The 51,151-nt window shown below is 30.9% G+C and overlaps 5 protein-coding genes, 1 non-coding gene and 1 pseudogene across 7 annotated transcripts; 1 reads left to right on the top strand and 6 right to left on the bottom strand.

The window, feature by feature from the left end:
- Nucleotides 1-3,722: 3,722 nt before the first annotated feature.
- LOC148197351 (glutaredoxin-C9 pseudogene) lies at nucleotides 3,723-4,468 on the bottom strand (annotated as a pseudogene).
- A 9,979-nt stretch (nucleotides 4,469-14,447) lies between these two features.
- Nucleotides 14,448-18,279, bottom strand: LOC124842342 (prohibitin-1, mitochondrial). Its single transcript, XM_047318803.2, has 6 exons — nucleotides 18,122-18,279; nucleotides 17,670-17,854; nucleotides 17,319-17,435; nucleotides 15,794-15,964; nucleotides 15,231-15,443; nucleotides 14,448-14,850 (listed from the first exon to the last, which is right to left on the bottom strand). The coding sequence occupies exons 2-6, from the start codon at nucleotides 17,844-17,846 to the stop codon at nucleotides 14,659-14,661; spliced, it is 870 nt and encodes a 289-aa protein (XP_047174759.1). The 5' UTR covers nucleotides 17,847-17,854; nucleotides 18,122-18,279; the 3' UTR covers nucleotides 14,448-14,658.
- Nucleotides 18,280-19,159: 880 nt separating this feature from the next.
- Nucleotides 19,160-20,155, bottom strand: LOC124842340 (fasciclin-like arabinogalactan protein 6). Its single transcript, XM_047318802.2, has one exon. The coding sequence runs from the start codon at nucleotides 20,066-20,068 to the stop codon at nucleotides 19,328-19,330; it is 741 nt and encodes a 246-aa protein (XP_047174758.2). The 5' UTR covers nucleotides 20,069-20,155; the 3' UTR covers nucleotides 19,160-19,327.
- A 15,217-nt stretch (nucleotides 20,156-35,372) lies between these two features.
- Nucleotides 35,373-37,405, top strand: LOC124843940 (uncharacterized). Its single transcript, XM_047320778.2, has 2 exons — nucleotides 35,373-36,077; nucleotides 37,025-37,405. Coding segments are annotated over exons 1-2 (588 nt in total). The 5' UTR covers nucleotides 35,373-35,490; the 3' UTR covers nucleotides 37,026-37,405.
- Nucleotides 37,406-40,588: 3,183 nt separating this feature from the next.
- Nucleotides 40,589-42,565, bottom strand: LOC124843938 (ras-related protein RABA1f-like). The gene is made up of 2 exons (XM_047320776.2): nucleotides 42,198-42,565; nucleotides 40,589-41,182 (listed from the first exon to the last, which is right to left on the bottom strand). The coding sequence occupies exons 1-2, from the start codon at nucleotides 42,407-42,409 to the stop codon at nucleotides 40,744-40,746; spliced, it is 651 nt and encodes a 216-aa protein (XP_047176732.1). The 5' UTR covers nucleotides 42,410-42,565; the 3' UTR covers nucleotides 40,589-40,743.
- A 4,411-nt stretch (nucleotides 42,566-46,976) lies between these two features.
- TRNAR-CCU (transfer RNA arginine (anticodon CCU)) lies at nucleotides 46,977-47,049 on the bottom strand. Its single transcript has one exon. It is a non-coding gene; the product is annotated as a tRNA-Arg (tRNA).
- A 1,320-nt stretch (nucleotides 47,050-48,369) lies between these two features.
- LOC148197349 (rac-like GTP-binding protein RAC2) lies at nucleotides 48,370-50,678 on the bottom strand. Of its 2 annotated transcripts, none has more exons than XM_088092767.1 (7): nucleotides 50,349-50,678; nucleotides 50,173-50,260; nucleotides 49,866-49,975; nucleotides 49,661-49,724; nucleotides 49,481-49,549; nucleotides 49,301-49,362; nucleotides 48,370-48,577 (listed from the first exon to the last, which is right to left on the bottom strand). In XM_088092767.1, the coding sequence occupies exons 1-7, from the start codon at nucleotides 50,445-50,447 to the stop codon at nucleotides 48,479-48,481; spliced, it is 591 nt and encodes a 196-aa protein (XP_087948893.1). In that variant the 5' UTR covers nucleotides 50,448-50,678; the 3' UTR covers nucleotides 48,370-48,478. The 2 variants fall into 2 exon arrangements, with proteins under 2 accessions (XP_087948893.1, XP_087948892.1); XM_088092766.1 differs by having other exon boundaries at nucleotides 49,301-49,369; nucleotides 49,485-49,549.
- Between the last annotated feature and the right edge of the window lie 473 nt (nucleotides 50,679-51,151).

Genomic DNA, 51,151 nt, shown 5'->3' with positions numbered 1-51,151 from the left:
TATATTATGACTGATAAGTGAAAATCTGTCATAAGACACTAGACTTATTATGATAGGTGACAGACAGTACGTCATAATACGCTTGACCTATTATGATGGAGTTTTCTGTTTGTCATAAAATGTGCAGACCTATTACGATGCCCAGAACTATGATGCAAGATTACCTATCATAATAGGTCATTTTTACTTATCATAAAAAGCGATTTTTCCACTAGTGTCACATTAAATAAATATGAAATTTATTGAGTAACATATAAAGAAAAAAACTCATAAATAAATTAAAATTTTAAATTGAAAGTAAGATTAATTTCCTATGCTGATTTAACTTAAATTTTATTGTATTTATCTAATAAATTCTTCTCTTGAAATATCAATAAATTTAAATTCGATGATTAATAGATATAATATGAAGTTATTTTTAACTATTTATAAGAAATATACTTGCCTCTTTTTATTGTAGTTGTTAAGAAATTTGATTTTGTTTCATAAAAAATATACTTGGACTCTTTCATAAGAAATATACTTGACTCTATCATTGTTGTCAAGAAATTTGATTTTGTTTCATAAAAATATACTTGGACTCATTCATGTGAATGGTTTATTATAGTTTTCACAAATTTAATTTTACGAGAACTCTTTGTACTATGCTTTGCGAGTTTACAATATTAAAGTTAATGTTGTTAAAATGGTTGTAACTCGCGAGTTAATCCGACCCACAACGGGTTTGAGTCGGATTGAGTTTGAAAAAATTGTAATTCTTTTATGCGGATTAGTTTTTAACCCGACTCACTCAGGTTGAATCCGTAGTGGGCCGGGTTGGCTCACCAACCCACCTAATTTAGTTTAATTATTTATTATTTTGTGTTTCAATATTATTAGTTAGCATTTTTTTTATTATATTGTAAATGGGGATAAAAAAAAGATGTTTCAAGAGAGAGAAATGTTATAGGTTTATCTATTCAAGACTCTAATATTATAAATTGATAACTGATACAAAAATTATCAATATTAAAAATTTATTTATTCGTCTTTTGTGCTTGTTTTTTATTACGCTTAGATTGTATGATATATTTTTTTTAATAGTCTTTGGAGTTTAAGATCATTTTAGAGTGAAATTTATTTAGATTTGAATTAAAAAATTATAATTTTTTATTTTAAAAAAAACTTATAATTAAGTGACACTAGTACAAAAATCGCATACAACGTCGAATATTTTGGGCTTTTAACGACGAATTCGCGAACGACGAATTCGCGAACGACGCCATATTAGGAGACGTTAAATTGACGTCGAATTTAAAAAATTCGCGTTAAGTTAATTTTGTCAATATACGACGTTAATTTAACGTCGAATTTTGTTAATATACGACATTAATCACCTTTTTTATTTTTTAAAATTAATTGTGATACTTTTTTACAAATTTATGAGACCTGAAAAGCATAAAAACAACAAATTTCAGTTTTTGGTATTTTATAAAGCAAGAACTATGAACGTAGTATCAAGAACAAAAAACAATAACTAACAACAAACAAGTTCAATCAAACAACAACAACAAACAAGTTCAATCAAACAATAACAAACAAGTTCAACAGATAAGTTCTTCAAAATGAAAACGAAAGCTAACATTCAAAAGGTGGGTTCATTGGAATAAAGTGTCGTCACCGGTGACAGAGAAAGCAGATTGCGCCTATGAAAGACAAAAGCACAAAAATAATCGGTCAAAACAAACGAAAATCATACATAAAATTCATTTGTATCAAATGAAAGAAAGATTACATGTGATGGTCGTCAAACTTCGTTCAAGAAAAGTTTGAAAAGAGAATAGGGTCTCGCGCGCTAAGATAAATGAATTTTTAATCTCCCGCTTAAATTTTTATTGAATTCACTAACCGTTTGACGTCTAATGCTGGGGCGTTCGACGTTTTATATCACTTTACGTCGAATTACAATTCTAAATGACGTCTAATAATTGCATTTATTTACAAAAATGTCACCAGTTATTTTTAACGTTGGTTATTCAGTGGTTGGACATTAAACGTGTGACGTTATACGTTGTTTTTGTACTAGTGTGAGTCAGTGAATCAACCCGTTTAACCCATCAATCCGTGGTGGATCGGGCCAGATTCAAATTTTGTCAGCTCGTTAATAAGTAAGTCGGGTTGGGTTGACTCACTAAGTGACCAACCCGTGGTGGACCGAACCGGGTCGAGCCGGGTTACCCATTTTGACATCTCTAATTAAAGTTATATTTTAAAAATATTCAATTTGAAATATGGTGAAAAAGAATGCAATTAGTTCAATCATTTATGATCACATACATAAATAAAGAATTCAAAGAATAATTCTAGTTCCAATGGCAATGATGCTACTCTTTTACGTATCTTTGTCATTAAGAAGTTATTATATACTCTAATTTTGGAAAGTCAAAAAAAAAATAAAGAAACTCAACAAATCATAGATTATTTACTTCATATCACCATAGGAAGGACTATCAACAACCTAAAAGTTGAATTTAGTTTTGGAGAGTCAAGAAGATAAAGAAATTCAACAAATCATATAAGACTTCATATCATATATGAATGATTATCTCAACGACCTGAAATTGAATTTAAGAGATGAAATATCATATATGATAACATTCCAAACGAATATTTAAAATTTATAATCTTTGTAAAGACTAAATATTTCAATACTCTCAATAATGTATTTGATGAGAAAGGTAAGCAACCTGTTATTAGTAAAAAAAAGGTTAGAGGTCAGAAAACCGTTTAGCATGTAGTATTTTTTTCAAGTGTCATTGTGATATAACAAAGGAAAACAAAGTTTTTTCCTCTAAATTCCAATGTTCATGATTCATAAATCTCTTGATTAAAGTAGTATATGCAGTTTTTTCTAGCTCTCACAAACACATTGAATACCACATTATTGTAACAGGCAAAGATATAAACTACCACAATACTCTAAATTCATATACGTTCATGAGAGATAAAATCGATGAAATTTTGGACGTCTTTATCTGACAAAATAAATGAATTTTAATTTTAAGTTTCAGATTTTTTTATATATTCCTTGTTACAGTTTTTATTTTCGTTTACTCTAGTGAAGGTTTGATATAAAATATGAGAATAGAAGAGATAATATATATAAAAATATATATATATATGAAGAAATCAAATGCAGGTTGAAAATGATAGCTTTCACGAAAAAAATAGTTTGAAGTATAACATTATCATTTTAGTTATTTATAAAAATTAATAACTTCTCAAAATTTTAGTCTTAAAAATTAACAATTTCTCAAATTTTTAGTCGCATCCAAAATGAAACCTACAAATTAAAGATAGATAATTACACTTGGACTATAATTATGTCAATTTTAATAAAAACTTCATCACAAAATTTATAAATAAACCTGAGGTAAGAAGATACGTTATTGCCAATGAACGGTTTGAACGAACAATTTGATACAACAATCAGACTTCTGGACAACATTGAAATTTTGGACTACATAACACCTTAGACTGTTGACATCAACCACATATCCAAAACAATGATGATTTGTGGAAATTTTACTAAATGTGTGTGAAGATCATAGTTTAATTTGCGTAGACCTAAGAATTGCTCTTCAACGAACATAACGTTTTTTAAAGTCTTTCCTAAACAAGTGTAAACCAAAGATAATGTGTCGGATTATTTGCTGTGCAAATAAATAAATAAAAGAGAAAGCTTTAACAGCTCAACTCAGAGTAGAAATTTCCCATTTAATGTTTTGATTAGAATTCATGCATATCATCAAAATAGCACAGCAAAAATCTAAGGCTCAAGAAAGTGATTATTCTGAATCATCTTTCAGGAAAATTACAAAGAAGAAGAGTAACAATGAAACAGGGTGAAGAAAAAAAAAAGAAAAATGATATTGTAGTGAAGAATAAGAAAGCGATATCATAGCCACAAAGCCCCAGCTTGTTTGAGAATAGGAACCAATTCACCAGAAATATGAGTGGACACGATTCTATCCAAGCCTCCAAACAACTTTCCACCGATGAAAACCGCAGGAAACTGCAGCTTCCCCTGCGGTGCCACCCCTTCAGTCCGAACCGTAGCTTCCAATTGAGTGGCGACAATGGCTTCGTCGTTCTCCTCGACCTCATAAACCGCAGGGTTAACACCGAGACTGAGAAGCAAACGGTTGACGACGTGGCTCATGCAGCAGCCTCTTCTCCCAACCACCGTAACGGCATTCTCCCAGACCATGTTGAGCAGCATGGGTTCGTGTTTGGGTGATGTAGAAGGATCGTGATGAGTGGTAACAGTGTTGTTATGAGCATCGTTGTGGGAATGTGTAATTAATGGGAGTGGGGTGAAATGGGTGGTGGGGTTGTGGAGAGGGCGCCATGATCTGAAGGGAATCGCTTGATGCATTGCGTTGGATGGTTAATGTTGAAGGTTGTTGGAAGAGGAAGAGGGTGTGGAACATTTAATACGACATCAAGAATTTGAAAGAGTCATTAGTGGTTACGTCAACGTAGCATTTCTAAGTCACGCGGCGTACGTGGTATTTGGTCACCCTGTTCTCTCTGACGTTCTACATTATGTCACTTTTGCATTCTCTCCACCTATTCATTTGGACGGCGCCCAACTTTTCCTCCTCCTTTTTTTCTATATTTTTTTACTCCTTCTTAATTTCAATTTATCATTACTCTCGTTAAAAGTCTCGTATAAAATAAAAATAAGACCAATTTATAAAATTTATAAGTAGATACAAATCTCATTTTATAAATTGAATTTTGGGATTAAATTAAACTTAAAATTTACTTCTAACAATTCTCAATCTTTAATTACTTCATTAACATTCATAATCTTATAAGATAATTTTTAAAATAAAATTTATACTAATTTATATATTATAAATTGATTTTTTTAGTATATATTTAATTTATGTGGACTAAAAAGATTACATATAAAGTATTTCTCAATTTGTGGTGTTGAAGGTGAGGAAGATGAGATATAAAGATGGTGTTGGGATTGGGCGATATACACATGGTGGAAAAAATTTGTTTGTGGAGCAATGTACAATTGAAGTTTTTGAACACCACTTTAATGACGACTTACCTAATTTAAACGATGTGTTAGGTTTTTCATTTGTATTTAATTTTACTTCTAGAAATAAGAGTTTGTTTATCTTGCGAAAAACGTTCGTGGCACTTTTATTTTAAATTTGTGGGCAAATGCTAAAGACTGACCCAAGATTATTAGTTAATAATTTAATATGAAAATTTGCTTTTAATAGCTAATGTCCTATTAATACTCATTAGCATTTGTTTAAAGGAATCAAATATATATATATTCTTTTTCAGTGTATTTAGCATCATAAGATTTGATTAAAAAAATCTATTATTTCTTAATTTCATAGCAAACTTAAATTTTCAGAGTTTAATAAATAATGTTATTAGATTAATATAGTTTTAATACTCGATCCAAAATATTATTTATAAGTTCAAAATATTTTAATAAAAATAAAATAAGTCTTATAAAATTCAAGTGTAAAATCTTTATAAAAATATTAACACTCCTAAAATTAGAGAAAAAAAAATTATATTTATAATAATGTAAACATAATTAAGTTATTATGAGTTAATATGTTGTTATATTTTGAATCTATATTATTATTCTCTATGTTCTCATATCTATGAAAACCTATAAATATATGTTAGAATAGGTAGTACACTTATCCAAGATTTATTTTTTATTTTCTTACTCACAAAATATTTTTTACGATTTGGTATCAGAGTTATCGTAGGTAGATTTTTCAATTTGTGAGAGATAAAAACTCACACATATTCTGATAGACTAATTTATCTAGATCAAACAGATATATTTTCGATAAAAATAATTATAAATTTTTATAACATCTTTTAATTTATATTTTCAAATCTATTACTTTAAGTAAAGTTGTTATGTTTGAAACTAATAACCATTTAAAAATATAATTTCATAACAAATAGCCGAAAGTTGTTCGGTTAATGTATTAAAGTACGTGCCTTTGAAAAAATATTGACAAAGTGATCTATAAATGTGAAATATTATAAATAGACATATCTATATGATATTTTAATATAAAAAATTAATTATTTTTATTGATAAAATATTTCGATACATTTATAGCTCAATTTTAAACTCTTAAGGTATTTATTTATAGATCTATAATTTCATAACATTCTGTATACCATTAATTTTGAAGTAAAGTATAATTAAAATATACTAAAGTGCATTTACTATACTTTTATTATACTATTCAGTTTAATCGTTAAATTGTCTTAAAGTTTAAGGCTAAAATTCATATAATAAATAATATAAATAGTGCATGGATTGATTAAAGTAAAAATTCAAAAAAAACAGTCACGATAAACAACTAAAAATGGTATAAGTATAACATTATTATTTTATTAATATATAATTTTAAAGTGATTAGAAAATAAGATATAAATAATAGTTAAAGTAGCATATAGAAAATGATACAAGTTATAAGTTGAAGTCTTTATTGCTACATGCGTTCTTCTAAGTATGAATTCAAGTAATGCTTTTTGAAAAAAAATGAAGATTCCAAAAGAACGTGGAAAAAAGGAGTATGGAAACTGTTTATCATTCCACACGGTCGTAATTTTATATTTAGTTTCTGTGTAATTTCTGATATTTATAATGTTATATACAAAATAGAGATATATTTTGTTTTTTTTTTGTTTTACTTAGATTTTTTTATGAATATGATTGGACAAATCTTTCTATAATGACTTACTGAAGAAAAAAAAGGAATAAAACATGAAATGAATTTTCCTGTGAGCCATAAGTTAATTTGTAGGAGTTTTGTCGTATAATGTTTTTAAATTATTATTTTTAATTTGTGGATAAAGTTTTTAAGAATTTTTTTTATAAAAATGTTAATGAGAAGTTGCGTTGCGTAGTGTCGTTGACGGGGAATAAGGACTGACAGGAATAGATGAGGGACTGTGACGTCAACAGCGTCAGCTCCATGGCTAGGATAATACCGTGACATGTTCTCACGTCATCATGTCGTTAATTAACAAAAAATCTTAGCCTGTAGTGGATTGCCACGTCAGCAGCCTAACTTACACATTCATTACGTCATTGCTGAGTTGGAATCTTTGCCCATGGCCCCATCTATCAAGTTTAAAAACAAAAATCAGATTTGTTAAAATCAAATAAAGAGATAGTTTTATTTAAGTTTAATGGCTTGATTTGTACCAATTTGGCTGTAGCGTCTTAAATTAGTCTACATTTTTTAAAATTTTATGTTTAAGCCAAATTTCGTCCAAATATAGTAAAATTTGCTTCAATCAAGTCTTTTTCATTAAATTCACACATTAATTTAAGTCAAATTTGAACATAATTGAAACTTTTTTAAAAAGGTAGACTAACTTAACACGCTACAGCTAGACTGGAAACCAAGCAAACAATTAAACCTTTTATTTAATAATGTTATAATATTAACTTAAATTTTAAAAATATCACCTCCCAGTACATTTATGCTCTTTACCATTTAAAGTGTCGTTTTAATGATTATTTAATAGAAAATAATTGTTAGTAAAAGCACATTCTTTTTCGATATTTACATAAAAATAAAACTCAGATGATTATAAATGAAACTAGACATAAAATTATGTGAGTGGATAATATTAAATAAATAAAATTATTAAAATCAATATAATAATCGATTTAAGTAATAAATTATAATCATGTGGACATCTATTCAATTTGAGAGTAAAATTTCAAAAGTTATAAATTTATAGATGTATTTTAAATTTTTATTTCCAGTATAATATTTTTTATTAAAATTATTAATTAACTATATAAAATTATAGTTTGTTAAAAACATAATTAATAAAGTTATCTTGAGGTTTCTTTAAAAGATTTGATATACTTATTTTATTTATTACAAATTAAAATATAAGTTTTTTTAAGAAGGAAAATAACAGCCGCAATCTAACTAATCCCATAGTTTAATTGATCAGATATAAAAGTTAAAGTATTAATTAAAGGTTAAAGATACTGAGTCTGATACTCACCATCATTTGATCCTTACTTTTAGGGGTTTGGTTTAAAGTGATCTTATCTTTTAAAAAAGTCGAGTAAGGTCTCAGATTTCGTTAAAAAATGTTCAATCTGATCTTTTTTCGTCCACACTACTAAAAACATAACGGTACAAATGTCACCATGGCCAAATGTGAGTGAGTTGTGCAGTTTGATGAATACGTGGCTGAAAGAATTAAATGCAGAAAGAGAAACGTAAGTGGTTGTTTGAAGAATTAAATGCGAAGAGAGAAAAACGTAAATGGCTTTTAATGGTTGAAGAGAGAGATATTAATGTATTGATTAGAGAGAGAATATTTCTCTCGACACTACCCAACAATGCACCAGTTTTATATACCCACCTTCAGATCCCACCCTATATACTATTCCACTCAATAATAACTCAATAATGATATAATTTTCGAAAACTATAAAACTAGATATTTCACTGTTAGGACGACATCAATATAACTAAAACAAAGAATCCTTACTTATTAACAACAAAACCGTGACCATTAGATAACCTCTGCACCTCTCTCATCAATTTTTATATCTTCAAAGAAAACTCCTTTAGCTTCCCTGTACCTGTTTTATAGACCCAAAATTTAAAATTTGCACAACGAAAACCTTAGCCATTCTTATAATCCACCCATGCAACCCCAGGATATCATTTGCATACTTTACCTATCAATAAGGGACATAACAGCACATGCACAATAACAATTTTATGCACTTGGTTTTAACCATATGATGATTTCCCTCCCAAGATAGGTACCACAAAAACCATTAAATGCCAATATCAAGAACCCCTTCTAACTCTCTAGATTCCAACGTCTACACTATACAAGAAGAAAATATAATATTTATATTCATCTTACCTTGGCCCCCACATGCATTGAAACTCTTCACTTGCAAAAAGAAAACATCCACTCATACCATTATGTGATGACAGTACATTACTCAACATTTATACCACTTCCATAAACCCATGTTGGTATCTCTATTGAGAACTCAACCCATCACCAATGCACTCTATTGTCATATTTCACTCATACAACATGTTAACACTTCCTACTCTTATTTACATTCTTAACCTAGCCAACCCACGACTACCCTCCAAAGATTCACGATATGCAGTTATCCCTTACTATAAAATCACATGCACTGTATCCTTCAACCCGTGCATTCATATTCTGGGAATAACATCCCAAACTATTTTTTTTCCTTAGCAATCTACAACCTTCCAATTGGGTATACTATCTATCCATACCGTTTCTCAAGATTAACAAGTTTCAAAGGAAACACATCATTCTCAATCAATACATCAAAAAGCTAACTCCCCTTACCTGGGTTTTCTAGTGAATTCTTTAAAGGCCCCTTGAATCCTAGAAAATCTCGTGACTGCAACAAGGGCCCCTACAAAACTCCTTGGTACTCACAGTCTTCTCTCTATTACTCACTACGCTCATGGTGGAGGACAAAAAGTGGTGGTTTCTCTCTTGCGCACTCTCTCGAGTTGTTCTGGAATGTAACTTAGTGTTGCTTCTTATTTCGCCCACAAGCCACCGGAGGCCGCACGTTCTTCCTCCCCGTTGTCGCCGTCGTTGAGGATACCCAGCTAGTGGCTCCCTCGCGTCCCTGGATCTCACCGGATTCCCTCCAGTACCCACCAGGATACGTCGGTGTGGTTCCTCACCGGTCTCGGTCCGACAGTGGTGGCTGTTGGGATTTGCACCCAACTTACATCATTTTAATTTTTTTTTTTAATATTTACACAGTGCAATCTTTCAAACGTGTAACGTATTCATCAAACTGCACAACTCATCAGGTTTGGACACGGTGGCATTTGCACGGTTATGTTTTTAACAGCGTGAGCGAAAAAGACCGATATGAAAATTTTTTAAGAAAATATGGGGTTTTACTGAACTTTTTTAAAAGGTAGGATTACTTTGAACCAAACCCTAAAAGTATGGATCAAATGATGTATTAAACCAATGTATAATTATTGATTAAAAATAAGGGAAAACGACAAACCTTTATGGATTTTACGTATTGTTTTATAATTATTATATAAATTTGTAATAAGGTTTATGATTTTAAAGTTGAATTGAAGTTGTAAATAAATAATTAAATTTGGATATGTATGGATTTTGTTGAAAAAATGGTTAGAATTAGATCACGATAGCTTTCATTACGATAGCAATGACGCGGTGTGTTAAGCTGAAAGCAGGAGTTGCTAAATATTTGGTAGGCAGAATAATTAAGACGTAAATCTGAAAGCCACATGGCACAGAATATAGCAATTAAATTGAATATACGTCAAAGCATGACGCGGAACATTGTGGATCATATCAAATAAATTACGAATTGGCTAATTTGCCCATACATTGACACCTTAAAACAATAAAAAGTAATTCAAACTTTCTTGGTGACGTTTTGGGTTGAATATGCAATGGATCAAACAAATGAAGAAGCTGCTGCATCAGGTTGTTATCATTGGATTTCTTTGTAATGGTAATCGTATTGACATGTATTCCTTATCAATTAACAAATCAAAACTTACCACTATTAGAAGCACATGTTATATACTAATATAAGAGTTAAAAATGTTTCTTTTTCTATATTATTATAAAAATTTGTGTTGTTCTTAAACTAAATTACAAAAATTATATTATAGTATTTTTTTTTTTGAGGATTTGGATTTGATTTATTATAATATTTTTTATTAATCCAATATATTCAATGCGGATTTGTTTAGTAAATATTATAAAAAATGTGAACTTTGAAATTGCATTAGAAAGACTTTCCATGGTTGTCAGAGGAGGAAGAAGACACGAAAGCAAACACGACAGAATAAGAAAAACTAATCAACTTTGTATGTTTTTTTTGTGTGCATAGAAAAATGAAATCTCTAGCTTAGATAGAGTTTTCATAAAAAGGAAAGGGAAAAAAATCCTAATTGAAACACTCTTCTAGTTGACTCATTAGTCTCCTTAAGTTCGATGGTGTATGTTTACCAATCCAAACTACTCAGCAGGTTCAGTTTTGTCAGGTTCCAATGCCTTTTCATAATAAAAATAAATATTGAAGCGTTTACTTTATTTAAAAGCATATTTTTGGAGTGAAAATCTCTTACAGAGGAAAAAGTTTCAAAGAGAACTCTTAGCATTTTCTGTTCAGTCTAAGGAACAGATCCAAAGAGAACTCCTAGAGTTCGCCGCTCGGTACCTAGAGCAATGAAGACTTAAAGCATGGAAAATAAACTCCCTAAATACAATGTGAGCGACCTCTTTTAAAACTCATAATAACCCCTTACGCACCTCTTTTAATAAAGAGCTTGCTCGGACTTTGGAGACTTATGTACTATATGAAATATACCGATCGAAGTTAATGGTCATTCATGGGCAATTATCATGTATTAATAGGTAAGATTACCTTACGCTCTACAAATATACGATATTAATTATTGATTATCATGGGCAATATAACTGAAGTCAGGTACAATCATCTTCTTCTATCTTAATAAAATATAGATCTTTTTATGAAACATATCTGACTTGAGCGTCGGAGTGTCTTTTGCAAGTCAACCACCAATCGTGAATGATTACTTGAAGAATTGACCGATCGGAGCATGCCAACGAAGGACGACCGACCCCAGAAAAATGTAACCAAAACAATTTATAAAGCTAATAAGGAATTTCTTAAGATCCACCTCTTTCTATTTATAAAACCAATTTTAAATGGTAAATACATTTCGTTTTGATTAGTCTGTTCAAACACATCTATATGATTAATGATTATTTGGATAATATATGAAAAAATGAAATAAGAATGTTTATATCATGTAACTAAAAAGAAAAACAAAATATTATTATATGCTACTATATTTTCACTTATATTACACACATATTTGAAAAGGAAATATTTATTATTAAGTCAAAAATTATAAATGGTACTCAAAACAATTCAAAAACACTATTGGAACCCTCCAAATAATCAACAACACAAGTATCAAATTTAGAACACACTCCAGAAAATAAAATGAAAAGTTTATCACAACATAAGCAACAATAGGACTCTTGTAAAATCAACACAACCTCTTAATTCTTCTAGATCTTTGAAAGCAATGGAGAATTGTGTAAACGCTCAAAGACTATAAGTGAGCTTTGCTTTTCTTGAATTGCAAAAGTTATTTAAAAGATTAAGAGTGAATTAGAATTTTCAAACTACAGATGAAAAATATTTTATGATATTTTTAATAGATTAAATCAAGCTCCTAATCAATTATTCTAAGTGTATTTTAAAAATCTTTATAACGTATGAGATAATAAATTATTATTCAATTAATTGATTAAGTATCTTCTTTATTAAATGTTTAAGACTAATCTAATTTGATTATAAAAATTCTTAATCCATTATTTTATTTAAAGCTTAAAAAACACTTAGTTCTCACATGTTTCTTTTTTTAATTGATTATTTAAACAAGATAATCAGTTATTCTTAAAAACATCTTAAGAACAATTTAATCAATTGTTTAATTAATTAAAAATTGATAAAAGAAATTAAGCTTAATTTCAGCTTTAGAAAAAGTGTTTTTATCTTTTAATATGATTGTGTGTTAATATTTAAAAGTTATAATGAATACATTGTGTGGAAAATACAAATAAAATAAACAAAGTTAGACTTTAAAGTTTGATTCTTTGTTGATATATTTAATCATGTATCAAAAACTTGAATCTTGGTTAGTATCTTAACTATCATAAAAAACATCTTAAGACTTTTGAAGATCTTTTTTAATATCAATATAGTTAAACCTAATTAAGAAAATCTTATTTTTTTATTGTCATTACAAAAGTTATTATTTAAGTTTTGCTTTTATTTATATTTTTTTAGTCAAAAGTAATATATAAAAATAGTTAGAATTCTTAATTTTAAGCAGAGATCGAGAGAAGATAATAAAAAAAGTTATTTATATACTTATGATAATAAGAAATAACTTGTGTATTAAATTTATAATCAAACATTTTTATTAATGAGACTCAAAATGAACTAATAGCTCCTTAATAATTGATATTGATGAATTAACGTAAATTTTTTATTTATTTCTTTATATCAATTTTACTATCTAGTATTCTTGAGAGAAAAAAATACCTTATACCCTGTTCAAGGCTTTCTAGGGTTTATATATACCTTTAATATATTGTTTTCGTTTGAAGGTGTATAAAAGCTATTTCTCTGAAGTTGGACGCGGAACTACCAGATCATATGTATATATTCAAATGCAAATTAAACATACTGACGAGAAAGAAAAGAAAAGCAAAAATAGAATGAATAAAAAAGGTGAATGGAAAGCAATTCCGATTCATTTAAGAAAATAAAAATAAGTAAATTAAATTGTGAATAATTGGTAGACGTCACAACTTAACATTTTCCTTTTCTCATTTTTCATCCATCACATTAGGTTGTATTTTTTTTTCCATCTATTTCTCCCCTTTTCACTTTATTTTCTTTTTATCAAACTTATAGAACAAATTAAAAAAAAAATACAAATCGAAAATTAAATCAGATTATGTGAATACTATATATATATATATATATATATATATATATATATATATATATATATATATATATATATATATATATATTACCACCAAGATCTTAAACGTGGATAAACCATTTTTATTTAAAATGTTTTACCTAATTATTAACAAAAATAAAGTCAAAGTAGTAATTCACATGGCCAGTATTTGTTCGCTTTAAGTCAAAATCAATCGGATTTCCAACAATCCGCGTAAAATCTTTCTTGTAATCTCTCCAGACCACCACGTATGATATAAGACTTTTAAAAATTCTCACTTTGATATCTTAATATTTTGTTAATCCCACAACACTATAAATCCTGAAGTTAACTTATTTTAAAATTATTTATTCAAATTTATTTTTCTTCTCCCATCGAAACAACTATCTCTCTCTCCTCAAATTTATTTTTTCATTTTCTCCTTGCACCTTTGTTTTTTCCGGTTTCATAGTCTTTCTTTTATCTGTTCTCCATTCTTTCCATGATTTTTATTTCTTCCCTCAACAATCAAAACAGTTTATTACGGAAAACGAGCATGATTAACAGAAACATGCTTTCTGCAGTTCGCTCTGTAGCAGAGCTTATTATCTTTTACTGTCAAGTGTTAAAACTTATGGTAAAGATAAGGGTATAAGAACGAAATATTGACGATGTGATAAGGTATACCGTGTAATCAAATCTTCTAAGTCTTGGTTGGGCAGATATTGTCTAACAGGTAACAGTTATCAAGCCAAAAAGAAAATTACGATAACCAAACTTTGAAGGAAATTACAGGCAACAAAATAAAACCAAGATCAGAACTGTAACTGAAATTATTTCAGTACTGTAATGAGAAGCATTCGATAGGATCTCAATTAATCTTGTGTTTAAAAGGGTTACCATTGAGTTGTCAGATGAAGCCAACTATAGTCCAATTTGCTAAAAATATCAAGAAATGCACCCTGGAATTCATCTTTTATGAGCTAAACACAAGAAACAAAACATGCTATCTGACTCACTTTTTGCTTGGATCCAAAGTCATCTCCTGAAGATTCAACAACAGATCATCTGAGTTCAAGAAAACTTTGTTTGCCGCGTTTGATATGGTATGTGCAATCTCTCTAGCAGCTTCTATCTTCCTCAGTGTGATAAATGCTGGATTGTTGGCAATAGCTTGTCCAATCAGTTGGGCGCTCTTTGCTTCACCCTGTTCATTAAAGGTTCGTAACAAAAGTCAGGGATAACTGAATACTTACGAAGCAAAAAGTGGGTGGTCCAATAAGGACAACTGTCAATAGCAAACTATATACAATAAATTTAAACACACTTAAACTTGATAGGCAGATTTATGAACGGATCATTTGTTACCAAGACCTAATCCGAATAATGGCAGTATAGTTTACCCAGAATAAAATACATTTTCCATAATACACAGTCGCTCAATTGTTTCCTTGTGTATTTTTTTTTCCTTGGGGGATTGGATTACAGGAGTTACCTTGTATTAGAAATATAAAAAATTGAAGCAACTTCTTTTGAGCATGAAAACAATAACTGTATCCAATCTAAGCATTAATAACTTGTGATCACCTGAGCTCTAATTACAGCACTTCTTTTGTCTTGCTCCGCTTTTTCCACAACAAATTTAGCCCTCTCAGCTTCTTGTGCAGCCACCTGCTTAGCTTCAATTGCAGCAGTAAACTCCTTGCCAAAAGTCAAAGCAGTAATTGACACATCATCAAGGACAATGTTGAAGTTAGCTGCTCTCTCCGTCAGAATTTTCCGGATCTCCCGACTAACAACCTACAAAGATTAAGGTCGATCTGAATATTAAAGATTAAACACACTCTACTTGTGCTATAACTAAATATGTCAACTCGAATGAGAAAAAATTTAGTGACAAATAAAGAAATTAGGAAGGAAGTGACTCGTGTTAACAAATCATCCTAATATTTGATTTTAAAAACATAAACATTCTGCTATTAAGAAATGATAAAATGCCTTCTTCTTAATATGTTTCAATAGACAAATCATTAACATGTATCCATGGCAAAAAATAAATTCATATTTTTCCACCATGTCAGCAACTAGCAATCTCTATTAAATATATATTAGAGCTTTCATGCATCATATACACAAGGTTTGTGCCTTACCTCTCGCTGAGTAATTAGCTGGCTGGCATTGTATTGGGCAACCACAGCTTTCAAAGTTTCATGTATGATTGAAGGCAAAACCCTTTCGTTAAAATTCTCACCAAGGGTCCGATAAACTGTAGGTAATTGTTCAGGCAAAGGGCGAGTAAGAACTCGAAGTCCAATTTTCACCTGTATAACATGCATGTGCAATACAAGAAGAAAAGGTCAATATAGTATAGTTAAATATTTTAAAAACATAGTTATTGAAATTGGTTTCTTGAAAATCAAACCTATTTGATTAGCTATAAAGTGTTAAGTGAAACATCCAACATCCTATCATTCACAGAGGAGCTAAAATGGGGAGGGGAGAGAATAGACAAGGACAGTAGGAAAAAGGACATTATGCAGATAATGATGAAAATTGCATCACCACAAATACCTTCACCCATCAGAAACAAAGGCTAAGCCTGAAAAGGAAAATCGGGGGAATAGAGTATGGGATACCAACGAAGCATTACATAAGATATTTAGATTTCAAAGCCAATGCTCAAATGTCTACCATTTTCGAAATTCAGAAGTAAATGATTTTAAAACACCAAATGGGAGATTAAGAAAATCTGTTTTGCATCATTTCAGATGAGAAAGTGCCTATCAGGCTCTAAATCTGACATGAAAATGAGATAGACGTTTATCATCAGTCTCTCACTTTACACAGATGACTCTCATTTGTGATGACCAAGTTGTCCTTCATATTGGCTCAAATCAAGTATTCTATGATAATCAAATATATTTAGAATGATTGTCACTTCATCTGAAACAGGATTTTATTTTGAAACATTATTTCTCAATTTGTTAATTCCAATGATCAATTGGTAGATGTCTTTACCAAATCATTATGGGTCCTAAAATTGATTATATATCAAACAAGCTTTGCACATATGATTTATATGCTCCATCTTGAAAGAAAGTGTTAGATGTATTTTATATATGGCCTTGAGCCCATATCTGTGTAATGATATGGTACGCTATGTATTATGTGTTTGTGTAGTGATTCCATTTCTCTCTACAAGTCCCAATGCTAGGCCACTAGTTTAGAATGTATTCAACCAGCACTCATGTAAAACCTATTGCTTCCCCAATCTAGTATTGAAGTAGAATTTGGCATCCAAATTCCTATATAAAGTAGCATGTCTAGAAAAGTAAAATAAACAAATATGGATATACTTTTAACAGCCTGATAATAGTCGTTTCATGTCTGTGGCAATCATGTCAAAGGTCAAACATAATTGAACAAATCTCAGGTGATAATATTACAATATTAAATACAGTACGCTCCAGTTACAATAATGTATTTAACAGGACACGATGATGTCCATACATGAAAACTTCCACCATCAAAAAAGGAATTAAGGGTCAAAAGTAAGAAAGATACTCAAATGAATTTCATTCACAACAATATAATCTAAAATAGATCAGACTTCTTTTTGTGATACAAAAACCACAACTCTGCATCAACACACAAATCTTAGCAAAACGTATTTACCATCTGTAGATCACGACTCCCAGATGTACTCTCAACTAGATGGGGTCGAGCACGAACATCATAGATGACTGGCCTCTCAAACCAGGGTATTACAAAATGAGTCCCTTCGGGATAGACCTGCATATTAACCAACAAATCAATTTCATGACCAACACCAAAACTAAACTTAAACATTGCCAACACTTCAAGTGAGAAGGTAAATCACTCTTTTGAATAACATCAACCCAACAGCAGGAGTTCAACAATCATTTCCAGGCAACAAACTAACTATCACGAAGCACAACAATACAGTAAATAGCAAACCGTGACAATTTTCAATTTCATTTCATACAATTTGGGGAAAACAGTAACCTCGTCTTTGACACCAACTAGACGGTTGAAAACAATAGCTCGGTGCCCTCCTTCAACATTGTAGAGACTATTAGAAACCGCATACAAACCAATTCCACCAATAACCCCAAGCTTCAGCAGGGCGGAGGCCGCACCACCACTTGGTACATTTGGAATTTTCATGTTCTTCATATTCATCTTGTTACCTAATTCAACAGAAATGCAAATGCAAAGAATGTCAACAACAGTCGGGGATATCAGAGGAAAGGAAAGAGAACTGCTGGATCCAATATAAATGAGCTTAAAAACAAGAAAGGAAAGGGAAATTATTATCGAGAGAAAAATATTAATCAAATTATATGAAAAATCTTAACAATTGGGAGAAAAATAGAATTGAAAATCAAGTTCATCAAGAAAGAACTCTAGCTAGATTGTTCAACTACACTCTCCCGGAGAAATGGAAAACTGTATACCTTGGAATTCCGATGAACGTCGATGAAAGGGAAGGGTTTGCGGTAGTCGTGGGGTTTATGTAGGGTTTGTGTTTGGTTTAAACTTTTCGAACAAGAAAGCGAGACCAAAGGGTTCTGACGACGCAAGTGAGAGATGGAACCAATTGGCTTGGGCTTATTGGGCTGCCGATCGTATAAGCCCAATGAACAAAAATAATACTATTGCAACTAAGAGATATCCATGTGTTACCTTCCATATATTACAACAAATATTGATAATTAAAACAATTCAAATTAATGAATAAATTGTTTAAAATTAATATAAAAAGTTATAAGAAAATATATGGCCCAGACACATTATTTTAACTTTTAATAAAATATTATTTACTAATTTTTTAATTAAAACATATTCATTGAAGAGAAAGTCCTTAAAATGATAGAGACGTGTAATTGTAAAAAGGAAACACGTAGCGCAGCAAAAGAATTTACGAAATTGTTGTCTTTTATATTATACAACTATTTATACTTAGCCTCGCACATTCCTCTTGTGGCAAAACTAATTTAGTATTTGTTATTCCCTTTAAAATCTATCCGTGCTATACATACATCATCGAGAGAATAATAAGCTAAGTAATTAAAATCGATGTTTGTTTATTTGCTCGTAAATCAAGTGTGATTTCATATAAAAGTTGTAGGCATGCACGTGTTTGAGCGTGTGCGTGGTGAAAGAGAAAGGCATAAAGAAAGAGAGAAAACTTGTTTATTTCTTATCTTGTTTGATACAAAGCAAGAACGAAACTTATATCCGAAAGGGAGAAGTAACAGAAACAGGGAGAAACAGAATTAACAGAAAAACAGATCAGCGCTGGAGTGAAGAAGAATCAGAGTGTGGAAAATCCGCAGGATTTTTCGTGTTCAGACATGATTCAAAGCAATTCTTTAAAATAACATTTTAACATGATTAAACATTAATTACTTATAATCGTATTTAGATATTGATGAAAGAAAAAGGTTAGAATTGTTTTAAAAGGAAATGTCGTTATTTTGAGAGTGAAGAAGTATAAAAGAAGCATGAAATATACATAAGGAAAGAAAGAAACATTAAATACAAAGAATGAGGGTGAAACTCAATCAATCCCAACACAGTTTCTTTTGCCCGTAGAAGAGAAAAGAGACGGATTCAGAAAGAAAAGACGAAGAACACGACACATGCAGAGCGAAGTTTTCTCAAGACAGAACTCCCATGCAGAATAACCCAACTCCGAGGATAACTCCAAATCCCACATTCCTTCCTGCCGCACCATTCTCGTTCTGCGCGTTACCGGAGGGAGAAGGAGCGCCACCGGCCTTCCCAACGGTCGGAGTTTCAGAACTGCTTTTAGGAGACTTCGGAGACGGAGCCGCCGCGGGGGACTTCGCTCCGAAGAGCTCTTCCGGCAACAGCACCTTGTCCACCTGGTAAACCGCCAGAGGAAACTGCTGCCTGAGCGCGTTGTTGACCTGCGTTTCCACCACGCCGGTGGAGACGTTGACCTGGTTCCCTTGGCCTGTGAAGTTGAGCCCCCAGGAGCCTTCACTGCCGGAGGCTTGAGTTCTGACGGGGTTGCTGACGGTCAAGAGATCAGAGAGAGAGTAGTACTTGGGAGTGACATGGTAGAGAATGAGCTGCACTTTCTTCTCTTCACCGAGACCGTTGAGAGCCCCAGATTTGAGGTTCTGGAAAGCGTTGTCGGTGGGCGCGAAAAGAGTGAACCCTTGGGAGTTTGACTTGAGTTGACTCTGGATTTGGGTCAGTTGCTGCGACTGATTCAAAAGATGGATAAGGGTTGTGTATTGGCCACCCTTTTGGAGGATGGCAACGAGGTCCACCGCGCCGGAGGAAGGCGCCGGGGCTTGGGCTTGGGCTTGGGCCCGAAGAATTAAGCAGAATGAAGTGAAGAGAATGAGAGTGAGAGAGGCGAAGGCCATGTTGAGTAGATAGAAAGTGGTAAGAGAAGAGAAACTGTGTGGTGGTGTGTGGAGAATGGAAGGGTTTTTATTTGGTTTTGGCGTTGGTGTTTGGTTGTTGAGACTTTGTTGGCATGAGCTGGCTCGTGGCTTGCAAATCGCGATAAGAAATGGCTTAGTTGACAAATGAGAACCAGAAAATGCACAAAAAGTTAAAGGGAAGGTAGTAGGACATGGAGAACGATGTATGAAGGAGACACCTTGTGAATAATCGTCTCTTGTTGTTAGGAAAGAGAAACAATATTAAAGAATGAAAACGAAACTGATTCACGGAGATTAATTTTTCGTGCAGAGATCGAGTCAAACCTTATGCAGTAGTTTAGAAGCTTAGCTCTGATTTCTTGGATCACGCATGCTGTGTTAATTCCCACTCTGATTTTTCTTTTGGACTCAAAATTATAATAATTATAAATAATCATTCTTAATGATACGTGATAAAATATTTAGACAGGGGAGACACAATTTTAATTTTAAGTAGGACATGGAGAGACAGAGACGAACCGGTGAATAGAAGAATGGTCTATTTGTTATGAAAACGAAAGAATAGAATGAAAACGAAACGGCTCACATCAAATTTTACAATTAAGAAATGAAATTTAACGTGGCTGCAATTATGGGAATACGTGCCCAAGCGTCAAGTAGCTTAAATGAATTGCAATTTGAGATCAAGTCAAACCTAATTAATACAATCCCGAAAGTTTTTGTAAAAGGTGTAAAAACTTAATTTCTTTTTCGACCTACCTGTTTTGGCGTGCAGTTTTGGTTGATATTCAATTCATTTGGTGGATGTAGCAGCGAAGAAAAGAAGGTAGAAAACATAAATTATAAAAAAAAGTGAATTCCTGTGTATGGTTTATGTGTAAAGAACTGTTGATTGATGTGTAAATGGTGGAAATAATTGATGATCAAATGATTATGTGTGTATAATGGCTGTTGAAGAACATACATCGTATGGACAAGCAACAGTTGTAAAATAGTGTTTGGCAGGCTGGCATATGTAGACACAACACGTGGGACAACATTAAGCACTTAATAATCACTTTGAAGACATTATTATGGATCATTCAGTGAGTATCATTGTCAGAAATACGGTGATGAGAAATCTGATTAAGTTATGCAGTCACTTCAACCATTTTAATACCCCCATTTCTATCTCTCAATGTTGTTTTCTTGTATCCCATAGTCAATATTCTACATCTATTCACATTTCGGTACCACCACGACAATTCGTTCACATAATGAATATTGTCGCCAAATGTTGTCTATTCTTCTCGTTGATGAAGAAGCACAAGGCCAACTCCGTCGGAAACTGTTATACTGTTTTCTTTCTTTTTAAGAATTGTGTTCGTTAAGAATTGAGATAATGGATTTGCATTACAAACTTCATAAGCATCGTGGTTTATATAAATATGGTGTTAATTGTACTTTTACATTACAACACAGCTGGCTGTGGACCACGTTGGGAATTTCTTAGCAGCTTTTGCTATTAAATATGCTGAACTTTGGGTTTTGTAGCATGGACTTAACTTAGCTTGAAGAACTTTGGAATAATAATTCCGGAATCTGATTGTCAGCTTGATTAACTAACATGTTCTTCTACTCACTACACTGCTCATTTTGGTTGATTATAATCAAACGTGAAAGATTAATTTTTAAATCGATAGATTATTTTTCCAATTTCTTTGAAGATATGTTAATTCAATTATTTTATACTTGAATTGACGAATTATAACCGTTAAGAGATGTAAATGTGAAGTTATCTCCGTCATTGGGATAAGCAAAGCAAGAATTGAAAACTATGAAGCTCCAACACGGTTTGGAGTTCCCATTTCTCCGTCTCCGGATATGGATACAGTGTTGGGGCCTTTCCGTACACTCCCAAGCCCATATTCCTGTACCTCCATATTTTGAATTAACAAGTGACATTTGTTCTCTTCACCATCACCGAAAATTCCCTCCACCATCTCATACTTGCTCTAAAACAGATGTCATCCGTTCTATTTTACCTTCAACTCGTTTATATATTTTATATTTTGGTTTATTATTTTTATTTAAAAAAAAAATCTTCAATGGATGTGGCACATCCGGATGTTTAGATGTGCCACATCTGTTTTAATAAATTTTTTAAAAATATTTTGATTATTATTTAAATAATAATACATAAATTAAATTAATAATTATTATTTTATTAAATAAAATAAAGTTAATTTATAAATAATTAAATAATGATTTTAAAAAAATTAAATAATATTTATATATTAATTTAAAATATAATAAATTAAAAAAAATACTAAAATAATAAAAACTATAACGGATGTCGCGATCCGGATGTGGCATATCCGTTTTAATAAATGGTTAAAAAGTATTTTGATTATTATTTAAATAATAATACATAAATTAAATTAATTATTATTATTTTATTAAATTAAATTAAATTAATTTATAAATAATTATTTAATAATTTTAAAAAAATTAAATAATATTTATATATTAATTTAAAATACAATAAATTAAAATACTAAAAACTAAAAGAAAAAAGAAAAAAACTCAACGGATGTGGCACATCTATTAACGGATGTCGCACATCTCATGTCGACATCCGTTTAAGGAAAGAGGTGGGGTGTAGGATATTTTAAAATATAAAGGATAGTTTTAGAATTTAAAAAAAATTTGGTGGTGCAGGAAGCAATGTGGGATGGTGTAGGGAGTAACCCTCTTAATAACTTAAGATAGGATAAAAACAAAACACATTTTTCTCTTTCCAATATAATTAACCTAATGTCGCACTCACCTTCATTTACTCTTGTTTGATTTTTTTTTTAACTTAAAGTCTCTCTCAACTAAATAAAATAAAATTAAAACATATTTGATGTTATGTTTCTAAATGCATAATTTGGTTAAATCACGTTTTACAATATAATAATTTAAGACTTATTGATATACTTAAAGAGTAAAGGTAACAAAATATTGAATGGATTCAACATAGTAAGTAAACATTAACTTATGTTTACAATCCATGACATTTTCTCATGCTTCCATAATGACATTTCATGTCTCAATAGAATTAACTAACATTTTGCACTTGACTTTCATATTTTTATGAATGTGAAACTACATAGGATATGATAATAAGGAATACAATGTTAATGACATTCATCAGGTGTTTGTCATTAAGAATGACTTGTGGACTGTTCTCATATGTTAATAATCTTCTAAATCTTTCCAAAGTCTAAGTGAAATTATTTTCTCTTTCAACAAGGATGTGTTCAAAAGAGGTCACTTACCACTAGTGTTGTCAAAATGGGCCACCTGACTTAACCCGGCTCGACCCACTTAGTCACTTAGTGAGCCAACTCAATCTGACTCACTTATTAGCGAGACGATAAAATTTAAACATGACCTAGTCCATCATAGTTTGGTGGGTTAAATGAGTTGACTCATTAGCTCACTTTACAAGCTCTTTTTTTCAATTAAAAAAATAACAACTTCTTTAATTAAAATCTAAATAAAGGATAAGGGTTTTAAATTATATTTATGATCAATCAAATATAAGATTTCATTTACATCAAGATATCACAAAATCTCCTTAACAAAATTTTTATCGGCTTCTTAGCGATTCAAATTTGTTTCTTTATAAAAATTGACTTAGTAAGTATATTTGTGGATTTTTTATGTTGTATAATTATTCCATACAAAAATAATGTCTCGCAAGCATCCGTTTCAATATTTTGTAAAATGACTAGCCTAACAAAAAGTACTTATTAAAAAATTAGGTGGGTTGGCTTGCCAACCCAGCTCACCACGGGTCAACCCGGGTGGGTCGGGTTCTTAGTGAGTCGGGTTCAAAATTGGTCTGTATCGAAATTTCAAATTTTTTTCAACCCAACTCGATCCAAAATCGTGTGGGCTAGGTTGGCTCACAAGTTCCAAAATATTTTGATAGCACTACTTACCATCTCAAATTCGTCGACATATCTACTGCAATGGATGTATTTATCACAATTCAACATCATCATCAATTGTTACAATTCAGTTCTTGACCCTCTCAATCAATTATCTTTTGTAAGTGTAACTTGCATTATAAATTTGCCTAATTGTTGTCACATTACAATAATTATTTTCTTTCAGAGTCAATAAAATATTTGTAGGCTTCACTTAACTCTTAGTCAAATCAATAAACAATGACTATTCAATGGGATTTAACCTCGTAACAAAGGTTGACAACTAAACTTTGTGTCAAATCATGATATCCGTATATAACCTTCAATACACACCATTCTCCCTTAGAATTTGGCTTGCCCTTCAATTTAAAAGTGCACTTGCATTTTCTTGTGTCGTATATACTCATTTAAACATCAGGTTGTATTTGTTATACTTTTCACCTCTTTCACATCATTACAACACAAACGTCTTTCTCCCAAGTTGGTCAATAGCTTTATCAGATCTTATAGTTACGACAACAAACCTAAGATCAAAAGCAATCTATCAAACACATTCAAAGTATGTAGAAAAAATATGATCAATTATAAAATTATTTGTATAATTTTCCTTGCACATTTCATTGATGAAAGAAGATAAATCTAATAAAATGTTAGAATTTACTTGTAAATCCATCAAATTAAAAAGATAGTCTTCCATCTTATAATATCATGACATCATTATCATTGAATACCTCACTTCTTTAAGAATAATACGCTTCTCCCCACACCTCCAATCGTTATCCATGCACCTCAAAGTGGATCATTCCGCCCTTAAGTAAAAATGTTAAAAAAATATGTAAGTAATAATTATTGCTTATCAAATCACATTTATTTATACATGTATATTTAGTGTCATGCCTGCACCCATAAGTTCACGACTTCATCATTATTTTTTTCTGGTTGTCGTCTCTATGCTTCATCATTCTTCTTGTGTTGTCATTCTCATGGTCGTGGTTTTCATTGCTATGTGGTGGTGAGTTTTGCGTTGCTTTTTTCACTAGCCTTGCTCATTCACTTTCATCTTCTTCTTCATTTCATCTCATCCAAGTATAAGCACTTTTGTTTGAGATGCATTGTACATTATGTAAAATGAGATGTGATGTAATTCTCTTAATGAAATAAAAGGGTAAATCTTTAAAATTCACTCACCTTCTCTCTTTTCTTTCATTTTTCTATTTTCTTTCTTCCTATATCTTTGTTTTCTACTCTTAAAATTTTCCTTTCAGTTCCAAAGTTTCCTAGAACTTATGTAATTCCTGTGAGTAAATTTTCTTGGTTTTACACTGATAATTGCATGTTGACATCAATAACTTTTCATAAATAAATTCCAATTGCATTGGTGATAGTGAATTTCAGTCCACTGTTTCTGTGAAATTTAATGAAATACAATAACACACGTATCCATCAACACAGGATGATCTTCAAAAGAGAAGATTTGAAACTATTGATGGTTGATTCCAGCATCTAAAGATTGGTTTCACGAATTTTTTTTTACATTGAGATAAAACTAAAATGAAATCATAATAAGTTGAATGTGTAATGATGTGTAACCATATTATGAGAAATTTATTTAGAGATAACACCGAAAGGAATTGTCTCTTAAGTACCAATCTTACTCTATATTTTTTGACACCTCTTCAGCTGGACAAAACTAGGATAAGGTATTGATTTCATAAGGTAAACTTTGCATATCCAAGCATATTAGTTTAACCATGATAGAGTTGTCATTTATTGGATTTACAATCTGTCCACTAATTCCCCAAACGTATGTATGTGCTGCTGTAGAAAAAGTTTGATTATTCACCGTGGCAATAACCACATTAATAATTATTTCTTTAGTTTAAGAAAAGGATAAATACGTCTTTAACACCTAAGAGCTGCCTATGGAAGGAGAACTACTGCAACTACAACAGTTTGATTGGAAAAGTGAGAAGCAGAGCCTGACACCTGAGAGGGCAGTGTTGCTCCAACCCTCTGCAGAAGCAGATTGGTGCAGTCAGGGAGTTATTGCAAGGAGTGGTTGAGAGCATAAGGATAAAACTGATAAGCTCTTTCATTTCTTTTCACTACTAAGAAAATAACGTATAACGTCACGCGTTTAACGTCCAACCACTGAATAACCAACGTTAAAAATAATCGGTGGCATTTTTGTAAATAAATGCAATTATTAAACGTCGTTAGAATTGTAATTCGACGTAAAAGGATATAAAACGTCGAATGCCCCAGTGTTAGACGTTAAAAGGTTAGTGAATTCAATAAAAATTTAAGAGGGAGATTGAAAATTCATTCACTTTATCTTAGCACGCGAGACCCTCTTCTCTTCTCAAACTTTTCTCGAACGAAGTTTGACGACTATCACATGTAATATTTGTTTCATTTGATACAAATGCATTTTATGTATGATTTTCGTTTGTTTTGATCGATTACTTTCGTGTTTTTGTTCTTCATAAGTGCATTCTCTTTCTCTGTCACCGGTGACGACACTTTATTCCGACAACCCATCTTTTGAAGGTTAGTTTTCGTTTTCGTTTTGAAGAACTTATTTGTTGATTTTTTTGTTGAACTTGTTTGTTGTTGTTTGGTTAAACTTGTTTGTTGTTGTTGTTTGATTGAACTTGTTTTTTGTTGGTTATTGTTACTTGTTATTGATACTACGTTCATAGTTCTTGCTTTATAAAATACCAAAAACTGAAATTTGTTATTTCTGCTTTTCAGGTCTCGTAGAGTTGTAAAAAATTATCACAATTAATTTAAAAAACAAAAAACATGATTAACATCGTATATTAACAAAATTCGACATTAAGTTAACGTCGTATATTGAAAAAATTCGACGTTAAGTTAACGTCGTATATTGACAAAATTCGATGTTAATTTAACGTTGAATTTTTTAAATTCGACGTCAATTTAACCTCTCCTGATATGACGTCGTTCGCGAATGCGCCGTTAAAAGCCCAAAATATTCGACGTTGTACGTGATTTTTGTACTAGTGTTTCTTTTGCATAGTTTTAGATATTTTCTAGTAGATAGAGTAGTTATAGATAGCATAGTAAATAATAGAGTATAAAATATGCTATTTTTCATAAAGCTAAAAATAATCAATTTTGACTTGTGACCAATTTGAAATTTTCTTTTTCTTGTAGCTTTGTAGATTTAGTTTAGTTTTTCTTTTCCAGTTTTGTTCATGTATATTTTTGTGTTACATTGTGTTCAATTCTTTAGTTCTATTTTGTACATACTTCTGGTTCAATTTGTGTTCTATTTGAATTATGTTTGTGTACATATTTGTTGTTGTCTGATGTGTATATATGTTTTGTGTTGTTAGAAAATCTTACACACTCACACATTGAGGTCAATGTGCCTCTTAAGTGTGGGGGTGAGAAGGTATAGATTCAATTTTTTTTGTTTTTCCTTTGATATACCTATGCTAATATGTGTTTTTGTAGTAAAAATTATGGGTATTTTTTTTTTTGAGTTGATTTTCTTTTTAGTTTAAGACTAATTGAGTTTGTAAATATTGAGCTTTAGTTGTAAATAGTCATTCTTAATTTTGGTTTGTAAATACCTAATTGTTGTTGCTTTTAGGATTCCTTAGATAGTTTCTAAGATGCTTTAATTCTTTCAAATTGTTTTTGTAAATAGAATTAACTATAGGTTTCTTTTATTTTTCTAATTTTGCTTCCCTGTTTTAGATTTACACGTTATGTTTTAGTCTTTGGGTTCTATTTTAGTTTTTAGAAAAAGCTTCTTAGGTTTTCTTTCATTGCTACTGTTAGGATTTTTTTGAGGCTATCTTTCTATTAAATTTGAATCTGTTTTAGTTTGGTAGGTTCTTTTTAGGTTGCATTCTATTCTGTCTTAGCTTTGTGTAGGTTGTAAATAGCTTTGGGTCATATTGTTAGATATTTATAGGTTCTTTTTGTGTTCTATTTCATTTTTTTCTCAATTCTTTGCTGATTTTATGCATTTCACAGTTTCATTTCTTTTAGTTAGAACTATTAATGTAGTTTTCTGCTTTAGATTCAAGTAGAAGTAGTCTTAGCATTATTTTTGCATCTGAGAGATCAGTCCAATAAAAGCAACTTTTGCATAAAAGAGGGTAGCAAGTCAGTTTTGGCAAATATCTTAACCTAGAGAGATTTTGGGTCCAATTTTTGTCTTTCTTGTGTGATTTTATGCATGTTTAACTTTAATTCTGATTTTGCATTGATTCTCTAGGATAAGCTTGCTCTTGGTAGAATTTAGACATGATTTAGGCATTCTTTCTTTTCATCCATAGCCTTTTAGCTTAACCAATTCAATTTCATCCATCATACCTTTCTTTTGAGCCTTAGCCTATTTTTTTTTTATTTCCATTCATTACAAGCCCTTTTTACCCCATCATTAATCAACCTTTAGAGACTTATGAGAAATAGGGAGAGTTGGAACTTGCTGAGAGCAAAAGAGAAAAGAAAGGCCAAGAAAAAGAAAATGGAAAAGAAAAATGAGTTGTTGGTTGTGTGCAAAAGAAAAGAACAAGTCTGAAAAAATGCAAAAGAAATTAAAGGAAATGAAAAAAATGAAACCTGACAGTGTGTAAAAACCAGAGAAAAAGAAAAAAATTGGATTGGCCAAAGTTAGACAAAGAGTGCACTGAGTTCTAGGTTCCTTACTCTTCTTCACAGTTTCTCTACTTCCATTTAGCCTTGTGTTTTCTGACCTTTCATACCATTTACATTACAAGTCATTAAGACCTTTTGATCTAGATGAAACCATGAGCTGAGCACTATCACTTAGAGTCTTTTCAAAGTTAAGAATGGAGGTTGACATGACATGAGTGAGTGAAACAGGATAGCCTTAAACACTTGAGTGAAAATGAGTGCAAACACTTGTTCATGTGAGGCTGAAACTAACTTCTATTTTTCTGATTGTGTTCATTGCTGAAAATGGTTGAATTTGGTTGTTTATCACCTGCTGGATTGTTGATACTGAGATTTAAAGCTGAGAAATATTGTTATGTAGTTCTGACTGAATGAAATGGTTGGGAAATGATTAATTGGCAAGATTGAATGTGCTGTGAATAGGTCCCGTGTTTCTGAGTTTTGTTTTGAGTCTTATCTCTTTAGTTTGAGTCTTTGTTTTCCTTTTTCATTTTAGTTTTCCCTGTCCAAGAGGGCAGTTCCTTAAGTGTGGGGGGTGTTAACTCTCTATTTTTTTCCCATTTTTATGTGTTTAGAAATCAGTTTTAGTTCATCTTTGTTCTTAATTGTATAGAATTAGATTAGTTTTAGTTTTTTCTATTAAATCTTAGGTTTTGTGAATTTGTAGTTAAAATTAGGTTTCTAGGAGTAATTTTTAGTGTTTGTAAATAATTAGGATATTAATATCTTTTTAAGAAAATCTTTTGATAAAAATTCTCTCTTTTTACTTGTTAAATTTCCTTTACCTTCTTTAATTTTTGTACTGATTTTTCTTTGTTGCAGAAATTCTGGCTGAATGAATTAAACTTGGGCCCTTACTGCTGCCACACTTGGGCCGCTATTGCTGAAATGATTCGGACCGCCACTGCTGAAATGAAATTGGGTTGGCTTGGTTTCTGGGCCTGCAATTAATGAAGTGAGCGTTTTGGTGGCTGAAGAGCTTTGCAGGGTCATCGGCTCGAGCATCTCATTAGGCAGAGAGAACTCTATGCTAGGGTTCCTTTCCTGAACCGAAAGAGAGAGAACATAGCTTGTGCCACTTGCCCAAGAGGATGACCGGAGACACGTGCAGAATCAAAACCTGTAAAGATGTTGAAGATGATTAGAGGGCCTGGAATAAAAGCTTGAAGCAAAGTGAAGAGGGTCGTTAGATAAAAAAGAAGTGTTTTTCCCATTCCTTTTTCCCTTTTTCTTTCCTTCTATATCCTACCCTATAAAAGAGGGTTGTAAATAGATTTCTGGGTAACGCAGAGGGTGACAGACTCCACAAGCGAGTGATTGTAATGGTGGAGGGTGACAGACTCCACAAGCGAGTGATTGTGATGGTGGAGGGTAACAGACTCCACCCGCGAGAGTTCTTTGTGAGAGATGATTCGAGAGAGTGAGTGGAGAGTGACATACTCCACGAGAGCAGTGGGTGACAGACGTTGCACGCATAGGGTTAGGGTTCGATTCAGTTCTTCGATTTCTTCATTAGCTTAGGCTTATTGCTTTTCATAGAATAGATTTTTGACGCTCTTGGATTGGTGATCGAGACTCACGGTGGTGACAGCCTGTGAGCATCTCGACTTTGCTTTTACAGTAGTAATCTCTTGTAATTTTCATTTTACATGTAATGCAATTTCAAGTTCTGTTGATTTTCCTTTCGCGATTACATTTTCTGCTTTCGTGATTCCTTTATGATGCTTAGTTGATTCTAGAATTATTTTCTATTGTTGATTTACTTTCTTTGCAATTTAAGATTTTGCACTATGATTCCATGTTCTGTTATTAAATTTTGGTTTTGATACTCTGATATTTCACTGTAACTTTCATTGTTAGATTCTATGCTTTTGGTTTTAGGTTTTTGATTTCTTTCTTGATTTGAATTTCAATTTCTCTATTTTAACTCAAGTCCTGCTTCTGTGTACATTTCAATTTTACGGATTCTTTACTATTTGTTCAAGTTGGTTAGCATTTAGGATTTTAATTACAATTTTCATGTTAGGTATAGAAGTTAGGTTATATTTCTGTTTTAGGTAATTAGACTCCTATTTGCTTTTCTTTTCATTTCATTTTCTTTCTTCTTTTAAACAGTTTACTGATTTTACATTCTCTTTTCCTTTTAAATTTTAGTTCCATTCATATTAATTGTCCCCACCTAGTTTAGATAGTTATAGTTAGTAAATAATATAAGATTTTAACTCTACATTCTAAAACTTAATTGTACCGAGTCCTAGGATTGATATTTTGGTCATCCCTATGCTACATTAGTGGGAACCAATTTTGTTCTGCTTTAGGCGGCTAAAAAGCAGTTAAACAATGACCTAGGAGGGCGGGGTGACCAGCCTGGGAGGACGACTTAGGAGGACGGCCTGAGAGGATGACCTGGGAGGACGACCTGGATGGATGGCCTAGGTGGTGCTTGGTACCAAGACAGACCGTACGGTACACGCCGGTGTGGTGGACCGTACGGTACGCAAGCCCCCTAAGCTTGAGCATGATGTTATTTTGCGAAGGAGTTTTGTACATGGCCTTGCTGCTAAGGACGGATTCTCCGGTTGGCTTTTGTCTTTATGTCCTCTTTTTTCGTTGATTAAGATGAATGGTTGGAAGACTAAAACAGGTCGTGCCTTTGTCGGTCGAGCGGGATAGGGTACCGATCCTCCTTAAGTGACATGTCGTGGAGATCTACGGTCATTAAATTTCAGTGAGGCCAATCGGGACTCTTATGATTAAGATTCATTGTCACCGACCTTCGATGAGGCCGACCGAGATTTCATTGGTGAAGATCCACGGTCGTCGACCTTCGGTGAGACCGACCAGGATTCCATTGGTGAAAATCCACAATAGCTGACCTTCAATGAGACCGGTTGAGATTCCTTTGGTGTAGATCCACGGTCGTCGACATTCGGTGAGGCCGATCGAGATTCCTTTGGTGAAGATCCACAATCGCCGACCTTGGGTGAAGCCGGCTGGGATTCCTTTGAGGCCAAGGTATGGCCAAACGGTTGAGGCCAAATTTGACTAAGTACTTGTGAGGCCATAGGAGGACGAGTAGTTGAGGCCAAGGTATGGTCGAACAATTGAGGTTTAACAGTTAAGGCCAAATTTGTGTAAGTACTTGTAAGGCCATGGGTGACTGAGCATTTGAAGCCAAGGTTTAGAATTTCTAGTAATTCACTAGTAGCTTATAAGATTTTGTTGAGTGTTAAATCTTAGGGAGTTTCTCCCTGCACCTTCAAGCTTTCTGGCTACACCTCTAAGTTACCAAAAATACCCTCATTTACTAAGATGGGTAAATAGTTACGACATTCACCAACTTTGACTAACTCAAATTCAATGATCTCCTGCCTTTTATATACTCTACACCTCCAAAGCGTTGTGGGTTATGGTCCTGCATTGTGGTCCAAAAGCTCCGGTGGTAGTGGTCCAGTTTGTGAGTTCAACAGATGCTGGTGTTATTTGCTTGTGGAGAACATGTTGGTTGCAGGAATAGTGCATGAAAACATTGTTGTGAGACTCTCAAGTCTTCATCAGATTTTGAAATCCAACGAAGACTCAATCAAATTTTGAAATCCAATAGTTTTGAAATCCGATGAAGATCCAATCAAATTTTGAAATCCGTTGATAGGGTCTCGAAATTCGAGTGCAAAAAACACTCAACATATTTTGAAATTCGATTGGGTCTTTATCAAATTTCGAAATTCGGTTGGATTTTCATCATATTTTGAAATTTGATAAAGATCCAATCAAATTTTGAAATTTAATAAAAATTCAATCAAATTTTGAAATTCGTCAATTGTTTTCCAAAGTAAAATGTTTCACCGCGAATCAATTTTGGAATTCTGAAAAAAGAAAATTGAAGGTGTAAGAAGAAAGTTTTGGAGATGTGGGAGAAACTGCCTAACTCTTATGAGGTGTTTCATCCTACACCTACAGCATCTCATCCTCCACCTCTAAAAATTACATTTTTAACGTTTTAACATCTCATCCTGTACCTCCAATTTTTTCCAAAACTTTCATTTTTAATTTTAATAAATATTTTTCCATTTTCTTCTCTCTTACTAAAAGCACTCTTCACTACCTTAATAATAATTTAATTTAATTTAAAATTTAAATATTTTATTAATATAATTTTATTTTTTAATAATTATTAAAATATGATTTATATTATAATAATAATTATATTAAAAACATAAAAATAAAATAATAAAAATAATATTAATAATAATAATAAATAAATAATAATAATAAATTTAATTTAATATATTTAAATATATTAAATTATATTAAAATAAATTAAATAATTATTAAATTTTAAATAAAAACCAAATTTTGAAAAACTTGTTTAAAATCCGTAAAATATGTTAACACTTTTGATTTTTATTTAAAATTTAATAAATATTGAATTTAAATAAAAATTATAATATTATTTATTATATTTATATTTTAATAATTATTAAAATATGATTTATATTTTTATAATAATTTTATTAAAAAAATTAAAATAATAATAATTAAAATAAGAATAATAATAATGAAAATAAGAATAATATTTAAAATTACATTAAATATATTTAAATATATTAAATTAAAATTAATAATTATAAAAATTTAACAAAAACCAAATTTTGAAAAATTTGTTAATCGGCTAATCGGATATAAACATCCGATAAATTATCTTAATATCCATATACGATAAATAATTGTTTTTAAAATTTTATTTTTTATTTTAATTTTAATAATTATTTAGTTTAATTTAATATTTAATATAATTTAAATGTATTTAAATATTTTATTTAATATAACTTTATTCGATTGTTTTTAAAATTTTGTTTTTATTTAAATTTTAATAATTATTTAATATAATTTATTATATTTAAATATATTAAATAATATTTTTATTATTTTATTTTTATATTTTTAATATAACTATTATTATAATATAAATTATGTTTTAATAATTATTAAAATATAAAATTATATTAAATAATATTTGAATTTTAAATTTAATTATTATTAGGATAGTGCAGAATATTTTTAATAAGAAAAGAAAAAAATAAAAAAAATATTTATTAAAGTCAAAAATTAAATTTTTGAAAAAGTTGGAGATGCAAAGTAAGGATAAAAGTGAGATGTTAGAAAATTAAAATTAAAATTTTTAGAAGTGTGAGATGTTGAAGGTGTAAGACGAACCAACCTCTTATGATAAGGGATTAGTTACAACAAAGTATTGATATGGGCTGGGCAGGGCAGACGTGATATTGGGCTCATATTGGGCAGACGAACCAATCAAATTTCATTTTTAACCTTCTGACATCCTGCACCTCTAATTTTTAACTTTTTTTCTCTTTCTTATTAAAGATATTTTAATAACTATCTTTTTATTTTCTTCTCTTTTTTATTAAAGACACTCTACACCACCTTAAAATTAATTCTAATTTAATTTAAAATTTAAATATTATTTAATATAATTTTATATTTTAATAATTATTAAAATATGATTTATATTATAATAATAGCTATATTAAAAAATTAAAAATCAGTTTTGTTTTTTATTTAAAATTTAATCAATATTTAATTTAATTAAATTTATAGCATTATTTATTATATTTTTATATTTTAATAATTATTAAAATATAATTTATATTTTTATAATAGTTTTATTAAAAAATAAAAATAATAATAACTAAAATAAGAGTAAAAGTAATAAAAGTAAAAATTATATTAAAAATCACATTTAATATATTTAAATATATTAAATTATATCAAAATATTAAATTAAATTAAATAATTATTAAAATTTAAATAAAAAGCAAAATTTTAAAAACGTTATCGGATATTGACGTCCGATAAATTTATAATCGGATATGGATATCCGATAAATAAATTTTTCTAAAATTTTGATTTTTATTTCAATTTTAATAATTATTTAATTTAGTTTAATATTTTAATATAATGTATTTAAATATATTAAATGTGATTTTTAATATTATTTTTATTCTTATTTTAGTTATTATTATTTTTAATTTTTAATAAAACTATTATAAAAATATAATTTATATTTTAATAATTATTAAAATATAAAAATATAATAAATAATGCTATAATATTTAGTTAAAATAAATATTGATTAAATTTTAAATAAAAAGCAAAACTGTTTTTCGATAACAAGTTTTTAAAAATTTGTTTCTATTGACAATTTAATAATTGTTTAATTTATTTTAATATTTTAATATAATTTAATATATTTGAATATATTAAGTCAAATTTTATATTATTATTATTATTTTATTTTTATTTTTATTTTTTTATTATAGTTATTATTATAATATAAATTATATTTTAATAATTATTAAAATATAAAATTATATTAAATAATATTTAAATTTTAAATTAAATTAGAATTATTATTAAGGTGGTGTAGAGTGTCTTTAATAGAAAAAGAGAAGAAAATAAAATGTATTTAATTAGAAAGAAAAGAAAGTTAAAAATGAAATTTTTAAAAAGGTTGGAGGTGCAGGATGTCAGAAGGTTAAAAATGGAATTTTTGGAGGTGCAGGATGAGATGTTGGAGGTGTAGGATGAAACACTCATATAGTAAATAGAGAAGGCCCAAATGTTTAAGGAGAAGAGAACCGGCGTTGGGAGAACATAACATGCATTTCCATTTCGTTTTCATTTTCGTCTGTTGCATCTCGCGGAAGCCATTTTCGATCTGTTGTACTCTGTGGAAGGCGGTGGATGGCAAAAAACAACAAGTACGCCTCTATTAACTTCAACCACATCTACGAGAAATCCACAGCCACCAACCCTCATAATAGGAACCCTTCTCATTCCGTTTCCCCTTCCTCTTCCTCCTACTCCTCCGCCTCCTATTCCTCCGTCTCCGCCCCCAACAAAGCCCATGGCCGCATCCTCGTCTTGACCCGTCCCACCCCCAAACCCGTCACGCCTCCCACCCCGCAACCCCAACCCCACCACCAACCGCCACCCAATCCGATCCATCAAACCCAGGACCAGCCGGAACCGCCACCGGACGCGATCTCGCTCCGCCCACTTGGTCGAACTGGCACCGCTTCCTCGCTCTCGTCTCTCCCTGTTATCAACCACGACAACAAGGACATGCCCTCTCCGCCGCCCAAGTCGGACAAGTTCGTGCCGCCGCACCTCCGGCCTGGGTTCGTGCCCAGGGAGGAGAGCCCACCTGGGCCGGGCTCTCTTCGGCCCAACGGGCGGCCCAAGTCTGGGGGTGGGCATGAGAAGATGAGAAGGGGTGGGCAGGATGCGGGGATCATGGGCCGCGGGAGTCGGCCCAATTCCAGTGGATGGTATGTTAACGTCGTTGCTTGTTTGTTCTTTTTTATCAATTGTTTTTGGTTTGATCGTTGTCGTTTTGTGGTGGTAGGCATCACCAACACCATTGACAATATTGTTCAATTGTTTTTTACTTGGACTATGTATGAATGATTGGATTATTACGTGCTTTGCTGGATTAGAATTTTGCTTGGCCTTTTCAGAGTTTTGATGAAGGTATTAGAAGAAAATGAAAGGCATATTCTCCTTAAATTAAAGATTATGTGTTAAATTGTAAAAGCCATTTCTTATTAGTTTTGCAAAATCTGATTTTTAACTCATGCAAACTATTTGTAATTTACAAAAGAAATCTATTTCTTTTCTTCTTTGAATGCTTACAAAAGTTTCTTGTAGACAAATCTTCAATAAAGGTTTGCATCTGAACGGTGAACGTTGTAATAAAACTGTTTTCTGTCCTGTTTTTGATTTTCAATTGGTAGGTAGAGGATCAGATGAATTAAGCAATTAGTTTTCTAAAAGTTCTATAATCTAATGGTGACGAAGTAATAAAAAGGCTTTAGAAGAAGAACCAAAGTCGTTTCTATTATTATGAACTGCTTGTTTACATTTTACCCTCTGGTTCTTCATCGTAGTGGAGTTGAGCATATTTTTTAAGGAACAACGTATTGGTATACTGATCATGCTGCATATGGATAGTGGGTTTATGATCAATTTGTTTGTACGGTTAATTTATTACACCATCTAAACTCTCCATATCTATATTTTACTTTGAGTAAATGAATTGGGTAGCTAGATTTTTGCTATATTCAATTTTTCATTTAATATTTTTGTCCACAATAGGTAAAAGGGTATCCTAGTAGTACGACAAACTGTGGACTTTGTTGGTCATACTGTGCATGAATGAGATATTCAATTTTTAGTCAGTTTTCGCGTGGCTTTGACAAAAATGTGTTTTGTGCAGAATGGTTATGAAGTTGAATTCTTTTCCGAGGACGAAGACGAACACATTTTACTACAGAGACGGGTTCTCTATACCAATTCAGTGCTCTTTGTCTCTCTGGAACTGACATCAATTTTCACAAGGCATCTCAAATCACCGAAGACGAAAACTGACCAGGTTGCAGATTTTCAACACATAACGTCCCAACCAATAGCCAAATTTGTAGGCTTTTAACACCCAAGTTCTTCTGTTGGTGTTTGGCCCTCTTTAACACGTGCCAACACAGTGTAGAATTCATACCCATATTTTCAATTTCTGGCTAAACTTTTTTTCTTACTGTTCTGAAAGACATGCCTTCTGTACTTTGAGCATATGTTTTACAGGAGGTCCCATCGTTTTTTACTGTTGTGTTGTATTTGTTTCAGATTGAATGTTATTTCAGCCAAGGTCCGTTCAGTCATTAGTTAGACACACTACCTTGTTTTTTTAAGTTCCTATAAATGCTTTACACATGAGATTTTCCACCCAGTGAAAACTGGAAAAGTGTACCTAAACCATAGGTGATCACCAATAATAGATTAAACAGTCAGTGACTACTGCTGCTGCATTTTAAGTTGGAAATTGTAGATGAAGCCCACAGTTATTTTTCATGATGTTGATTGTTTCCTTAGTATGTCATTGCATTTTTTTTATTGTAAAATCGTGAGGTCATTGTCAGAAGTCATTGCCATTTTTTTAGCCGTCCAATTGTCTGCCATTTTCATCAACATTGTTAATCTTTGTCAACCAAAGTGCTGTTTGAGTTTCTGAAGTCTTTTTTGATTTTTTGCATTCAAACAAAATCCTGACGTCACGCTAGTACTGAGTGATGATTATCCATATCTATAAATGTAAAATATCAAACTTTACACGCTACTTTTGGTATTATCTTTGTTATGATTAAATGAAGTGGTTTTGATTTATTCTGAAGTAGGTTTAGCTTCTTCTATTTCTGATGAGTAAAATATTGAAATAGATAGAGACTACCCTCATGCACCAACGCATTGGTAAAAGTGGTGTCATGCGAGACATAGACAGTTTAAAAATAATGTTATGTCATTAAAATTATTGTCTAAACCTTCTACGCAAGTCCTCAAGTTGCCTCTTCATCTTTTTGATTTCAGCACCTCTAACTAATATAAAATAATTCTCAAGTAATTAACTTTCCACTGTAATTATTTAATAAAGAATAGATTGTTAGCTAAACTTCTATATAGTTTAGATTTGAATTGAGTTTTATCACAAACATTTTAAACTCTTGCATTTATGTGAATTTTATTGTATTTTTAATTTTAGAGCATTTTATATCTCTCTGAGAGTTTTCTCTAATTTTAAATGATTTAATGGCGTGAAATGAATGAACACTAACATAATTTCGCATTGAACTAAATGCATACTTCCTTTACTTAATTACACAGGTCGCTATTTTTTATTTTTTTTACTTATGCACATCTTGTCATTGAGTTTCGAATTTTCCCATTTAGCTTTCCAATATAAACACAGAATATCTTCCTTAAATATGTCAAATTTTCGACCACGTAAGCTAGGTAACTTCATACAACTTAAATCAATGAAATTCAATGATACTTTTGAAAGAAAAACTCAGAAACAATATTACTTGATAATGCACTGTTTTAAATATCATAAATGAGCATTTAATATTGTTTGTATTGTTCTTTGATATTTTCTCCCAATTAGGATCAATCCAAAAAGAAAGCTTTAAGAATGTTTTTTAAAATATCTCACATAATTAAAAGAGACTAAGTGACAAGAAGTGCAAAATTCTAAGAGAGGAAAATATCTAGCATAGCAATTTTAAAAGATACATCATAGTTAAGAAGAAGTCTCACTCACAATGTCTCCATGTTATATGAGAGGATTATTCCTAGTGGATGATTAAAGTGCATATGTACATTAAACTCACACTCTATAATTCATGGAACATCATAACAAAATGTGCTATTATTGTATTGAGACTCGATGTAGAATAGTTACAAGAATACTACAACATTCATGTAGTTACTCAACAAAGTCAAATGTTATATGCTTTTTCTAAAAATAAATAAACAATTCATATAAGTTGAAAATTATTATGGAGATATGATAATTTATACGTACCAACTATGAAGGATATGAAGATGAAGATGTCCAATTCATAAAATTTATTACTCTCGCCATGCAATATGAAAGTCTCACCATTATGGAGGTTGAGACTCTAAACAACATTTTTAAATGTAGATTCTACTTAATAAATTGGAAATATTAGGACATACCTCTTAGACACAAATCAACTTAAGATATTAAATATTTTTTTATACTCTAATAGTCTCACATTGCTTAATAATCATGATCATATATAATTCACATACACATTTCTCCTTTAATCATTTGATATACTTTTTAAGACAAAAATCTTGAGAAAATTATATGTTTTAAAGTCTATCAATACTTTAAATATAATTATTGATTCTAACATGCCAACTTGAGATTTGAACAAATATGTTTAATGTGTGGTAACCCAAAACTATAACTAACCCAATAGGGTATGTAACTTGAAGACATATTGATATAAGATGGACTCTTAGATATTCTAATGGTTCATGAAGTTTTTCTTTAGGTCAAATTCAACAAAAATAAATGCATATAAAGTTTTGGAGATTCAAGCAAACAAGAGAAAAAAAAATTGTTGTCCTAAGGAAAGATGTTCTACTACAGTAACAGGAAGAAAAATAGTTTAATGTTATTTTGAAAAGATTCTACCAAGATAATACAACTTAGAAGAAAAAAAAGCGAATCTGTATCCTTTGACACATAGAAAGTGAAACTGAGATAACAGTTCTTAAAATATTCTTCTTCTTCTTCGTTTCTTGCTTCTTTTTCCTTTTCCTTTTCTTCTTCATCTTAAAAAAAATGGAAAATTGAGCTTACCTTCCTTTAAATTACACACTCCCTTTTATATTACAACATACACTCACTTATACCTCATTTATACTTTTAATAAAATAAATAAATGACAAATAAACTTATATTCGTAGATATTATTCAAATTTGTTTAAATGTTAATGGAGAATACTCATATTAATAAGATATTAGTATCATTATGAGTAATATCTGACTGTTTAAATCAAATACAAAATGATAATATTTATCTTACTCTTATCCTCATACTTTAAAATTAGTAAAACACTTTATTTTTATTTGGTATTCTATTTTAATATTTTTGCAATTATATTTATAATATAATTTTGAAAAAAGACATTTTGTGTGATTTTCATAAAATACATAAACAAAATATTTAATAATTTAATTTAATATTTTATAATTTAGTGCAAAGAAGAAATATAATTTTTATAATAATTTGAGAACTGAAATCATATTTAATTTTTTTTTAACTTTTATCAATAAAAAATATTAAAAACCAAAGTTAAAATTCACCAAATTTTCAAGGACTATCAAACAGTTTAAACCTGTATTATTTTTTGATCATGTAACTCTGTTTTCTTTATCGATCACCATGTCCAGATAAATAAGACAGAAGAAGGAAGATATTTGAATATAGAAAACCTGTATTATGATCAAAATGAAGGGCTGTTGATGTGAATAGTATGCGTGAGCAACCAAAAATTGAAGAAAATAAAACAATGGGTCGACAGAACATCCTGTTATAGTGCATAATCAACGCCTTTTGTATATCAAACAAACTATGTGGAACAGCATCCACTCTTTTTAACAGCTGAAACATCCTCTTTGGTTCCAAGAACAATGGTTTCCCCTTTGGGCAAGGATGTTGCATGAGATTCATCCACTGTCTCAAGTGTTTTCCTACTCACAACATTGTATATCTGAGTCAGCACTTCTGTAAAAGCACTGTCCACATTCAAGGACTCAAGGGCAGAGGTTTCCATGAAGAATATCTTCTCTTTTTCTGCATATTCTTTGGCTTCATCAGTTGACACTGCACGCAAATGTCGAAGATCTGCCTTGTTTCCCACCAGCATCACCACAACATATGCTTCTGTGTGGTCCCTAAGCTCCTTCAACCATCTCTCAACGTTCTCAAACGTCACGTGTCGAGTTACATCGTACACAACCAAAGCACCAACTGCTCCTCGGTAATATGCACTTGTAATAGCACGATATCTGTGGTAAGGTAAACAGAAAAAGGACTTTTAGTTTTCATTTACCAGTCACAAATCATAGGAAATGTAAGGTTCAGGAATAGTCATATATACAGATTTATGGAGTTTAGATTAGCAAGTACAACGTGGTAGATTTGAAAATAAAAACATTGCAAGTTTATCAGTCTAAGACTTTTGTACAATGTGTTGACCAAATTCAATTGCAGTATTTGGCAGATGAAAATATACTAAAGAATGTTGTTAAATCGCACTTCTTATACCAGTAGTAAATTTAAGTAATCTGCTAAGAATCACTTAATTATGTATTTGATTAAATTAGAACTTCGTGCTCCTAAAATAATAGAGGACCCTGCATTTAACTGGTCAATGACAGAGGACTCTGCATCTCTTCATTTCAACAAAGATTTTATATACAAAGATTAACAACACGTGGAAATCAAATCACTTGTCTCCTTTTCAATGAGAAAATATTGTCATTCTGGATTTTTGCAGAGAATTTTGCACGCATTCACACATCTGGCAATTTTAGAATTGTTGGATCAAGATCGGATCACTAATATTTCATCAAGATAAATCAGCATTGTAATACACATTAGGAATGTGAGTTGTCCACTCTCGATATGCTTCGCGTTATGTAAATAAATATCCAGCAATTCCGGAGAAAAAGGTGTTATTTTTCAATTGAAAAGATAAAGAAAGAGACACGTGATCCCAATCCAAATATATGCATGTTTTTCGTAGATAGAACAACAGATCCTGTCAGACAAAGAAACCCTGACAAATTGAACAAACTATAACTTTTTCATGTCTTGAACACCTTCCCTGACCAACAGCAACCATATATTACAGAACACAGTCAAATCAGGCCTCAGTTCTTCGATCAGTGACCTGATCACACGATCAAAACCAAGAACCCCACAAAGATCCAACTATTCAAATGCAAAACTAAGACAACCCATCAAGATTAAATTAAAGCAAGAATGACATGCATATCGAGAAAGCGCAAAAGGTGAGACCTTTCTTGGCCCGCGGTGTCCCAGATTTGAGCCTTGACGAGTTTGCTATCGACGGGGACACTGCGGGTGGCGAATTCGACGCCGATGGTGGATTTGGTCTCCAAGCTGAACTCGTTTCGCGTGAATCGAGATAAGAGGTTGGACTTTCCAACGGCAGAATCACCGATGAGGACGAGCTTGAACAAGTAGTCATAGTCTTCGTCGGCACCCATTGAGTTTGGGTGAAGGAAAAGCAATGGAGGGTGAAAGAAAGGAAATTGATTTCAGGGAGTAAACGGGTGAGTTTATTATATGTTGTAAATTGCTGAGCATTGTGGTTATAGCAGACACGGATGGAGAGAGAGAGAGAGAGAGAGAGAGGTGTATGTGTAGCGTGTACGAGGAAGGTAGGCTTTGGCTGTTGGAGGGAGAAGTATTCAAAATGACTCTTCTCCTACTTTCCTACGTTTTTCTTCAATATTATAATAATAGTAATATAATAATAATAATAATAAAATCACCTTTCAATTTAAAATTACCATATTTTTTGATATAAAATAGTTTTATGACCTTCGTTCACACTGATATTATGAGGATGGCATAACTCCATCTTGTTGGAAAAAAGAGCATTGTGGTTGAAGTGTAGGCTTTGGAGGAAAACAAGACCTGGATTCTTACTTCTTTATCTCGAGGAAAGAAAGTCATTAGTTGCAAATCACTTTTTTTTTTAAGTAAAATATAAGGAAGAGAGACTTGTAAATTTCTAAAAGTTTACACAAATATTAATTTTGTTGCTAAAGATTTTACTTAAATTAAAGAAATAATAGACTGTATGAAAATATTTAACTCATTAGTAAAATTACTATTATAATATATGTCAATTTTTCTATGAATACATTAATAAAACATATTTTTCATCTTTAAAGCCAGCGTTAGTGTTGGTTTAGTTTTTTTTTTAATATATAAAATTACGGACTATTTAAATTTTATAAAAATTATGAAAATACCAGCTATGATGTCTTCACACGATTTCAATTGATGGAGTATTACATTTATATGATTTTTCTTTCAATCAATACATTCTCAACTCAGAAGTCGTTGAAGAACTGATAACTTCTAATTTTAATAAAAAGTTGTCTAAGTACAATATATATAACCGAATTATCATAAGTTTAATTGAAACACATTTTGTAATTGAAATGATCTCATGAAACTTAAAAAAGAAATATGAAAATTTTAGTGAAGTATGTGAAGAGCTCGATGGAACATGTAATGAACTTAATAGAATTGTTTTATAAAAATTGAAAAATATTTTATTCTTAAACAATTTTTTATTGAAATTAAAATTGTAAGTCCTCTAATAACTTTCATCGAGCTTTTCATATGTTTAACTAAACTATTCACATATGTTTACTAAGCTCTTCACTTGTCTATCGAGCATGTTGAATGATACACAATATACAACTTCTTCATTTCAAGTTATTCTATCTCATATAACTTGTTTTTCAATAATTATTTTAAAATTTACTTATTATTGTAATTTTGGCACATATTTATCTATTTTAATAAAAAAACATATCAATTTAGATGATATTATTAAAGTTATTTTTGTAATTACCATGCTTATCTATTTTAAGAAAAAAACCGTGTCAATTTAGATAATATTATTAAAGTGTATGTTTTAAAACTCACACTTCAATTATGATTTTACTTTTTTAAAAACATCTCAAAATATTAAAAAAAAGATATATTTAAGTTAAGTTTCTAAATAATAATGTTTTTGATAAATATAAGTAATATTTTTGAGAATAGAGTTTTGTTTTTGGATGAAAAAGATTGTTGTTCTTTTCGCCATATCATGAAGGCTCGTACCATTAACAGGTTGGTTGACTCCCAAATCCTATTGCATATACGTTTATATTAATATGTATAGTTTTAAAATTAATTTATTATAATTAACATAAAAAACTATAATTTAAAAAAATAATTATAAATTCTGTATTGTGTTGTTTGAAGGAACTAAATATTTAACAAATTGCAATTTAAGTTTTGAACATTTACAAGTTATAATAATAATTGAATAGTTTAACATAAGTAAAAATAAAAATTCTCTCAAATCATAATTCTAGAAGTATTAATTAAGAGATAAAAAGTATTCACCTGATTAAACATGTTTTTAATGTGTATACAAACTAGAGGTACTCTTTAAGAGATAAAAAATATTTATATAATTAAATATATTTTTAGTATATATAGTTATTATCATTATTATTATTATAATTAAATTCAGTGGACCAATGGTGAACTCACAAATCTCTAATTTGAGTTTGTCCTGACATTACGTTTTTAGTGGACTAAAGGTTATAAACAGACTAATGTAACCATTTTTGTAGTCTCTATCATTTACAAAAAAAAAAATTAAAAAATTATATATCATTATTTCACTTACCTTTTTTTATAAATATTAAATTATTTGAAAGTATAATTAATCTTTGACTCTAATTCTAAGGTTAAAATACATGAGTTAAAGTTAATGTTCAAAATAAAAATAAATATATTACCCTTTCCTGTTCATCAGTTCAATTAATTATTCATCTGTCATTTATTTTTATTTTTATTTTATTTTAATTCAGTCTCACTAAAATGGTAATAAATAACAAAGTTTAGAAATTAGAATGCATTAAATTATTAAGTCCGAGAATATCATTAATTAATTAATTATATTGATTGAAAAGACCATTGAAAAGTTATCGAAAGTTCAAGGCACATAAATAATAACTTTTTATTAATTAATATATTAATATAGTATATACAAATTGATAAATATGTATGGAATAAGGATATGTCTCTGAATTTTTCATCTCCAAGGTAGGTTTAATTAAACTATTTCATAAATAGTTTTAAGAGAGAAGAATAAAATAAGTTTTTTCTTAAACTAAAATTAGTTTACATATTTAGATTAGTTAATAAGTTAAAAATAATGTATATTAGTTATTGATCACTTTGGCAATTGCTAATATTTTGATTTTTTCTAAAATACTAAGATAATTATTAATTTACTATCTCAAACTTTTGATCTAGTCAATAACTAGTCCGAGTTTTAAAATACTGTTTATTTTTTTAAAATATAATGATTGAAACTTATATGTATATCGACTTTTACTTCTTTTAGATCAGTTTCATGAATTTCACTAGTTCAAAAAATATCCCATTCATTAAAGTCAATATTTTCACTACAGGTTAAAACTGAAAAAAAAAAAATCTGCTTTAATGATAATAGATTCGATGATTTATAAATTTTTGTTATTCCGTTTATTAACACAAATTTAACTATTACCAAAACAAATGAAAAATAACAAACAGATGACAAATTTTTAGTGATAGTTTTAAGAGATTTTGTTGATATTTTTTGTTGTTCAGTAATAAAGTTTAAAATCTTTATTAATATAATAAATATATGTTATTATGAAATGTTAATATTAATATTTTCAAATTCTATAATTAAAAAGACTTAATAAATTTTATAGTACCGTATTATTTAGTGTACCGTAGGATACCTAAATTCCCCAACGGTCGACGGGTACCACGGACGATAGATTGTTGACCCATCTTACGATCGCAAGGTCACGATCGCAGGAGTAGCGAACACTTCTTAACGTCAATCGTTTGTTGAGGTCGACACCCATTTTGTTGAGGTCGACATACTGGTAGTCGACAAGCCAGCAACGATGTCCCGACATGTATCGCTCGCACGACGTTTCATATGTTTATGTCGACACAAACAGTGGTCGACATATAGTGAACGATATCATAGTAAACGGTTCAGCAGTTAACAATAAGCAGTTACAAATATTAGCTCACGCCACGAATCACGCCACGAATCACGCAAGTATTTGACTCAGTATCAAACACGACCTAGCAGTTACAACTTTCAAGTAGTCCACTTCGGTAAACTGTCCGGATTTCCAGGTAAACGGTTTATTTTCCTGTTTTAAATATACAAAGCACACCAGAAAAAAGGTACGTTTTTCCCCTTAGAGAAATTACTCTTCTTCTTGATCACTTTGAACCAAAAGATTCAGGTGACCCCTTTTCTGACTTGAGCGTCGGAGTGCCTTTGCAGGTACCCAGCCCACCCCAAGGAACAGAACATAAAGAGAGGAAGGAAGCATTAAAGAGAAGCAGTTCAGTTTTGTTAGGTTTATATCTCGGCCTCCACATCCCTACTGAAACATTTAGTATCTCTATTAAACCGATTAAAAACAAATAATATTATTTTAATACGTTCTTTTTAATATAAAAGTAAATCCATTTACGTATCTAAGTTCAGGTTCATAGCTATAGAAAACTTCTGCAACATTTTGTGACGCGTAGAAGGAGAAACTTTATCCATCTGATCGCATAATAATAGTGTTATACTTTTCTTTCATGAATCGGTCGTAACTTTTGAATTCAAAATACTACTATTCTACGGTATTGATTCATCATAAAATATTCATCATTTTCATTTCACATTCAAGACGAAAAAGAAAGCTTAGCTAAGCCATTGATGTGTCACGAAAACCTGCTTCCAAGTTGAAATCCAAGTTCGTCACAATCACTTTTCCGCAATGTTGATCCAGCCAGAGAGAACAACATTTTTCTGCTTATTCTTTTGGTTACACCAATCATATTTGTTAGAGTCTGATTCTTTTAGACGTAAAAGTTATTATAATATTTTTTATTTACGTGGATAAAAATATAATTTAATATATTCCTTATTGTTAATAAAATAAAATCAATTTATAAACAAAATTAAATCGCGCCAGGTAGGGGTCGAACCTACGACTTTCTGCTTAGGAAACAGACGCTCTATCCACTGAGCTACAGGCGCTTGGATGTTAGTACGCTCTTTCAAAAAGATTATATTTTTACTTTTGTATAAAATAAATGAGAGAGACAAGAAAATGAAAAATAATGATGCAGGCCCTATCATTTTCACCGCTCATTCTCCATATATCAGCATTTAAAATTTTGTAGCTTAGAGTAATTAAGATTTATATATTTCAATATTTGTAAAAGAGTTAGGTATTTTTATGTGATACATTGAGTGAGATATCATTTGATATTTTATTCTCAATTTGATTTCACAAGGTGACAACCAATATGTTATTTTGTATGTCATGTTAGCGGATTAACTTTGTTAATGACATCATCCATACAAAAAACTAATGCAAAAGATAGATAAATCTTATATATCTAGATATTTTAATGCCAATATTTTATAAATAAACTAGAAAGTAACCTATGTCTTCAAATATTAAGACTATTCAATTCATGATAAACAAAAATCATAAATAATAATAATAAGTAAAATAACAATTCAAAAATTTGAGGAGTATAGTTGAAATTTCTTTTTGCTATTTCATATTGTATTTCATGATGCAATGATAGAAAGAAAAAAATAATGATGATAAAGTTGATAATATAAAAGTTGGACTGTTTTCAAGTTGGTGTGCATGTATATATTATTCTCTTGCATTTTGATGTGTTGTGAAATAAGTTGGTGAGTGAGGTTGCTTTTTGTGGGGAACAAGAATGATGAAGATAGAAGTAATAGACATTTTAGTACCTAAATAAGTAAGCTTTTGATGATGAATTAATGTAGGATGTACAAGACACCAATGCCAACCAGACCAAAGTAGACTTTGCTTGCACCTGGTCCTCCCTATATATATATATATATATATATATATATATATATATATATATATATATATATATATATATATAAGTAGTTCAATCAATATAGATAACTGATAACTAAGAAGGAACAATCACAGCAATAACTTGACATGATGTTATTGCTTTTTATGTGAATTCAGACTTGAAAATCAATAATGATTCTAGCTACTTAACTTTTTGGTCCCGGTTAAACATAAATGACAAAGGTAGTACACAACTATGGTTATTGCAGCTGGTGAAGGATTTGATTAACGGTTAACGACAAAAGTCATGATAGGAAGTTTAACCATAAGTTAGAGGAGAGAACAGTGCTAAGAAAAACAAACAAGTTGAGCGGCGCAGCAGTGATGATTAATGCTATTATTATACTTTCTCATCACAAAATTTATCTTTAATTGTATATGTAGAGTGCATTGGATCATCATTTGGATCCACCAACAAGAAAATATATGAGAAAACGGAAAGAGGGTAGAGGGTGGAATACATATATTTCAAAAGGTCAATGCAGAAAGAGAGAAAGGAAAACTTAGAAGAAGGTTACACGAATGTTACAGATGCAAATCAAACATGTACTCCGATTAAAGGAAAACACAGGATCTGTTCTTCTTTCGTTTTTTCTTTGGCTTTGGTGGCTGTAAAACAACCTTGATTGCAGCATCAAACACAGCCTTCACATTCTGAAATGTTGCAGCATAGACATCAGATTAGGCTAAAATTGTGTACTTTCTTTCAAGCATGTTGCACAAGTTGATACATTATTAATTAACTTTAATAATGCCATACACTATCAGACAAATGATGCTGTGTATTGTTTACCAAATTCAATGTCTTGGAGAAAGATATTTCACAAACAAATTTTAGAAAACAAAAATAATTCACAAGAGTGGTCTGACATCTGCAGCAAAATGACTAAAGTGCTATGGTTACTATACAGTTACGTTAAAAAATGTTTGCACTGTATATATATACATTTTATCATTGATAGAGACTTTTTTAGGTTAAATGATCTATTAAAATGAAGTTGATACTATTTTGTTTGTGGAACCACTTTTCTAACACACACACACACACACATATTTGTTAAAACATTGTATTGTCTCCATTAGTTACATAGTATATGTTGATGACTAGATATTTGTCCTTGGTTAGATGGTGCAAAAGTGGCTAAAATAAATGCTGTGGACAAATTGGTTTTGAATATCCTAATGTAGTCAATATTGAAACTATAATTGGTACATGTTCTGCTATAACAATCTCCCTATGATAACTTAACCGATTATCCCGTAAGTTAAACAATTTGGTACGATTTTATATTGAATCTGCAATAGGGCCCTTTTAATGCAATTTGCTTAGAATGTATCTAAAATTTTGTCTATCTATAAGCACTGAAAAATCAGAACCTGCTGAGTCTTTGAGCTGCATTCTATGTACACAGCAGCACCAATCGCCTTCTTCAGCTCTTCTCCCTGCTAAACATTTACAGCATTCAGGTGTACTGAAAACAAAACCAGAAAAAAAAAAAAAAATTCTGTGCCACAGACAAGAAAATGGTCTTTGTTAGAACATAGAACATGAGTGACTTGCCTGGACAGTAGTTATAGGTGTGGCTCCGGGATGATCAATCAAATACTGCCTGTCTTCCCTCAAGTCTGCAGCAAATTATAAGATCACCTTAACTAAGAGATGATTGCACAGATGAACTTGTATTTAGCTTAAATAATACCAAAATATGAATTAATTTTCATAGTATTAGCTGATACCAAGTTTGGTTCCCACAAGTACAATTGGCACAGTTGGGGCATAATGTCTCAGCTCAGGAATCCACTGCATAAAATGGGTCTAGTGTCAGATTCTATTGGCAAGAATTATACCATATCACAGTTCACAGACACATTTGTGATGTTATGTGTCAGTAGGTGTAAATGTGTCATCACAGAGGGAGAATTAAGAGGCTTGCAAAAGAACCTTCTTAGAGATATTTTCATAGCTGGCTCTACTGAGGAGGGAAAATGCCAGCAAAAACACATCAGCTCCTCTATAGCTCAAAGGCCTAAGCCTGTTGTAGTCCTCCTGTCCTGAATTTATGAAGCTACAGTAAATGAGTAAGGGATGGAAAAACAGTAGCTATATCAGGAATTAAGGAGTTTAATTTCATCAATATCTACTTTTAGTGAACAAAACCTTCTTTTCACCAAAATATGTAAACTATGCACATTACAGTAAAAGTATACAACTGCTTGGTGATATAGTAACTAGAAGTTTTGTTACATACCAGCAGTGTCCCATAATCCCAGGTTAATTGTGCTTCCATCAACCACCACATTTGCACTGAAGTTGTCAAACACTGTAGGCACATAGTCCTGGTTTTTTTTGCAGAAAGAAAAAGTGAACTTTTGTATTGACCAAGCACAGGACATTCAAACAGCTAAAAATCATGCATTGCCATACCGTGGGAAAAGTGTTGCTGGTGTAAGAGATGAGCATACAGGTTTTTCCCACGGCTCCATCTCCCACAGTAACACACTTGATGAATCTTGCAGTACTCATTTTCAAGTTCCTGTGGTTTCCTCACCTCACATCACATGAAATCTCCCTTTAGCATTCCATTGCTCTCATGACTTTGAGTTGCTTAGCTTCTTTCAATTGAGGAATTGGAACTAAAAATGAAACAATGCAGAGAAATGGTTAGAAAGAAGGGTGAGAAGGTTAGAAGGGTCAATTTGAATTTTGAAAAGAAATGGAGGGATGATCAGCATTTAATAAGCCAAGTCCCTCAGCACCAACTTTAGTGACCCTCTTTTATCTTGTCCATTATTGCATTTGGCTTTCTGTTTCTTTAAGGGGAAGGCCAGAGCAGCAAAAGAGTTGTTTGGTGCAGTAGTGGTGTTTGTTGGTTAAGTATTGTACAAGGGAGAGAGTGAATAATTAGTATTTAGAACATAAGCATTCATTATCAACATTACGTTAGTTTGAATGGAATGCACTCATATTTTCAAAGATAAAAAAACGTAGTTCAATAAAAAAAACTTCATTAAAAGTTGTTAGTCATGTTTTGGATACTTGAATAGTTAATAAAGCTGATAAATATTTTATTGTAAAGAACAAAAGAAGATAGGCATTGCTGGGGTAATGGCTACAGCAGAACTAATGTTCCAAATGAGAATCATTAATTACAATTGGTGAAAAAGAAAAGTAGATGGTAAAAACTGAAAGTTTGGACATTACCAAACCAAAAGCATGGTATGAAGTTG

This window comes from Vigna umbellata, chromosome 6 (assembly GCF_029865625.1).
Source record: "Vigna umbellata cultivar VRB3 chromosome 6, Vumbellata_1.0, whole genome shotgun sequence".
Classification (NCBI taxonomy): Eukaryota; Viridiplantae; Streptophyta; class Magnoliopsida; order Fabales; family Fabaceae; genus Vigna; species Vigna umbellata.
Note: the sequence above shows the minus strand (reverse complement) of the source record. Positions and strands in the feature narration are given on the sequence as shown.

What these genes read in the sequence shown, in the direction of transcription:
- LOC124842342 (XM_047318803.2), bottom strand. Translation starts at nt 17,846, where the DNA reads ATGAATATGAAGAACATGAAAATTCCAAATGTACCAAGTGGTGGTGCG. An exon ending in TAGTTGGTGTCAAAGACGAG is followed by an intron (nt 17,436 to 17,669) that starts GTTACTGTTTTC and finishes GTTAATATGCAG; the next exon opens with GTCTATCCCGAAGGGACTCA. An exon ending in GGAGTCGTGATCTACAGATG is followed by an intron (nt 15,965 to 17,318) that starts GTAAATACGTTT and finishes CATGTTATACAG; the next exon opens with GTGAAAATTGGACTTCGAGT.
- LOC124843940 (XM_047320778.2), top strand. Translation starts at nt 35,491, where the DNA reads ATGGCAAAAAACAACAAGTACGCCTCTATTAACTTCAACCACATCTAC.
- LOC148197349 (XM_088092766.1), bottom strand. Translation starts at nt 50,447, where the DNA reads ATGAGTACTGCAAGATTCATCAAGTGTGTTACTGTGGGAGATGGAGCC. An exon ending in CCAGCAACACTTTTCCCACG is followed by an intron (nt 50,261 to 50,348) that starts GTATGGCAATGC and finishes AAAAAAAACCAG; the next exon opens with GACTATGTGCCTACAGTGTT. An exon ending in GCAGCTCAAAGACTCAGCAG is followed by an intron (nt 48,578 to 49,300) that starts GTTCTGATTTTT and finishes GCAACATTTCAG; the next exon opens with AATGTGAAGGCTGTGTTTGA.
- LOC124842340 (XM_047318802.2), bottom strand. Translation starts at nt 20,068, where the DNA reads ATGGCCTTCGCCTCTCTCACTCTCATTCTCTTCACTTCATTCTGCTTA.
- LOC124843938 (XM_047320776.2), bottom strand. Translation starts at nt 42,409, where the DNA reads ATGGGTGCCGACGAAGACTATGACTACTTGTTCAAGCTCGTCCTCATC. An exon ending in GACACCGCGGGCCAAGAAAG is followed by an intron (nt 41,183 to 42,197) that starts GTCTCACCTTTT and finishes ACCTTACCACAG; the next exon opens with ATATCGTGCTATTACAAGTG.